Source organism: Kogia breviceps, chromosome 17, assembly GCF_026419965.1.
Source record: "Kogia breviceps isolate mKogBre1 chromosome 17, mKogBre1 haplotype 1, whole genome shotgun sequence".
Taxonomy (NCBI): Eukaryota; Metazoa; Chordata; class Mammalia; order Artiodactyla; family Physeteridae; genus Kogia; species Kogia breviceps.
In genome coordinates, this window is record NC_081326.1 from 31,696,835 (window position 1) to 31,767,470 (window position 70,636).

Below are 70,636 nucleotides of genomic sequence, written 5' to 3' on the forward strand. Positions count from 1 at the left end.
CAACCGCGAAACGGGAGTGTGATCCCAAAGGCTTTTTTGCCAATTTTGAAAGCTCCGTTCATAATGTGAGAAATCAACCTGAAAACCATTTGCAACGGCAGGCCTTTCAGTATATGCCAGCATGACTCAGCGTAGACCATGAGTGAGTTTTGTGGAAAGAAGCATTGTGCTTGCACCTCCTAGTTGCAAGCTCATCCTGCTCTGCTCTATAGCAAATGTGAAGCTCAATGTGAGCACTAGCCTCGAAGGAAGATGTTGACTTGCCTTGCCTAAGTGAAGGAGTGCAACAGCTCCGTGAGCCCTAAATTGCTGTTCTGTGTCAGTTTACAGGGAAGAGGCTTTACCGTTCTCCTTGCCACCTCGTGTCAGCAACCGTTTCGGTTTTCAGCGCACTCTCTTACCCCCACGATGCTCTGGGCCTTGTATTCAAAATCCAGCATCGTAGGCCTTTCAGAGTGGCTCTGTGTTTGCAGAGTAAGGTGCAGCACACTGAACTTTTCCTTGGGACAGTTTGATATTCTGATCTCCAAACAGCTTTGGAAACACAGTTCAAGAATCCCTAACTCACCAAGGACGTGGTCGCCCTTTCCCTAGGTAAGCTCAACAGACCAAAGCACTCTTTTTGTATTTCCTTCCAACACGTCTTATGTGAGGTAAGCAATTCCTCAAGAGAGTGTCAGCGTGCGTTCCAAATTCCACAGAAGCACAGTTCATGGTGTAAAACGACAGGCGTACGGAAGATGCAGAGGCCTCTTGGACATCCTCCAACGTCCTTCCTTTAGGCAGTTCGCTATACCCAGAATAGCGGGTATAGAAAAACGTGAATCAGCGAAGGGCCCAGTGTTTTCATTGTGTCTCTTTGGACTTGCTAGACTCAGCCTGTACTAAGGCTGGAATTCAACCGCGAAACGGGAGTGTGATCCCAAAGGCTTTTTTGCCAATTTTGAAAGCTCCGTTCATAAGGAGTGAAAGCAACCTGAAAAGCATTGGAAGGGCAGGCCTTTCAGTATATGCCAGCATGACTCAGCGTAGACCATGAGTTAGTTTTGTGAAAAGAAGCATTGTGCTTGCACTTCCTAGTGGAAAGCTCATCTTGCTCTGCTCTATAGCAAATGTGAAGCTCAATGTGAGCACTAGCCTCGAAGGAAGAGCTTGACTTGCCTTGCCTAAGTGAAGGAGTGCAAAAGCTGCGTAAGCCCTAAATTGCTCTTCTGTGTCAGTTGACGGGGAAGAGCCTTTATCGTTCTCCTTGCCACCTCGTGTCAGCATCCGTTTCGGTTTCATCGCACTCTCTTACCCCCACGATGCTCTGGGCCTTGTATGCAAAATCCAGCATCGTAGGCCTTTCAGAGTCGCTCTGTTTTTGCAGAGTAAGGTGCAGCAAACTGCACTTTTCCTTGGGACGGTTTGATATTCCTTTCTCCAAACAGCTTCGGAAACACAGTTCAAGAATCCCTAACTCACCCAGGACGTGGTCGCCCTTGCCCTAGGTAAGCTCAACAGACCAAAGCACTCTGTTTCTATTTCCTTGCAACACTTCTTATGTGAGGGAAGCAATTCCTCAAGGAGAGTGTCAGCGTGCGTTCCAAATTCCTCAGAAGCACAGTTCGTGGTGTAAAACGACAGGCGTACGGAAGATTCAGAGACCTCTTGGGCATCCTCCAGCGTCCTTCCTTTAGGCAGTTCGCTATACCCAGAATAGCGGGTATAGAAAAACGTGAATCAGCGAAGGGCCCAGTGGGTTAATTGTGTCTCTTTGGACTTGCTAGACTCAGCCTGTACTAAGGCTGGAAGTCCACCTCGAAACGGGCGTGTGATCCCAAAGGCTTTTTTGCCAATTTTGAAAGCTCCGTTCATAATGCGAGAAAGCAACCTGAAAAGCATTTGCAACGGCAGTCCTTTCAGTATATGCCAGCATGACTCAGCATAGACCATGAGTTGTTTGTGTGGAAAGAAGCATTGTGCTTGCACTTCCTAGTTGCAAGCTCATCCTGCTCTGCCCTATAGCAAATGTGAAGCTCAATGTGAGCACTAGCCTTGAAGGAAGAGCTTGACTTGCCTTGCCTAAGTGAAGGAGTGCAACAGCTCCGTGATCACTAAATTGCTATTCTGTGTCAGTTTACGTGGAAGAGGCTTTATCGTTCTCCTTGCCACCTCGTGTCAGCAACCGTTTCATTTCCAGCACACTCTCTACCCCCACGATGCTCTGGACCTTGTATGCAATATCCAGCGTCGTAGGGCTTTCAGAGTCGCTCTGTGTTTGCAGAGTAAGGTGAAGCACACTGCAATTTTCCTTGCGACGGTTTGAATTTCCGATCTCCAAACAGCTTCGGGAACACAGTTCAAGAATCCCTAACTCGGCAAGGACGTGGTCGCCCGTGCCCTAGTTAAGCTCAACAGAACAAAGCACTCTGTTTCTATTTCCTTCCAACACGTGTTATGTGAGGTAAGCAATTCCTCAAGGAGAGTGTCAGCGTGCGTTCTAAATTCCACAGAAGCACAGTTCGTGGTGTAAAACGACAGGCGTACGGAAGGTGCAGAGACCTCTTGTGCATCCTCTAGCGTCCTTCCTTTAGGCAGTTCGCTATACCCAGAATAGCGGGTATAGAAAAACGTGAATCAGCGAAGGGCCCAGTGTGTTAATTGTGTCTCTTTGGACTTGCTAGACTCAGCGCGTATTAAGGATGGAAGTCAACCGCGAAACGGGAGTGTGATCCCAAAGGCTTTTTTGCCAATTTTGAAAGCTCCGTTCATAATGTGAGAAATCAACCTGAAAACCATTTGCAACGGCAGGCCTTTCAGTATATGCCAGCATGACTCAGCGTAGACCATGAGTGAGTTTTGTGGAAAGAAGCATTGTGCTTGCACCTCCTAGTTGCAAGCTCATCCTGCTCTGCTCTATAGCAAATGTGAAGCTCAATGTGAGCACTAGCCTCGAAGGAAGAGCTTGACTTGCCTTGCCTAAGGGAAGGAGTGCAGCAGCTCCGTGAGCCCTAAATTGCTGTTCTGTGTCAGTTGACGGGGAAGAGGCTTTACCGTTCTCCTTGCCACCTCGTGTCAGCAACCGTTTCGGTTTCACCACACTCTGTAACCCCACGATGCTCTGGTCCTTCTAGGCAAAATGCAGCGTCGTAGGCCTTTCAGAGTCGCTCTGTGTTTGCAGAGTAAGGTGCAGCACACTGCACTTTTCCTTGGGACTGTTTGATTTTCTGATCTCCAAACAGCTTCGGAAACACAGTTCAAGAATCCCTAACTCGCCAAGGACGTGGTCGCCCTTGCCTTAGGTAAGCTCAACAGACCAAAGCACTCTGTTTCTATTTCCCTCCAACACCTCTTATGTGAGGTAAGCAATTCCTCAAGCAGAGTGTCAGCGTGCGTTCCAAATTCCACAGAAGCACAGTTCGTGGTGTAAAACGACAGGCGTACGGAAGATGCAGAGACCTCTTGGGCATCCTCCAGCGTCCTTCCTTTAGGCAGTTCGCCAAACCCAGAATAGCGGGTATAGAAAAACGTGAATTAGCGAAGGGCCCAGTGGGTTCATTGTTTCTCTTTGGACTTGCTAGACTCAGCCTGTACTAAGGGTGGAAGTCAACCGCGAAACGGGAGTGTGATCCCAAAGGCTTTTTTGCCAATTTTGAAAGCTCCGTTCATAAGGCGTGAAAGCAACCTGAAAAGCATTGTAAGCGCCGGCCTTTCAGTATATGCCAGCAAGACTCCGCGTAAACCATGAGTTAGTTTTGTGGAAAGAAGCATTGTGCTTGCACCTCCTAGTTGCAAGCTCATCCTGCTCTGCTCTATAGCAAATGAGAAGCTCAATGTGAGCACTAGCCTCGAAGGAAGAGCTTGACTTGCCTTGCCTAAGGGAAGGAGTGCAGCAGCTCCGTGAGCCCTAAATTGCTGTTCTGTGTCAGTTTACGGGGAAGAGGCTTTACCGTTCTCCTTGCCACCTCGTGTCAGCAACCGTTTCGGATTCACCACACTCTGTACCCCCACGATCCTCTGGTCCTTCTAGGAAAAATCCAGCATCGAAGGCCTTTCAGATTCGCTCTGTGTTTGCAGAGTAAGGTGCAGCACACTGCACTTTTCCTTGGGACGGTTTGATTTTCCGATCTCCAAACAGCTTCGGAAACACAGTTCAAGAATCCCTAACTCACCAAGGACGTGGTCGCCCTTTCCCTAGGTAAGCTCAACAGACCAAAGCACTCTGTTTGTATTTCCTTCCAACACGTCTTGTGTGAGGTAAGCAATTCCTCAAGAGAGTGTCAGCGTGCGTTCCAAATTCCACAGAAGCACAATTCATGGTGTAAAACGACAGGCGTACGGAAGATGCAGAGGCCTCTTGGACATCCTCCAACGTCCTTCCTTTAGTCAGTTCGCTATACCCAGAATAGCGGGTATAGAAAAACGTGAATCAGCGAAGGGCCCAGTGTTTTCATTGTGTCTCTTTGGACTTGCTAGACTCAGCCTGTACTAAGGCAGGAATTCAACCGCCAAACGGGAGTGTGATCCAAAAGGCTTTTTTTCCAATTTTGAAAGCTCCGTTCGTAAGGCGTGAAAGCAACCCGAAAAGCATTGGAAGGGCAGGCCTTTCAATATATGCCAGCATGACTCAGCGTAGACCATGTGTTAGTTTTCTGGAAAGAAGCATTGGGTTTGCACTTCCTAGTTGCAAGCTGATCCTGCTCTGGTCTATAGCAAATGTGAAGCTCAATGTGAGCACTAGCCTCGAAGGAAGAGCTTGACTTGCTTTGCCAAAGTGAAGGAGTGAAACAGCTCCGTGAGCCCTAAATTGCTGTTCAGTGTCAGTTTACGGGGAAGAGGCTTTATCGTTCTCCTTGCCACCTCGTGTCAGCAACCGTTTGGTTTCCAGCACACTCTCTACTCCCACGATGCTCTGGGCCTTCTATGCAGTATCCAGCGTCGTAGGGCTTTCAGAGTTGCCCTGTGTTTGCAGAGGAAGGTGCAGCGCACTGCACTTTTCCTTGGGATGGTTTGAATTTCCGATCTCCAAACAGCTTCGGGAACACAGTTCAAGAATCCCTAACTCGCCAAGGACGTGGTCGCCCTTGCCCTAGGTAAGCTCAACAGAACAAAGCACTCTGTTTCTATTTCCTTCCAACACCTCTTATGTGAGGTAAGCAATTCCTCAAGGAGAGTGTCAGCGTGCGTTCCAAATTCCACAGAAGCACAGTTCGTGGTGTAAAACGACAGGCGTACGGAAGATGAAGAGACCTCTTGGGCATCCTCCAGCGTCTTTCCTTTAGGCAGTTCTCTATACCCAGCATAGCGGGTATAGAAAAACCTGAATCAGCGAAGGGCCCAGTGGGTTCATTGTGTCTCTTTGGACTTGCTAGACTCAGCCTGTGATAAGGCTGGAAGTCAACCGCGAACTGGGAGTGTGGTCCCAAAGGCTTTCTTGCCAATTTTGAAAGCTCCGTTCATAAGGCTTGAAAGCAACCTGAAATGCATTGTAAGGGCAGGCCTTTCAGTATATGCCAGCATGACTCAGCGTAGACCATGAGTTAGGTTTGTGGAAAGAAACATTGTGCTTGCACCTCCTAGTTGCAAGCTCATCCTGCTCTGCTCTATATCAAATGTGAAGCTCAATGTGAGCACTAGCCTCGAAGGAAGAGCTTGACTTGCCTTGCCTAAGGGAACTAGTGCAACAGCTCCGTGAGCCCTAAATTGCTGTTCTGCGTCAGTTTACGGGGAAGAGAATTTACCGATCTCCTTGCCACCTCGTGTCAGCAACCGTTTCGGTTTCACAACACTCTGTACCCCCACGATGCTCTGGTCCTTCTAGGCAAAATCCAGCATCATAGGCCTTTCACAGTCGCTCTGTTTTTGCAGAGTAAGGTGCATCACACGGCACTTTTCCTTGGGACGGTTTGATTTTCAAACCTCCAAACAGCTTCGGGAACACAGTTCAAGAATCCCTAACTCGCCAAGGACCTGGTCGCCCTTTCCCTAGGTAAGCTCAACAGAACAAAGCACTCTGTTTCTATTTCCTTCCAACACCTCTTATGTGAGGTAAGCAATTCCTCAAGGAGAGTGTCAGCATGCGTTCCAAATTCCAGAGGCACAATTTGTGGTGTAAAACGACAGGCGTACGGAAGATGCAGAGACCTCTTGGGCATCCTCCAGCGTCCTTCCTTTAGGCAGTTCGCTATACCCAGAATAGCGGGTATAGCAAAACATGAATCAGCGAAGGGCCCAGTGGGTTAATTGTGTCTCTTTGGACTTGCTAGATTCAGCCTGTACTAAGGATGGAAATCAACCACGAAACGGGAGTGTGATCCCAAAGGCTTTTTTGCCAATTTTGAAAGCTCCGTTCATAAGGCGTGAAAGCAACCTGAAAAGCATTGGAATGGCAGGCCTTTCAGTATATGCCAGCATGACTCTGCGTAGACCATGAGTTAGTTTTGTGAAAAGAAGCATTGTGCTTGCACTTCCTAGTGGAAAGCTCATCTTTCTCTGCTCTATAGCAAATGTGAAGCTCAATGTGAGCACTAGCCTCGAAGGAAGAGCTTGACTTGCCTTGCCTAAGTGAAGGAGTGCAACAGCTCCATGAACCCTAAATTGCTCTTCTGTGTCAGTTGACGGGGAAGAACCTTTATCGTTCTCCTTGCCACCTCGTGTCAGCATCCGATTCGGTTTCAGCGCACTCTCTTACCCCCACGATGCTCTGGGCATTGTATGCAAAATCCAGCATCGTAGGCCTTTCAGAGTCCCTCTGTGTTTGCAGAGTAAGGTGCAGCACACTGCACTTTTCCTTGGGACGGTTTGATATTCCTATCTCCAAACAGCTTCGGAAACACAGTTCAAGAATCCCTAACTCACCAAGGACGTGGTCGCCCTTGCCCTAGGTAAGCTCAACAGACCAAAGCACTCTGTTTCTATTTCCTTGCAACACTTCTTATGTGAGGTAAGCAATTCCTCAAGGAGAGTGTCAGCGTGCGTTCCAAATTCCAGAGGCAAAGTTTGTGGTGTAAAACGACAGGCTTACGGAAGATGCAGAGACCTCTTGGGCATCCTCCAGCGTCCTTCCTTTAGGCAGTTCGCTATACCCAGAATAGCGGGTATAGAAAAACGTGAATCAGCGAAGGGCCCTGTGGGTTAATTGTGTCTCTTTGGACTTGCTAGACTCAGCCTGTACTAAGGCCGGAAATCAACCGTGAAACGGGAGTGTGATCCCAAAGGCTTTTTTGCCAATTTTGAAAGCTCCGTTCATAAGGCGTGAAAGCAACCTGAAAACATTGGAAGGGTAGGCCTTTCAGTATATGCCAGTATGACTCAGCGTAGACCATGAGTTAGTTTTGTGGAAAGAAGCATTGTGCTTGCACTTCCTAGTTGCAAGGACATCCTGCTCTCCTCTATAGCAAATGTGATGCTCAATGTGAGCACTAGCCTCGAAAGAAGAGCTTGACTTGCCTGGCCTAAGTGAAGGAGTGCAACAGCTCCGTGAGCCCTAAATTGCTGTTCTGTGTCAGTTTACGGGGAAGAGGCTTTATCGTTCTCCTTGCCACCTCGTGTCAGCAACCGTTTCGGTTTCAGCACACTCTCTGCCGCCACGATGCTCTGGTCCTTCTAGGCAAAATCCAGCGTCTTAGGCCTTTCAAAGTTGCTCTGTGTTTGCAGAGTAAGGTGCAGCACACTGCACTTTTCCTTGGGACGGCTTGATTTTCCAATCTCCAAACAGCTTCGGGAACACAGTTAAAGAATCCCTAACTCGCCAAGGACGTGGTCGCCCTTGCCCTAGGTAAGCTCAACAGACCAAAGCACTCTGTTACTATTTCCTTCCAACACCTCTTATGTGAGGTAAGCAATTCCTCAAGGAGAGTGTCAGCGTGCATTCAAAACTCCACAGAAGCAAAGTTCGTGGTGTAAAACAACAGGCGTACGGAAGATGCAGAGACCTCTTGGGCATCCTCCAGCGTCCTTCCTTTAGGCAGTTCGCTATACCCAGAATAGCGGGTATAGAAAAACGTGAATCAGCGAAGGGCCCAGTGGGTTAATTGTGTCTCTTTGGACTTGCTAGACTCAGCCTGTACTAAGGCTGGAAGTCAACCGCGTAACGGGAGTGTGATCCCAAAGGTTTTTTGCCAATTTTGAAAGCTCCGTTCATAAGGCGTGAAAGCACCCTGAAAAGCATTGTAAGGGCAGGCCTTTCAGTATATACCAGCATGACTCAGCGTAGACCATGAGTTAGTTTTGTGGAAGGAAGCATTGTACTGTACTTCCTAGTTGCAAGCTCATCCTGCTCTGCTCTATAGCAAATGTGAAGCTCAATGTGAGCACTAGCCTCGAAGGAAGAGCTTGACTTGCCTTGCCTAAGTGAAGGAGTGCAACAGCTCCGTGAGCCCTAAATTGCTGTTGTGTGTCAGTTTACGGGGAAGAGGCTTTACCTTTCTCCTTGCCACCTCGTTTCAGCAACCGTTTCTGTTTCACCACACACTGTACCTCCACAATGCTCTGGTCCTTCTAGGAAAAATCCAGCGTCGTAGGCCTTTCAGAGTCGCTCTGTGTTTACAGAGAAAGGTGCAGCACACTGCACTTTTCCTTGGGACAGTTTGATTTTCCGACCTCTAAACAGCTTCGGGAACACAGTTCAAGAATCCCTCACTCGCCAAGGACGTGGTCGCACTTACCCTAGGTAAGCTCAACAGACCAAAGCCCTCTGTTTCTATTTCCTTCCAACACCTCTTATGTGAGGTAAGCAATTCCTCAAGGATAGTGTCAGCGTGCGTTCCAAATTCCACAGAAGCAGAGTTTGTGGTATAAACAACCGGCGTACGGATGATGCACAGACCTCTTGGGCATCCTCCAGCGTCCTTCCTTTAGGCAGTTCGCTATACCCAGAATAGCGGGTATAGAAAAACCTGAATCAGCGAAGGGCCCAGTGGGTTAATTGTGTCTCTTTGGACTTGCTAGACTCAGCCTGTACTAAGGCTGGAATTCAACCGCGAAACGGGAGTGTGATCCCAAAGGCTTTTTTGCCAATTTTGAAAGCTCCGTTCATAAGTCATGAAAGCAACCTGAAAAGCATTTGCAACGGCAGGGCTTTCAGTACATGCCAGCATGACTCAGCGTAGAACATGAATTAGTTTTGTGGAAAGAAGCATTGTGCTTGCAATTCCTAGTAGCAGGCTCATCCTGCTGTGCTCTATAGCAAATGTGAATCTCAATGTGAGCACTAGCCTCGATGGAAGAGCTTGACTTGCCTTGCCTAAGTGAAGGAGTTCAACAGCTCCGTGAGCCCTAAATTGCTGTTCTGTGTCAGTTTACGGGGAAGAGGCTTTACCGTTCTCCCTGCCACCTCGTGTCACCAACAGTTTCTGTTTCAGCACACTCTGTACCCCCACGATGCTCTGGGCCTTGTATGCAAAATCCAGCATCGTAGGATTTTCAGAGTCGCTCTGTGTTTGCACAGTAAGGTGTAGCACACTGCACTTCTCCTTGGAACAGTTTGATTTTCCGACCTCCAAACAGCGTCGGGAACACAGTTCAAGAATCCCTAACTCGCCAAGGACGTGATCGCACTTACCCTAGGTAAGCTCAACAGACCAAAGCACCCTGTTTCTCTTTCCTTCCAACACCTCTTATGTGAGGTAAGCAATTCCTCAAGGAGAGTGTCAGCTTGCGTTCCAAATTCCACAGAAGCACAGTTTGTGGTGTAAAACGACAGGCATATGGAAGACGCAGAGACCTCTTGGGCATCCATCAGCGTCCTTCCTTTAGGCAGTTCGCTATACCCAGAATAGCGTGTATAGAAAAACGTGAATCAGCAAAGGGCCCAGTGGGTTAATTGTGTCTCTTTGGACTTGCTAGACTCAGCCTGTACTAAGGCTGGAAGTCAACCGCGAAACGGGAGTGTGATCCCAAAGGCTTTTTTGCCAATTTTGAAAGCTCCGTTCATAATGCGAGAAAGCACCCTGAAAAGCATTTGCAACGGCAGGCCTTTCAGTATATTCAAGCATGACTCAGCGTAGACCATGATTTAGTTTTGTGGAAAGAAGCATTGTGCTTGCACTTCCTAGTTGCAACCTCCTCCTGCTCTGCTCTATAGCAAATGTGAAGCTCAATGTGAGCACTAGCCTCGAAGGAAGAGCTTGACTTGCCTTGCCTAAGTGAAGGAGTGCAACAGCTCCGTGAGCCCTAAATTGCTGTTCTGTGTCAGTTGACGGGGAAGAGGCTTTACCGTTCTCCTTGCCACCTCGTGTCAGCAACCGTTTCTGTTTCACCGCACTCTGTACTCGCATGAAGCTCTTGTCCTTCTAGGCAAAATCCAGCGTCGTAGGCGTTTCAGAGTCGCTCTGTGTTTGCAGAGTAAGGTGCAGCACACTGCACTTTTCCTTCGGACAGTTTGATTTTCCGACCTCCAAAAGGTTCGGGAACACAGTTCAAGAATCCCTAACTCGCCAAGGACGTGTTCGCCATTACACTAGATAAGCTCAAAAGACCAAAGCACTCTGTTTCTCTTTCCTTCCAACACCTCTTATGTGAAGTAAGCAATTCCTCAAGGAGAGTGTCAGCGTGCATTCCAAATTCTACAGAAACACAGTTTGTGGTGTAAAACGACAGGCGTACGGAAGATGCAGAGATCTCTTGGGCATCCTCCAGCGTCCTTCCTTTAGGCAGTTCGCTATACCCAGAATAGTGGGTATAGAAAAACGTGAATCAGCAAAGGGCCCAGTGAGATAATTGTGTCTATTTGGACTTGCTAGACTCAGCCTGTACTAAGGCTGGAATTCAACCGCGAAACGGGAGTGTGATCCCAAAGGCTTTTTTGCCAATTTTGAAAGCTCCGTTCATAATGCGTGAAAGCAACCTGAAAAGCATTGTAAGGGCAGGCCTTTCAGTATATGCCAGCATGACTCAGCGTAGACCATGTGTTAGTTTTGTGGAAAGAAGCATTGTGCTTGCACTTCCTAGTTGCAAGCTCATCCTGCTCTGCTCTATAGCAAATGTGCAGCTCAATGTGAGCAGTAGCCTCGAAGGAAGAGCTTCACTTGCCTTTCCTAAGGGCAGGAGTGCAACAGCTCCGTGAGCCCTAAATTGCTGTTCTGTGTCAGTTTACGGGGAAGAGGCTTTACCGTTCTCCTTGCCACCTCGTGTGAGCAACCGTTTCAGTTTCAGCACAGTCTCTACCCCCACGATGCTCTGGGCTTTCTATGCAAAATCCAGCATCGTAGGCCTTTCAGAGTCACTCTGTGTTTGCACAGTACGGTGCAGCACACTGCACTTTTCCTTGGGACAGTTTGATTTTCCGACCTCCAAACACCGTCGGGAACACAGTTCAAGAAACCCTAACTCGCCAAGACGTGGTCGCCCTTACCCTAGGTAGGCTCAAAAGACCAAAGCACTCTGTTTCTATTTCCTTCCAACACCACTTATGTGAGGTAACCAATTCCTCAAGGAGAGTGTCAGCATGCGTTCCAAATTCCACAAAAGCACATTTTGTGGTGTAAAACGAAAGGCATACGGATGATGCAGAGAGCTCTTGGGCATCCTCCAGCGTCCTTCCTTTAGGCAGTTCGCTATACCCAGAATAGCAGGTATAGAAAAACGTGAATCAGCAAAGGGCCCAGTGGGTTCATTGTGTCTCTTTGGAATTGCTAGACTCAGCCTGTACTAAGGCTGTAAGTGAACCGTGAAACGGGATTGTGATCCCAAAGGCTTTTTTGCCAATTTTGAAAGCTCCGTTCCAAATGCGAGAAAGCACCCTGAAAAGCACTTGCGACGGCAGGCCTTTCAGTATATGCCACCGTGACTCAGCGTAGACCATGAGTTAGTTTTGTGAAAAGAAGCATTGTGATGCACTTCCTAGTTACAAGCTCATCCTGCTCTGCTCTATAGCAAATGTGAAGCTCAATGTGAGCACTAGCCTCGAAGGAAGAGCTTGACTTGCCTTGCCTAAATGAAGGAGTGCAACAGCTCCGTGAGCCCTAAATTGCTGTTCTGTGTCAGTTTACGGGGAAGAGGCTTTACCGTTCTCCTTGCCACCTCGTGTCACCAACCGTTTCAGTTTCACCACACTCTGTACCCCCACGATGCTCTGGTCCTTCTAGGCAAAATCCAGCGTCGTAGGCCTTTAAGAGTCGCTCTTTTTTTGCAGAGTAAGGTGCAGCACACTGCACTTTTCCTTCGGTCTGTTTGATTTTCCGATCTCCATACAGCTTCGGGAACACAGTTCAAGAATCCCTAACTCGCCAAGGACGTGGTCGCCCTTGCCCTAGGTAAGCTCAACAGACCAAAACCCTCTGTTTCAATTTCCTTCCAAAACATCTTATGTGAGGTAAGCAATTCCTCAAGGAGAGGGTCAGCGTGCGTTCCAAATTCCACAGAAGCACAGTTCGTGGTGTAAAACGACAGGCGTACGGAAGACGTAGAGACCTCGTGGGCATCCTCCAGCGTCCTTCTTTTAGGCAGTTCGCTATACCCAGAATAGCGGGTATAGAAAAACGTGAATCAGCGAAGGGCCCAGTGTGTTAATTGTGTCTCTTTGGACTTGCTAGCCTCAGCCTGTACTAAAGCTGGAAGTCAACCGGGAAACGGGAGTGTGATCACAAAGGCTTTTTTTCCAATTTTGAAAGCTCCGTTCATTAGGCGTGAAAGCAACCTGAAAAGCATTGTAAGGGCAGCTCCTTCAGTATATGCCAGCATGACTCAGCGTAGACCATGAGTCAGTTTTGTGGAAAGAAGCATTGTTCTTGCACTTCCTAGTTGCAAGCTCATCCTGCTCTGCTCTATAGCAAATGTGAAGCTCAATGTGAGCACTAGCCTCGAAGGAAGAGCTTGACTTGCCTGCCTAAGTGAAGGATAGCAAGAGCTCCGTGAGCCCTAAATTGCTGTTCTGTGTCAGTTTACGGGGAAGAGGCTTTATCGTTCTCCTAGCCACCTCGTGTCAGCAACCGTTTCGGTTCCAGCATACTCTGTACCCCCACGATGCTCTGGGCCTTGTATGCAAAATACAGCGTCTTAGGCCTTTCAGAGTCGCTCTGTGTTTGCAGAGTAAGGTGCAGCACACTGCACTTTTCCTTGGGACTGTTTGACTTTCCAATCTCCAAACAGCTTCGGGAACACAGTTCAAGAATCCCTAACTCGCCAAGGACGTGGTCGCCCTTACCATAGTTAAGCTCAACAGACCAAAACCCTCTGTTTCAATTTCCTTCCACAACCTCTTATGTGAGGTAAGCAATTCCTCAAGGAGAGTGTCAGCGTGCGTTCCAAATTCCAGAGAAGTACAGTTCGTGGTGTAAAACGACAGGCGTACGGAAGATGCAGAGACCTCTTGGACATCCTCCAGCATCCTTCCTGTAGGTAGTTCGCTATACCCAGAATAGTGGGTATAGAAACACGTGAATCAGCGAAGGGCCCAGTGGGTTTATTGTGTCTCTTTGGACTTCCTAGACTCAGCCTGTACTAAGGCTGGAAGTCAACCGGGAAACGGGAGTGTGATCCCAAACGCTTTTTTGCCAATTTTGAAAGCTCCGTTCATAAGGCATGAAAGCAACCTGAAAAGCATTGGCAACGGCAGGCCTTTCAGGATATGCCACCATGACACAGCGTAGACCATGAGTTAGTTTTGTGGAAAGAAACATTGTGCTTGCAATTCCTAGTTGCAAGTGCATCCCGCTCTGCTCTATAGCAAATGTGAATCTAAATGTGAGCACTAGCCTCGAAGGAAGAGCTTGACTTGCCTTGCCTAAGTGAAGGAGTGCAACAGCTCCGTGAGCCCTAAATTGATGTTCTGTGTCAGTTTACGGGGAAGAGGCTTTACCGTTCTCCTTGCCAGCTCGTGTCAGCAACCATTTCTGATTTACCACACTCTGTACCCCCACGATGCTCTGGTCTTTCTAGGCAAAATCCAGCCTCGTAGGCCTTTCAGAGTCGCTCTGTGTTTGCAGAGAAAGGTGCAGCACACTTCATTTTTCCTTGGCACGGTTTGATTTTCCGACCTCCAAACAGCTTCGGGAACACAGTTCAAGAATCCCTAACTCGCCAAGGACGTGGTCACCCTTGCCCTATGTAAGCTCAACAGAACAAAGCATTCTGTTTCTATTTCCTTCCAACAACTCTAATGTGAGGTAAGCAATTCCTCAAGGAGAGTGTCAGCGTGTGTTCCAAATTCCACAGAAGCACAGTTCGTGTTGTAAAACGACAGGCATACGGAAGATGCAGAGACCTCTTGGGCATCCTCTAGCGTCCTTCCTTTAGGCAGTTCGCTATACCCAGAATAGCGGGTATAGAAAAACGTGAATCAGCGAAGTGCCCAGTGGGTTCATTGTGTCTCTTTGGACTTGCTAGACTCAGCCTGTACTAAGGCTGGAAGTCAACCGCGAAATGGGAGTTTGATCCCCAAGACTTTTTTGCCAATTATGAGAGCTCCGTTCATAATGCGAGAAAGCAACCTGAAAAACATTTGCAACGGCAGGCCTTTCAGTATATGCCAGCATGATTCAGCGTAGACCATGATTTAGTTTTGTGGAAAGAAGCATTGTGCTTGCACTTTTTAGTTGCAAGCTCATCCTGCTCTGCTCTATAGCCAATGTGAAGCTCAATGTGAGCACTATCTTCGAAGGAAGAGCTTGACTTGCCTTGCCTAAGTGAAGGAGTGCAACAGCTCCGTGAGCACTAAATTGCTGTTGTTTATCAGTTTACGGGGAAGAGGCTTTACCGTTCTCCTTGCAACCTCGTGTCAGCAACCATTTCTATTTCAGCACACTCTGTACCCTCACGATGCTCTGGGCCTTGTATGCAAAATCCAGCATCGTAGGCCTTTCAGAGTCGCTATGTGTTTGCACAGTAAGGTGCAGCACACTGCACTTTTCCTTGGGACAGTTTGAATTTCCGACCTCTAAAAAGCTACGGGAACACAGTTCAAGAATCCCTATCTCCACAAGGACGTGCTCGCCCTTACCCTAGGTAAGCTCAACAGACCAAAGCACTCTGTTTCTATTTCCTTCCAACAACACTTATGTGAGGTAAGCAATTCCTCAAGGAGAGTGTCAGCGTACGTTCCAAATTACACAGAAGCACAGTTTGTGGTGTAAAACGACAGGCGTACGGAAGATGCAGAGACCTCTTGGGCATACTCTAGCGTCCTTCCTTTAGGCAGGTCGCTATACCCAGAATAGCGGGTATAGAAAAACGTGAATCAGCGAAGGGCCCAGTGGGTTAATTGTGTCTCTTTGGACTTGCTAGACTCAGCCTGTACTAAGGCTGGAAGTCAACCGCGAAATGGGAGTGTGATCCCAAAGGCTTTTCTGCCAATTTTCAAAGCTCCGTTCATAATGCGAGAAAGCAACCTGAAAAGCATTTGCAATGGCAGGACTTTCAGTATATGCCAGCATGATTCAGCGTAGACCATGATTTAGTTTTGTGGAAAGAAGCATTGTGCTTGCACTTTTTAGTTGCAAGCTCATCCTGCTCTGCTCTATAGCCAATGTGCAGCTCAATGTGAGCACTAGCCTCGAAGGAAGAGCTTGACTTGCCTTGCCTAAGTGAAGGAGTGGAACAGCTCCGTGAGCCCTAAATTGCTGTTCTGTGGCAGTTTACGGGGAAGAGGCTTTACCGTTCTCCTTGCCACCTCGTGTCAGCAACCGTTTCTGTTTCACCACACTCTGTACCTCCACGATGCTTTGGTCCTTCTAAGCAAAATACAGCGTCGTAGTCCTTTCAGAGTCGCTCTGTGTTTGCAGAGTAAGGTGCAGCACACTGCACTTTTCCTTGGGACGGTTTGATTTTCCGACCTCTAAACAGCTTCGGGAACACAGTTCAAGAATCCCTAACTTGCCAAGGACGTGCTCGCCCTTGCACTATGTAAGCTCAACAGACCAAAGCACTCTGTTTCTATTTCCTACCAACACCTCTTATGTGACGTAAGCAATTCCTCAAGGAGAGTGTCAGCGTGCGTTCCAAATTCCACAGAAGCACAGTTCGAAGTGTAAAACGACAGGCGTACGGAAGATGCAGAGACCTCTTGGGCATCCTCCAGGCTCCTTCCTTTAGGCAGTTCGCTATACCCAGAATTGCGGGTATAGAAAAACGTGAATCAGCGAAGGGCCCAGTGGGTTCATTGTGTCTCTTTGGACTTGCTAGACTCAGGCTGTACTAAGGCTGTAAGGGAACCGTGAAACGGGAGTGTGATCCCAAAGGCTTTTTTGCCAATTTTGAAAGCTCCGTTCATTAGGCGTGAAAGCAACCTGAAAAGCATTGTAAGCCAGGCCTTTCAGTATATGCCAGCATGACTCAGCATAGACCATGAGTCAGTTTTGTGGAAAGAAGCATTGTTCTTGCACTTCCTAGTTGCAAGCTCATCCTGCTCTGCTCTATAGCAAATGTGAAGCTCAATGTGAGCACTAGCCTCCAAGGAAGAGCTTGACTTGCCTTGCCTAAGTGAAGGAGTGCAACAGCTCCGTGAGCCCTAAATTGCTGTTTTGTGTCAGTTTTGGGGGAAGAGGCTTTACCGTTCTCCTTGCCACCTCGTGTGAGCAACTCTTTCGGATTCACCACACTCTGTACGCCCACGATGCTCTGGTCCTTCTCGGCAAAATCCAGCATCGTAGGCCTTTCAGAGTCGCTCTGTGTTTGCAGAGTATGGTGCTGCACACTGCACTTTTCCTTGGGACGGTTTGATTTTCCGACCTCCAAACAGCGTCGGGAACACAGTTCAAGAATCCCTAACTCGCCAAGGACGTGGTCGCCCTTGCCCTAGGTAAGCTCAACAGAACAAAGCACTCTGTTTCTATTTCCTTCCAACCCCTCTTATGTGAGGTAAGAAATTCCCCTAGGAGATTATCAGCGTGCGTTCCAAATGCGACAGAAGCACAGTGCGAGGTGTAAAACGACAGGCGTACGGAAGTTGCAGAGGCCTCTTGGACATCCTCCAGCGTCCTTCCTTTAGGCAGTTCGCTATACCCAGAATAGCGGGTACAGAAAAACGTGAATCAACGAAGGGCCCAGTGGGTTAATTGTGTCTCTTTGGACTTGCTAGACTCAGCCTGTACTAAGGCTGGAAGTCAACAGCGAAACGGGAGTGTGATCCCAAAGGCTTTTTTCCAATTTGGAAAGCTCCGTTCATAAGGCGTGAAAGCAACCTGAAAAGCATTGTAAGGGCAGCTCTTGCAGTATATGCCAGCATGACTCAGCGTAGACCATGAGTTAGTTTTGTGGAAAGAAGCATTGTGCTTGCACTTCCTAGTTGCAAGCTCATCCTGCTCTGCTCTATAGCAAATGTGAAGCTCAATGTGAGCACTAGACTCGAAGGAAGAGCTTGACTTGCCTTGCCTAAGTGAAGGAGTGCAACAGCTCCGTGAGCCTTAAATTGCTGTTCTGTGTCAGTTGACGGGGAAGAGGCTTTACCGTTCTCCTTGCCACCTCGTGTCAGCAACCGTTCCGGTTTCACCACACTCTGTGCCCCCACGATGGTCTGGGCCTTGTATGCAAAATCGAGCGTCGTAGGCCTTTCAGATTCGCTCTGTGTTTGCAGAGAAAGGTGCAGCACACTGCACTTTTCCTTGGGACGGTTTGATTTTCCGACCTCTAAACAGCTTCGGGAACGCAGTTCAAGAATCCCTAACTCGCCAAGGACGTGATCGCACTTACCCTAGGTAAGCTCAACAGACCAAAGCACTCTGTTTCTATTTCCTTCCAACAACTCTTATGTGAGGTAAACAATTCCTCAAGGATAGTGTCAGCGTGCGTTCCAAATTCCACAGAAGCATAGTTTGTGGTGTAAAACGACAGGCGTACGGAAGATGCAGAGACCTCTTGGGCATGCTGCAGCGTCCTTCCTTTGGGCAATTCGCTATACCCAGAATAGCGGGTATAGAAAAACGTGAATCAGCGAAGGGCCCAGTGGGTTAATTGTGTCTCTTTGGACTTGCTAGACTCAGCCTGTACTACGGCTGGAAGTCAACCACGAAACGGGAGTGTGATCCCAAAGGCTTTTTTGCCAATTTTGAAAGATCCGTTCATAATGCGAGAAAGCACCCTGAAAAGCATTTACAACGGCAGGCCTTTCAGTATATGCCAGCATGACTCAGCGTAGACCATGAGTTACTTTTGTAGAAAGAAGCATTGTGCTTGCACTTCCTAGTTGCAAGCTCATCCTGCTCTGCTCTATAGCAAATGTGAAGCTCAATGTGAGCACTAACCTGGAAGGAAGAACTTGACTTGCCTTGCCTAAGTGAAAGAGTACAACAGCTCTGTGAGCCCTAAATTGCTATTCTGTGTCAGTTTACAGGGAAGAGACTTTACCGTTCTCCTTGCCACCTCGTTTCAGCAACCGTTTCGGTTTCACCGCACTCTGTACTCGCATGAAGCTCTTGTCCTTCTAAGCAAAATCCAGCATCGTAGGCCTTTCAGAGTCGCTCTGTGTTTGCAGAGTAAGGTGCAGCACACTGCACTTTTCCTTCGGACGGTTTGATTTTCTGACCTCCAAACAGCTTTGGGAACACAGTTCAAGAATCCCTAACTCGCCAAGCACGTGCTCGCCATTACCCTAGGTAAGCTCAGCAGACCAAAGCACTCTGTTTCTCTTTCTTTCCAACCCCTCTTATGTGAGGTAAGCAATTCCTCAAGGAGTGTCAGCGTGCGTTCCAAATTCCACAGAATCACAGTTTGTGGTCTAAAACGACAGGCGTACGGAAGATGCAGAGACCTCTTGGGCATCCTCCAGCGTCCTTCCTTTAGGCAGTTCGCTATACCCAGAATTGCGGGTATAGAAAAACGTGAATCAGCGAAGGGCCCAGTGGGTTCATTGTGTCTCTTTGTACTTGCTAGACTCAGCCTGTACTAAGACTGTAAGTCAACCGGGAAACGGGAGTGTGATCCCAAAGGCTTTTTTGCCAATTTTGAAAGCTCCGTTCATTAGGCGTGAAAGCAACCTGAAATGCATTGTAAGGGCAGGCCTTTCAGTATATGCCAGCATGACTCAGCGTAGACCATGAGTTAGTTTTGTGGAAAGAATCACTGTGCTTCCACTTCCTAGTTGCAAGCTCATCCTGCTCTGCTCTATAGCAAATGTGAAACTCAATGTGAGCATTAGCCTCGAAGGAAGAGCTTGACTTGCCTTGCCTAAATGAAGGAGTGCAACAGCTCCGTGAGCCCTAAATTGCTGTTCTGTGTCAGTTTTCGGGGAAGAGGCTTTACCGTTCTCCTTGCCACCTCGTGTCACCAACAGTTTCAGTTTAACCACAGTCTGTACCCCCACGATGCTCTGGTCCTTCTAGGCAAAATCCAGCGTCGTAGGCCTTTAAGAGTCGCTCTTTTTTTGCAGAGTAAGGTGCAGCACACTGCACTTTTCCTTCGGTCTGTTTGATTTTCCGACCTCCATCCAGCTTCGGGAACACAGTTCAAAAATCCCTAACTCGCCAAGGACGTGGTCGCCCTTGCCCTAGGTAAGCTAAACAGACCAAAACCCGCTGTTTCCATTTCCTTCCAAAACCTCTTATGAGAGGTAAGCAATTCCTCAAGGAGAGGGTCAGCTTGCGTTCCAAATTCCACAGAAGCACAGTTCGTGGTGTAAAACGACAGGCGTACGGAAGATGCAGAGACCTCTTGGGCATCCTCCAGCGTCCTTCTTTTAGGCAGTTCGCTATACCCAGAATAGCGGGTATAGAAAAACGTGAATCAGCGAACGGCCCAGTGGGTTAATTTTGTCTCTTTGGACTTGCTAGCCTCAGCCTGTACTAAGGCTGAAAGTCAACCGGGAAACGGGATTGTGATCACAAAGTATTTTTTTCCAATATTGAAAGCTCCGTTCATTAGGCGTGAAAGCAACCTGAAAAGCATTGTAAGCCAGGCCTTTCAGTATATGCCAGCATGACTCAGCATAGACCATGAGTCAGTTTTGTGGAAAGAAGCATTGTTCTTGCACTTCCTAGTTGCAAGCTCCTCCTGCTCTGCTCTATAGCAAATGTGAAGCTCAATGTGAGCACTAGCCTCGAAGGAAGAGCTTGACTTGCCTGCCTAAGTGAAGGAGTGCAAGAGCTCCGTGAGCCCTAAATTGCTGTTCTGTGTCAGTTTACGGGGAAGAGGCTTTATCGTTCTCCTAGCCACCTCGTGTCAGCAACGGTTTCGGTTTCACCACACTCTGTACCCCCACGATGCTCTGGGCCTTGTATGCAAAATACAGCGTCGTAGGCCTTTCAGAGTCGCTCTGTGTTTGCAGAGTAAGGTGCAGCACACTGCACTTTTCCTTGGGACTGTTTGACTTTCCAATCTCCAAACAGCTTCGGGAACACAGTTGAAGAATCCCTAACTCGCTAAGGACGTGGTCGCCCTAACCATAGTTAAGCTCAACAGACCAAAACCCTCTGTTTCAATTTCCTTCCACAACCTCTTATGTGAGGTAAGCAATTCCTCAAGGAGAGTGTCAGCGTGCGTTCCAAATTCCAGAGAAGTACAGTTCGTGGTGTAAAACGACAGGCGTACGGAAGATGCAGAGACCTCTTGGACATCCTCCAGCGTCCTTCCTTTAGGCAGTTCTCTTTACCCAGATTAGGGGGTATAGAAAAACGTGAATCAGCGAAGGGCACAGTGGGTTAATTGTGTCTCTTTGGACTTGCTAGACTCAGCCTGTACTAAGGCTGGAAGTCAACCGCGAAACGGGAGTGTGATCCCAAAGACTTTTTTGCTAATTTTGAAAGCTCCGTACATTAGGCGTGAAAGCAACCTGAAAAACATTTGCAACGGCAGGCCTTACAGTATATGCCAGCATGACTCAGCGTAGACCATGAGTTGGTTTTGTGGAAAGAAGCATTGAGATTGCACTTCCTAGTTGCAAGCTCATCCTGCTCTGCTCTATAGCAAATGTGAAGCTCAATGTGAACACTAGCCTCCAAGGAAGAGCTTCACTTGCCTTGCCTAAGTAAAGGAGTGCAACAACTCCGTGAGCCCTAAATTGCTGTTTTGTGTCAGTTTAGGGAGAAGAGGCTTTACCGTTCTCCTTGCCACCTCGTGTGAGCAACTGTTTCGGATTCACCACACTCTGTACGCCCACGATGCTCTGGTCCTTCTAGGCAAAATCCAGCATCGTAGGCCTTTCAGAGTTGCTCTGTGTTTGCAGAGTACGGTGCTGCACACTGCACTTTTCCTTGGGACGGTTTGATTTTCCGACCTCCAAACAGCGTCGGGAACACAGTTCAAGAATCCCTAACTCGCCAAGGACGTGCTCGCCCTTACCCTAGGTAAGCTCAACAGACCACAGCACTCTGTTTCTATTTCCTTCCACCCCCTCTTAAGGGAGGTAAGCAATTCCTCAAGGAGAGTGTCAGCGTGCGTTCCAAATTCCACAGAAGCACAGTTCATGGTGTATAACGACAGGTGTACGGAAAATGCAGAGACCTCTTGGGCATCCTCCAGCGTCCTTCCTTTAGGCAGTTCGCTATACCCAGAATAGCGTGTGTAGAAAAACGTGAATCAGCGAAGGGCCCAGGGGGTTAACTGTGTCTCTTTGGACTTGCTAGACTCAGCCTGTACTAAGGCTGGAAGTCAACCGCGAAACGGGAGTGTGATCCCAAAGGCTTTTTTGCCAATTTTGAAAGCTCCGTTCATAAGGCGTGAAAGCAACCTGAAAAGCATTGTAAGGGCAGGCCTTTCAGTATATGCCAGCATGACTCAGCGTAGACCATGAGTTAGTTTTGTGGAAAGAAGCATTGTGCTTGCACTTCCTAGTTGCAAGCTCATCCTGCTCTGCTCTATAGCAAATGTAAAGCTCAATGTGAGCACTAGCCTAGAAGGAAGTGCTTGACTTCACTTGCCTAAGTGAAGGAGTGCAACAGCTCCGTGAGCCCTAAATTGCTGTTCTGTGTCAGTTTACAGGGAAGAGGCTTTACCGTTCTCCTTGCCACCTCGTGTCAGCAACTGTTTCTGTTTTACCACTCTCTGTACCCCCACAATCCTCTGGTCCTTCTGGGCAAAATCCAGCGTCGTAGGCCTTTCAGAGTCGCTCTGTGTTTGCAGAGTAAGGTGCAGCACACTGCACTTTTCCTTGGGGCGGTTTGACTTTCCAATCTCCAAACAGCTTCGGGAACACAGTTCAAGAATCCCGAACTCGGCAAGGAAGTGCTCGCCATTGCCCTAGCTAAGCTCAACAGACCAAAGCATTCTGTTTCTATTTCCTTCCAACACCTCTTATATGAGGTAAGCAATTCCGCAAGGAGAGTGTCAGTGTGCCTTCCAAATTCCATAGAAGCACAGTTCATGGTGTATAACGACAGGCGTACGGAAGATGCAGAGACCTCTTGGACATCCTCCAGCGTCCTTCCTTTAGGCAGTTCGCTATACCCAGAATAGCGTGTATAGAAATACGTGAATCAGCGAAGGGCCCAGTGGGTTAATTGTGTCTCTTTGGACTTGCTAGACTCAGCCTGTACTAAGGCTGGAAGTCAACTGCCAAACGGGAGTGTGATCCCAAAGGCTTTTTTGGCAATTTTGAAAGCTCCGTTCATAATGCGAGAAAGCAACCTGAAAAGCATTTGCAACGGCAGGCCTTTCAGTATATGCCAGCATGACTCAGCGTAGACCATGAGTTAGTTTTGTGGAAAGAAGCATTGTGCTTGCACTTCCTAGTTGCAAGCTCATCCTGCTCTGCTGTATAGCAAAAGTGAAGCGCAATGTGAGCACTAGCCTCAAAGGTAGAGCTTGACTTGCCTTGCCGAAGTGAAAGAATGCAACAGTTCCGTGAGCCCTAAATTGCTGTTCCGTGTCACTTAACGGGGAAGAGGCTTTTCCGTTCTCCTTGGCACCTCGTGTCAGCAACCGATTCTGTTTCCCCACACTCTGTACCCCCACGATGCTATGGTCCTTCTAGGCAAAATCCATTTTCGTAGGCCTTTCAGAGTCGCTCTGTGTTTGCAGAGTAAGGTGCAGCACACTGCACTTTTCCTTGGGACGGTTTGATTTTCCGACCTCCAAACAGCTTCGGGAACACAGTTCAAGAATCCCTAACTCGCCAAGGACGTGGTCGCCCTTGCCCTAGGTAAGCTCAACAGACCAAAGCACTCTGTTTCTCTTTCCTTACAACACTTCTTCTGCGAGGTAACCAATTCCTCAAGGAGATTGTCAGCGTGCATTACAAATTCCACAGAAGCACATTTCGAGTGGTAAAACGACAGGCGTACGGAAGATGCAGAGACCTCTTGGGCATCGGCATCCTCCAGCGTCCTTCCTTTAGGCAGTTCGCTATACCCATATTAGCGGGTATAGCAAAACGTGAATCAGCAAAGGGCCGAGTGGGTTAATTGTGTCTCTTTGGACTTGCTAGACTCAGCCTGTACTAAGGCTGGAAGTCAACCACGAAACAGGAGTGTGATCCCAAAGCCTTTTTTGCCAATTTTGAAAGCTCTGTTCATTAGGCGTGAAAGCAACCTGAAAAGCATTGTAAGGGCAGGCCTTTCAGTATATGCCAGCATGACTCAGCGTAGATCATGAGTCAGTTTTGTGGAAAGAAGCATTGTGATTGCACTTCCTAGTTGCAAGCTCATTCTTCTCTGCTCTATAGCAAATGTGAAGCTCAATGTGAGCACTAGCCTCGAAGGAAGAGCTTGACTTGCCTTGCCTAAGTGAAGGAGTGCAACAGCTCCGAGAGCCCTAAAGTGCTGTTCTGTGTCAGTTGACGGGGAAGAGGTTTCAGCGTTCTCCTTGCCACCGCGTGTCAGCAACCGTTTCGGTTTCAGCACACTCTGTACACCCACGATGCTCTGGGCCTTGTATGCAAAATACAGCGTCGTAGGCCTTTCAGAGTCGGTCTGTGTTTGCAGAGTAAGGTGCAGCACACTGCACTTTTCCTTGGGACGGTTTGATTTTCCGACCTCCAAACAGCTTCGGGAACACAGTTCAAGAATCCCTAACTCGCCAAGGACGTGGTCGCCCTTGCCCTAGGTAAGCTCAACAGACCAAAGCACTCTGTTTCTCTTTCCTTACAACACTTCTTCTGCGAGGTAACCAATTCCTCAAGGAGATTGTCAGCGTGCATTACAAATTCCACAGAAGCACAGTTCGAGTTGTAAAACGACAGGCGTACGGAAGATGCAGAGACCTCTTGGGTATCCTCCAGCGTCCTTCCTTTAGGCAGTTCGCTATACCCAGAATAGCGGGGAAGAGAAAAACGTGAATCAGCGAAGGGCCCAGTGGGTTAATTGTGTCTCCTTGTACTTGCTAGACTCAGCCTGTACTAAGGCTGGAAGTCAACCGCGAAACGGGAGTGTGATCCCAAAGGCTTTTTTGCCAATTTTGGAAGCTCCGTTCATCAACCGTGAAAGCAACCTGAAAAGCATTTGCAACGGCAGTCCTTTCAGTATATGCCAGCATGACTCAGCGTAGACCATGAGTTAGTTTTGTGGAAAGAAGCATTGTGCTTGCACTTCCTGGTTGCAAGCTCGTCCTGCTCTGCTCTATAGCAAATGTGAAGCTCAATGTGAGCACTAGCCTCGAAGGAAGAGCTTGACTTGCCTTGCCTAAGTGAAGGAGTGCAACAGCTCCGTGCGCCCTAAATTGCTGTTCTGTGTCAGTTGACGGGGAAGAGGCTTTACCGTTCTCCTTGCCACCTCGTGTCAGCAACCGTTTCGGTTTCACCACACTCTGTACCCCCACGATGCTCTGGTCATTCTAGGCAAAATCCCGCATCGTAGGCCTTTCAGAGTCGCTCTGTGTTTGCAAAGCAAAGTGCAGCACACTGCAGTTTTACTTGGGACCGCTTGATATTCCGACCTCTAAACAGCTTCGGGAACACAATTCAAGAATCCCTAACTCGCCAAGGACCTGGTCCCCCGTGCCCCAATGAAACTCAACAGACCAAAGCACTCTGTTTCTATTTCCTTCCAACACCTCTTATGTGAGGTAAGCAGTTCCTCAAGGAGAGTGTCAGCGTGCGTTCCAAATTCCACAGAAGCACAGTTTGTGGTGTAAAACGACAGGCGTACGGAAGATGCAGAGACCTCTTGGGCATCCTCCAGCGTCCTTCCTTTAGGCAGTTCGCTATACCCAGAATAGCGGGTATAGAAAAACGTGAATAAGTGAAGGGCCCAGTGGGTTAATTTTGTCTCTTTTGACATGCTACACTCACCCTGTACTAAAGCTGGAAGTCAACAGGGAAACAGGAGTGTGATCCCAAAGGCTGTTTTTCCAGTTTGAAAAGCTCCGTTCATAAGGCGTCAAAGCAACCTGAAAAGCATTTGCAATGGCAGGCATTTCAGTATATGCCAGCATGACTCAGCGGAAACCTTGAGTTAATTTTGTGGAAAAAATAATTGTGCTTGCACTTCCTAGTTGCAAGCTCATCCTGCTCTGCTCTATAGCAAATGTGAAGCTCAATGTGAGCACTAGCCTCGAAGGAATAGCTTGACTTGCCCTGCCTAAGTGAAGGAGTTCAACAGCTCCGTGAGGCCTAAAGTGCTGTTCTTTGTCAGTTTATGGCGAAGAGGCTTTCTCGTTCGCCTTGCCACCTCCTGTCAGCAACCGTTTCGGTTTCAGCACACTCTGTACCCCCACGATGCTCTGGGCCTTGTTTGCAAAATCAAGCATCGTAAGGCTTTCAGAGTTGCTCTGTGTTTGCCGAGTAAGGTGCAGCACACTGCATTTTTCCTTGGGACGGTTTGATTTTCCGATCTCAAAACAGCTTCGGGAACACAGTTCAAGAATCCCTAACTCGCCAAGGACCTGGTCCCCCGTGCCCCAATTAAACTCAACAGACCAAAGCACTCTGTTTCTATTTCCTTCCAACACCTCTTATGTGAGGTAAGCAGTTCCTCAAGGAGAGTGTCAGCGTGCGTTCCAAATTCCACAGAAGCACAGTTTGTGGTGTAAAACGACAGGCGTACGGAAGATGCAGAGACCTCTTGGGCATCCTCCAGCGTCCTTCCTTTAGGCAGTTCGCTATACCCAGAATAGCGGGTATAGAAAAACGTGAATCAGTGAAGGGCCCAGTGGGTTAATTGTGTGTCATTGGACTTGCTAGACTCAGCCTGTACTAAGGCTGGAAGTCAACCGGGAAACGGGAGTGTGATCCCAAAGGCTTTTTTTCCAATTTTGAAAGCTCCGTTCATTAGGCGTGAAAGCAACGTGAAAAGCATTGTAAGGGCAGGCCTTTCACTGTATGCCAGCATGATTCAGTGTAGACCATGAGTTAGTTTTGTGGAAAGAAGCATTGTGCTTGCACTCCCTAGTTGCAAGCTCATCCTGCTCTGCTATATAGCCAATGTGAAACTCAATGTGAGCACTAGCCTCGAAGGTAGAGCTTGACTTGCCCTGACTAAGTGAAGGAGTGCAACAGCTCCGTGAGCCCTAAATTGGTGTTCCGTGTCAGTTTACGGGAAAGAGGCTTTACCGTTCTCCTTGCCACTGCGTGTTAGCACCCGTTTCGGTTTCACCACAATCTGTACCCCAATGATGCTCTGGTCTTTCTAGGAAAAATCCAGCGTGGTAGGCCTTTCAGAGTCGCTCTGTGTTTGCACAGTAAGGTGCAGCACACTGCACTTTCCCTTGGGACGGTTTGATTTTGGGACCTCCAAAAAGCTTCGGTTACACAGTTCAAGAATCGCTAAATCGCCAAGGACCTGGTCGCCCTTACCCTAGGTAAGCTCAACAGAACAAAGCACTCTGTTTCTATTTCCTTCCAACACCTCTTATGTGAGGTAAGCAATTCCTCAAGGAGAGTGTCAGCGTGCGTTCCAAATTCCACAGAAGCACAGTTCGTGGTGTAAAACGACAGGCGTACGGAAGATGCAGAGACCTCTTGGGCATCCTCCAGCGTCCTTCCTTTAGGCAGTTCGCTATACCCAGAATAGCGGGTATAGAAAAACGTGAATCAGCGAAGGGCCCAGTGGTTTAATTGTGTCTTTGGACTTGCTAGACTCAGCCTGTACTAAGGCTGGAAGTCAACCGCGAAACAGGAGTGTGATCCCAAAGGCTTTTTTGCCAATTTTGAAAGCTCCGTTCATAATGCGTTAAAGCAACCTGAAAAGCATTTGCAACGGTAGGACTTTCAGTATATGCCAGCATGACTCAGCGTAGACCATGAGTTAGTTTTGTGGAAAGAAGCATTGTGCTTGCACTTCCTAGCTGTAAGCTCATCCTGCTCTGCTCTATAGCAACTGTGAAGCTCAATGTGAGCACTAGCCTCGTAGGAAGAGCTTGACTTGCCTTGCCTAAGGGAAGGAGTGCAACAGCTCCGTGAGCCCTAAATTGCTGTTCTGTGTCAGTTTACGGGGAAGAGGCTTTACCGTTCTCCTTGCCACCGTGTGTTAGCAACCGTTTCGGTTTCACCACAGTCTGTACCCCCACGATGCTCTGGTCCTTCTAGGCAAAATCCAGCGTCGTAGGCCTTTCAGAGTCGCTCTGTGTTTGGAGAGTAAGGTGCAGCACACTGCACTTTTCCTTGGGATTTTTGATTTTGGGACCTCCAAAAAGCTTCGGGAACACAGTTCAAGAATCCCTAACTCGCCAAGGACGTGGTCGCCCTTGCCCTAGGTAAGCTCAACAGAACAAAGCACTCTGTTTCTATTTCCTTCTAACACCTCTTATGTGAGGTAAGCAATTCCTTAAAGAGAGGGTCAGCGTGCGTTCCAAATTCCACAGAAGCACAGTGCGTGGTGTAAAACGACAGGCGTACGGAAGATGCAGAGACCTCTTGGACATCTTCAGGGGTCCTTCCTTTAGGCAGTTCGCTATACCCAGAATACCGGGTATAGAAAAACGTGAATCAGCGAAGGGCCCAATGGTTTAATTGTGTCTCTTTGGACTTGTTAGACTCAGCCTGTACTAAGGCTGGAAGTCAACAGCAAAACGGGAGTCTGATCCCAAAGGCTTTTTTGCCAATTTTGAAAGCTCCGTTCATAAGGCGGGAAAGAAACTTGAAAAGCATTGTAAGGGCAGCTCTTTCAGTATATGCCAGCATGACTCAGCGTAGACCATGAGTTAGTTTTGTGGAAAGAAGCATTGTGCTTGCACTTCCTAGTTGCAAGCTCATCCTGCTCTGCTCTATAGCAAATGTGAAGCTCAATGTGAGCACTAGCCTCGAAGGAAGAGCTTGACTTGCCTTGCCTAAGTGAAAGAGTGCAACAGCTCCGTGAGCCCTAAATTGCTGTTCTTTGTCAGTTGACGGGGAAGAGGCTTTACCGTTCTCCTTGCCACCTCGTGTCAGCAACCGTTTCGGTTTCAGAACACTCTGTACCTGCACGGTGCTCTGGGCCCTGTATGCAAAATATAGCATCGCAGGCCTTTCATAGTCGCTCTGTGTTTGCAGAGAAAGGTGCAGCACACGGCACTTTTCCTTGGGACGGTTTGATTTTCTGACCACTAAACAGCTTCGGGAACACAGTTCAAGAATCCCTAACTCGCCAGGGACGTGTTCGCCCTTGCCCTAGGTAAGCTCAACAGAACAAAGCACTCTGTTTCTATTTCCTTCCAACACCTCTTATGTGAGGTAAGATATACCCCTAGGAGAGTATCAGCGTGCGTTCCAAATTCCACAGAAGCACAGTTCGTGGTGTAAAACGACAGGCATATGGAAGATGCAGAGGCCTCTTGCACATCTTCCAGGGTCCTTCCTTTAGGCAGTTCTCTATACCCAGAATAGCGGGTATAGACAAACCTGAATCAGCGAAGGGCCCAGTGGGTTAATTGTGTCTCTTTTGACATGCTACACTCAGACTGTACTAAGGCTGGAAGTCAACAGCGAAACGGGAATGTGATCCCAAAGGCTTCTTGCCAATTTTGAAAGCTCCGTTCATAAGGCCTGAAAGCAACATGAAAAGCATTGTAAGGGCAGCTCTTTCAGTATATGCCAGCATGACTCAGCGTAGACCATGAGTTAGTTTTGTGGAAAGAAGCATTGTGCTTGCACTTCCTAGTTGCAAGCTCATCCTGCTCTGCTCTATAGCAAATGTGAAGCTCAATGTGAGCACTAGCCTCGAAGGAAGAGCTTGACTTGCCTTGCCTAAGTGAAAGAGTGCAACAGCTCCGTGAGCCCTAAATTGCTGTTCTTTGTCAGTTGACGGGGAAGAGGCTTTACCGTTCTGCTTGCCACCTCGTGTCACCAACCGTTTCGGTTTCAGAACACTCTGTACCCCCACGGTGCTCTGGGCCCTGTATTCAAAATCCAGCATCGCAGGCCTTTCAGAGTCTCTCTGTGTTTGCAGAGAAAGGTGCAGCATACGGCACTTTTCCTTGGGACGGTTTGATTTTCTGACCTCAAAACAGCTTCCGGAACACAGTTCAAGAATCCCTAACTCGCCAAGGACATTGTCGCACTTCCCCTAGGTAAGCTCAACAGAAGAATGCACTCTGTTTCTATTTCCTTCCAACACCTCTTATGTGAGGTAAGAAATTCCCCTAGGAGAGTATCAGCGTGTGTTCCAAATTCCACAGAAACACAGTTCATGGTGTAAAACGACAGGCGAACGGAAGATGCAGCGGCCTCTTGGACATCCTCCTGCGTCCTTCCTTTAGGCAGTTCGCTATACCCAGAATAGCGGGGAATAGAAAAACGTGAATCAGCGAAGGGCCCAGTGGGTTAATTGTGTCTCTTTTGACATGCTAGAGTCAGCCTGTACTAAGGCTGGAAGTCAACTGGGAAACAGGAGTGTGATCCCAAAGGCTTTTTTGTCAATCATGAAAGCTCCGGTCAAAAGGCGTGAAAGCAACCTGAAAAGCATTGTTAGGGCAGCTCTTTCAGTATATGCCAGCATGACTCAGCGTAGACCATGAGTTAGTTTTGTGGAAAGAAGCATTGTGCTTGCACTTCCTAGTTGCAAGTTCATCCTGCTCTGCTCAATAGCAAATGTGAAGCTCCATGTGAGCACTAGCCTCGAAGGAAGAGCTTGACTTGCCTTGCCTAAGTGAAAGAGTGCAACAGCTCCGTGAGCCCTAAATTGCTGTTCTGTGTCAGTTTAGGGGGAAGAGGCTTTACCGTTCTCCTTGCAACCTCGTGTCAGCAAACGTTTCGGTTTCAGAACACTCTGTACCCCCACGGTGCTCTGGGCCCTGTATGCAAAATCCAGCATCGCAGGCCTTTCAGAGTCGCTCTGTGTTTGCAGCGTAAGGTGCAGCACACTGCACTTTTCCTTCGGACGGTTTGATTTTCCGACCTCTAAACAGCTTCGGGAACACAGTTCAAGAATCCCTAACTCGCCAGGGACGTGGTCGCCCTTGCCCTAGGTAAGCTCAACAGAACAAAGCACTCTGTTTCTATTTCCTTCCAACACCTCTTATGTGAGGTAAGATATTCCCCTAGGAGAGTATCAGCGTGCGTTCCAAATTCCACAGAAGCACAGTGCGTGGTGTAAAACGACAGGCATAAGTAAGATGCAGAGGCCTCTTGGACATCTTCCAGGGTCCTTCCTTTAGGCAGTTCTCTATACCCAGAATAGCGGGTATAGAAAAACGTGAATCAGCGAAGGGCCCAGTGGTTTAATTGTGTCTCTTTGGACTTGCTAGACTCAGCCTATACTAAGGCTGGAAGTCAACAGCGAACCGGGAGTGTGATCCCAAAGGCTTTTTTGCCAATTTTGAAAGCTCCGTTCATAAGGCGTGAAAGCAACCTGAAAAGCATTGTAAGGGCAGCTCTTTCAGTATATGCCAGCATGACTCAGCGTAGACCATGAGTTAGTTTTGTGGAAAGAAGCATTGTGCTTGCACTTCCTAGTTGCAAGCTCATCCTGCTCTGCTCTATAGCAAATGTGAAGCTCAATGTGAGCACTAGCCTCGAAGGAAGAGCTTGACTTGCCTTGCCTAAGTGAAAGAGTGCAACAGCTCCGTGAGCCCTAAATTGCTGTTCTGTGTCATTTTCCTGGGAAGAGACTTTACCGTTCTGCTTGCCACCTCGTGTCACCAACCGTTTCGGTATCAGAACACTCTGTACCCCCACGGTGCTCTGGGCCCTGTATTCAAAATCCAGCATCGCAGGCCTTTCAGAGTCTCTCTGTGTTTGCAGAGAAAGGTGCAGCACACGGCACTTTTCCTTGGGACGGTTTGATTTTCTGACCTCTAAACAGCGTCGGGAACACAGTTCAAGAATCCCTAACTCGCCAAGGACATTGTCGCACTTCCCCTAGGTAAGCTCAACAGAACAATGCACTCTGTTTCTATTTCCTTCCAACACCTCTTATGTGAGGTAAGAAATTCCCCTAGGAGAGTTTCAGCGTGTGTTCCAAATTCGACAGAAGCACAGTGCGAGGTGTAAAACGACAGGCGTACGGAAGATGCAGAATCCTCTTGGACATCCTCCAGCGTCCTTCCTTTAGGCAGTTCTCTATACCCAGCATAGCGGGTATAGAAAAACGTGAATCAGCGAAGGGCCCACTGGGTTAATTGTGTCTCTTTGGACTTGCTAGACTCAGCCTGTACTAATGCTGGAAGTCAACAGTGAAATGGGAGTGTGATCCCAAAGGCTTTTTTGCCAATTTTGAAAGCTCCGTTCATAAGGTGTGAAAGCAACCTGAAAAGCATTGTAAGGGCAGCTCTTTCAGTATATGCCAGCATGACTCAGCGTAGACCATGAGTTAGTTTTGTGGAAAGAAGCATTGTGCTTGCACTTCCTAGTTGCAAGCTCATCCTGCTTTGCTCTATAGCAAATGTGAAGCTCAATGTGAGCACTAGCCTCGAAGGAAGAGCTTGACTTGCCTTGCCTAAGTGAAAGAGTGCAACAGCTCCGTGAGCCCTAAATTGCTGTTCTGTGTCAGTTGACGGGGAAGAGGCTTTACCGTTCTCCTTGCCACCTCGTGTCAGCAACCGTTTCGGTTTAAGAACACTCTGTACCACTACGGTGCTCTGGGCCCTGTATGCAAAATCCAGCATCGCAGGCCTTTCAGAGTCGCTCTGTGTTTTCAGTGAAAGGTGCAGCACACGGCATTTTCCTTGGGACGGTTTGATTTTCCGACCTCTAAACAGCTTCGGGAACACAGTTCAAGAATCCCTAACTCGCCAAGGACGTGGTCGCCGTTGCCTTAGGTCAGCTCAACAGAACAAAGCACTCTGTTTCTATTTCCTTCCAACACCTCTTATGTGAGGTAAGAAATTCCCCTAGGAGAGTATCAGCGTGCGTTCCTAATTCGACAGAAGCACAGTGCGAGGTGTAAAACGACAGGCGTACGGAAGATGCAGAGGCCTCTTGGACATCCTCCAGCGTCTTTCCTTTATGCAGTTCGCTATACCCAGAATAGCGGGTATAGAAAAACGTGAATCAGCGAAGGGCCCACTGGGTTAATTGTGTCTCTTTGGACTTGCTAGACTCAGCCTGTACTAAGGCTGGAAGTCAACAGCGAAACGGGAGTGTGATCCCAAAGGCTTTTTTGCCAATTTTGAAAGCTCCGTTCATAAGCCGTGAAAGCAACCTGAAAAGCATTGTAAGGGCAGCTCTTTCAGTATATGCCAGCATGACTCAGCGTAGACCATGAGTTAGTTTTGTGGAAAGAAGCATTGTGCATGCACTTCCTAGTTGCAAGCTCATCCTGCTCTGCTCTATAGCAAATGTGAAGCTCAATGTGAGCACTAGCCTCGAAGGAAGAGCTTGACTTGCCTTGCCTAAGTGAAAGAGTGCAACAGCTCCGTGAGCCCTAAATTGCTGTTCTGTGTCAGTTTACGGGGAAGAGGCTCTACCGTTCTCCTTGCCACCTCGTGTCAGCAACCGTTTCGGTTTCAGAACACTCTGTACCCTCACGGTGCTCTGGGCCCTGTATGTAAAATCCAGCATCGCAGGCCTTTCAGAGTCGCTCTGTGTTTGCAGAGAAAGGTGCAGCACACGGCATTTTCCTTGGGACGGTTTGATTTTCCGACCTCTAAACAGCTTCGGGAACACAGTTCAAAAATCCCTAACTTGCCAAAGACGTGGTCGCCCTTGCCCTAGGTAAGCTCAACAAAACAAAGCACTCTGTTTCTATTTCCTTCCAACACCTCTTATGTGAGGTAAGAAATTACCCTAGGAGATTATCAGCGTGCGTTCCAAATTCGACAGAAGCACAGTGCGTGGTGTAAAATGACAGGCGTACGGAAGATGCAGAGGCCGCTTGGACATCCTCCAGCGTCCTTCCTTTAGGCAGTTCTCTATACCAAGAATAGCGGGTATAGAAAAACGTGAATCAGCGAAGGGCCCAGTGGTTTAATTGTGTCTCTTTGGATTTGCTAGACTCAGCCTGTACTAAGGTTGGAAGTCAACAGCGAAACGGGAGTGTGATCCCAAAGGCTTTTTTGCCCATTTTGAAATCTCCGTTCATAAGGCGTGAATGCTACCTGAAAAGCATTGTAAGGCCAGGTCTTTCAGTATATGCCACCATGACTCAGCGTAGACCATGAGTTAGTTTTGTCGAAAGAAGCATTGTGCTTGCACTTCCTCGTTGCAGGCTCATCCTGCTCTGCTCTATAGCAAATGTGAAGCTCAATGTGAGCACAAGCCTCGAAGGAAGAGCTTGACTTGCCTTGCCTAAGTGAAAGAGTACAACAGCTCCGTGAGCCCTAAATTGCTGTTCTGTGTCAGTTTACAGGGAAGTGGCTTTACCGTTCTCCTTGCCACCTCGTGTCAGCAACCGTTTCGGTTTCAGAACACTCTGTACACCCACGGTGCTCTGTGCCCTGTATGCAAAATCGAGCATCGCAGGACTTTCAGAGTCGCTCTGTATTTGCAGAGTAAGGTGCAGCACACTGCACTTTCCCTTGGCACGGTTTGATTTTCCGACCTCTAAACAGCTTCGGGAACACAGTTCAAGAATCCCTAACTCGCCAAGGACGTGGTCGCCCTTGCCCTAGGTAAGCTCAACAGAACAAAGCACTCTGTTTCTATTTCCTTCCAACACCTCTTATGTGAGGTAAGAATTTCCCTAGGAGAGTATCAGCGTGTGTTCCAAATTCGACAGAAGCACAGTGCGAGGTGTAAAACGACAGGCGTACGGAAGATGCAGAGGCCTCTTGGACATCCTCCAGCGTCCTTCCTTTAGGCAGTTTGCTATACCCAGAATAGCGGGTATAGAAAAACGTGAATCATCGAAGGGCCCAGTGGTTTAATTGTGTCTCTTTGGACTTGCTAGACTCAGCCTGTACTAAGGCTGGAAGTCAACAGCGAACCGGGAGTGTGATCCCAAAGGCTTTTTTGCCAATTTTGAAAGCTCCGTTTATAAGGCGTGAAAGCAACCTGAAAAGCATTCTAAGGGCAGCTCTTTCAGTATATGCCAGCATGACTCAGCGTTGACCATGAGTTAGTTTTGTGGAAAGAAGCATTGTGCATGCACTTCCTAGTTGCAAGCTCATCCTGCTCTGCTCTATAGCAAATGTGAAGCTCAATGTGAGCACTAGCCTCGAAGGAAGAGCTTGACTTGCCTTGCCTAAGTGAAAGAGTGCAACAGCTCCGTGAGCCCTAAATTGCTGTTCTGTGTCAGTTTACGGGGAAGAGGCTTTACCGTTCTCCTTGCCACCTCGTGTCAGCAACCGGTTTGGTTTCAAAACACTCTGTACCCTCACGGTGCTCTGGGCCCTGTATGTAAAATCCAGCATCGCAGGCCTTTCAGAGTCGCTCTGTGTTTGCAGAGAAAGGTGCAGCACACTGCACTTTTCCTTCGGACGGTTTGGTTTTCCGACCTCTAAGCAGCTTCGGGAACACAGTTCAAGAATCCCTAACTCGCCAAGGCCGTTGTCGACCTTGCCTTAGGAAAGCTCAAAAGAACAATGCACTCTGTTTCTATTTCCTTCCAACACCTCTTATGTGAGGTAAGAAATTCCCCTAGGAGAGTATCAGCGTGCGTTCCAAATTCCACAGAAGCACAATTCGTGGTGTAAAACGACAGGCGTTCGGAAGATGCAGAGGCCTCTTGGACATCCTCCAGCGTCCTTCCTTTAGGCAGTTTGCTATACCCAGAATAACGGGAAATAGAAAAACGTGAATCAGCGAAGGGCCCAGTGGGTTAATTGTGTCTCTTTTGATATGCTAGACTCAACCTGTACTAAGGCTGGAAGTCAACAGAGAAAAAGGAGTGTGATCCCAAAGGCTTTTTTGCCAATTTTGAAAGCTCCGTTCATAAGGCGTGAAAGCAACTTGAAAAGCATTGTAAGGGCAGCTCTTTCAGTATATGCCAGCATGACTCAGCGTAGACCATGAGTTAGTTTTGTGGAAAGAAGCATTGTGCTTGCACTTCCTAGTTGCAAGCTCATCCTGCTCTGCTCTATAGCAAATGTGAAGCTCAAAGTGAGCACTAGCCTCGAAGGAAGAGCTTGACTTGCCTTGCCTAAGTGAAAGAGTGCAACAGCTCCATAAGCCCTAAATTGCTGTTCTGTGTCAGTTTATGGGGAAGAGGCTTTACCGTTCTCCTTGCCACCTCGTGTCAGCAACCGTTTCGGTTTGAGAACACTCTGTACCCCCACGGTGCTCTGGGCCCTGTATGCAAAATCCAGCATCGCAGGCCTTTCAGAGTCGCTCTGTGTTTGCAGAGAAAGGTGCAGCACACGTCATTTTCCTTGGGACGGTTTGATTTTCCGACCTCTAAACAGCTTCGGGAACACAGTTCAAGAATCCCTAACTCGCCAAGGACGTGGTCGCCCTTGCCCTAGGTAAGCTCAACAGAACAAAGCACTCTGTTTCTATTTCCTTCCAACACCTCTTATGTGAGGTAAGCAATTACCCTAGGAGAGTATCAGCGTGCGTTCCAAATTCGACAGAAGCACAGTGCGAGGTGTAAAACGACAGGCGTACGGAAGATGCAGAGTCCTCTTGGACATCCTCCAGCGTCCTTCCTTTAGGCAGTTCTCTATACCCAGAATAGCGGGTATAGAAAAACGTGAATCAGCGAAGGGCCCAGTGGGTTCATTGTGTCTCTTTGGACTTGCTAGACTCAGCCTGTACTAAGGCTGGAAGTCAACAGCGAAACGGGAATGCGATCCCAAAGGCTTTTTTGCCAATTTTGAAAGCTCCGTTCACAAGGCGTGAAAGCAACCTGAAAAGCATTGTAAGGGCAGCTCTTTCAGTATATGCCAGCATGACTCAGCGTAGACCATGAGTTAGTTTTGTGGAAAGAAGCATTGTGCTTGCACTTCCTAGTTGCAAGCTCATCCTGCTCTGCTCTATAGCAAATGTGAAGCTCAAAGTGAGCACTAGCCTCGAAGGAAGAGCTTGACTTGCCTTGCCTAAGTGAAAGAGTGCAACAGCTCCGTGAGACCTAAATTGCTGTTCTCTGTCAGTTTACTGGGAAGAGGCTTTACGGTTCTCCTTGCCACCTCGTGTCAGCAACCGTTTCGATTTCAGAACACTGTGTACCCCAACGGTGCTCTGGGCCCTGTATGCAAAATCCAGCATCGCAGGCCTTTCAGAGTCGCTCTGTGTTTGCAGAGAAAGGTGCAGCACACGGCACTTTTCCTTGGGACGGTTTGATTTTCCGACCTCTAAACAGCTTCGGGAACACAGTTCAAGAATCCCTAACTCGCCAAGGACGTGGTCGCCCTTGCCCTAGGTAAGCTCAACAGAACAAAGCACTCTGTTTCTATTTCCTTCCAACACCTCTTATGTGAGGTAAGAAATTCCCCTAGGAGAATATCAGCGTGCGTTCCAAATTCGACAGAAGCACAGTGCGAGGTGTAAAACGACAGGCGTACGGAAGATGCAGAGACCTCTTGGGCATCCTCCAGCGTCCTTCCTTTAGGCAGTTCGCTATACCCAGAATAGCAGGTATCGAAAAACGTGAATCAGCGAAGGGCCCAGTGGGTTAATTGTGTCTCTTTTGACATGCTAGACTCAGCCTGTACTAAGGCTGGAAAGCAACCGGGAAACAGGAGTGTGATCCCAAAGGCTTTTTTGCCAATTTTGAAAGCTCCGTTCAAAAGGCGAGAAAGCAACCTGAAAAGCATTGTAACGGCAGCTCTTTCAGTATATGCCAGAATGACTCAGCGTAGACCATGGGTTAGTTTTGTGGAAAGAAGCATTGTGCTTGCACTTCCTAGTTGCAAGCTCATCCTGCTCTTCTCTATAGCAAATGTGAAGTTCAATGTGAGCACTAGCCTCGAAGGAAGAGCTTGACTTGCCTTGCCTAAGTGAAAGAGTGCAACAGCTCCGTGAGCCCTAAATTGCTATTCTGTGTCAGTTTACGGGGAAGAGGCTTTACCGTTCTCCTTGCCACCTCGTGTCAGCAACCGTTTCGATTTCAGAACACTCTGTACCCACACGGTGCTCTGGGCCCTGTATGCAAAATCCAGCATCGCAGGCCTTTCAGAGTCGCTCTGTGTTTGTAGAGTAAGGTGCAGCACACGGCACTTTTCCTTGGGACGGTTTGATTTTCCGACCTCTAAACAGCTTCGTGAACACAGTTCAAGAATCCCTAACTCGCCAAGGACGTGGTCGCCCTTTCCCTAGGTAAGCTCAACAGAACAAAGCACTCTGTTTCTATTTCCTTCCAACACCTCTTATGTGAGGTAAGAAATTCCCCTAGGAGAGTATCAGCGTGCGTTCCAAATTCCACAGAAGCACAGTTCGTGGTGTAAAACGACAGGCGTACGGAAGATGCAGAGGCCTCTTGGACATCCTCCAGCGTCCTTCCTATAGGCAGTTCACTATACCCAGAATAGCGGGGAAAGGAAAAACGTGAATCAGCGAAGGGCCCAGTGGGTTAATTGTGTCTCTTTGGACTTGCTAGACTCAGCCTGTACTAAGGCTGGGAGTCAACAGCGAAACGGGAGTGTGATCCCAAAGGCTGTTTTGCCAATTTTGAAAGCTCCGTTCATAAGGCGTGAAAGCAACCTGAAAAGCATTGTAAGCCAGGCCTTTCAGTATATGCCAGCATGACTCAGCGTAGACCATGAGTTAGTTTTGTGGAAAGAAGCATTGTGCTTGCACTTCCTAGTTGCAAGCTCATCCTGCTCTGCTGTATAGCAAATGTGAAGCTCAATGTGAGCACTAGCCTCGAAGGAAGAGCTTGACTTGCCTTGCCTAAGTGAAAGAGTGCAACAGCTCCGTGAGCCCTAAATTGCTGTTCTGTGTCAGTTGACGGGGAAGAGGCTTTACCGTTCTCCTTGCCACCTCGTGTCAGCAACCGATTCGGTTTCAGAACACTCTGTACCCCCACGGTGCTCTGGGCCCTGTATGCAAAATCCAGCATCGCAGGCCTTTCAGAGTCGCTCTGTGTTTGCAGAGTAAGGTGCAGCACACGGCACTTTTCCTTGGGACGGTTTGATTTTCCGACCTCTAAACAGCTTCGGGAACACAGTTCAAGAATCCCTAACTCGCCAAGGAAGTGGTCGCCCTTGCCCTAGGTAAGGTCAACAGAACAAAGCACTCTGTTTCTATTTCCTTCCAACACCTCTTATGTGAGGTAAGAAATTCCCCTATTAGAGTATCAGCGTGCGTTCCAAATTCCACAGAAGTACAGATCGCGGTGTAAAACGACAGGCGTATGGAAGATGCAGAGTCCTCTTGGACATCCTCCAGCGTCCTTCCTTTAGGCAGTTCGCTAGACCCAGAATAGCGGGGAATAGAAAAACTTGAATCAGCGAAGGGCCCAGTGGGTTAATTGTGTCTGGTTGGACTTGCTAGACTCAGCCCATACTAAGGCTGGAAGTCAACAGCGAAACGGGAGTGTGATCCCAAAGGCTTTTTTGACAATTTTGAAAGCTCCGTTCATAAGGCGTGAAGGAAACCTGAAAAGCATTGTAAGGGCAGCTCTTTCAGTATATGCCAGCATGACTCAGCGTAGGCCGTGAGTTAGTTTTGTGGAAAGAAGCATTGTGCTTGCACTTCCTAGTTGCAAGCTCATCCTGCTCTGCTCTATAGCAAATGTGAAGCTCAATGTGAGCACTAGCCTCGAAGGAAGAGCTTGACTTGCCTTTCCTAAGTGAAAGAGTGCAACAGCTCCGTGAGCCCTAAATTGCTGTTCTGTGTCAGTTGACGGGGAAGAGGCTTTACCGATCTCCTTGCCACCTCGTGTCAGCAACCGTTTCGGTTTCAGAACACTCTGTACCCCCACGTTGCTCTGGGCCCTGTATGCAAAATCCAGCATCGCAGGCCTTTCAGAGTCGCTCTGTGTTTGCAGAGAAAGGTGCAGCACACGGCACTTTTGGTTGAGACGGTTTGATTTTCCGTCCTCTAAACAGCTTCGGGAACAAAGTTCAAGAATCCCTAACTCGCCAAGGACGTGGTCGCCCTTGCCCTAGGTAAGCTCAGCAGAACAAAGCACTCTGTTTCTATTTCCTTCCAACACCTCTTATGTGACGTAAGAAATTCCCCTAGGAGAGTATCAGCGTGCGTTCCAAATTCCACAGAAGTACAGATCGTGGTGTAAAACGACAGGCGTATGGACGATGCAGAGGTCTCTTGGACATCCTCCAGCGTCCTTCCTTTAGGCAGTTCGCTATACCCAGAATAGCGGGTATAGAAAAACGGGAATCAGCGAAGGGCCCAGTGGGTTAATTGTGTCTCTTTGGACTTGCTAGACTCAGCCCGTACTAAGGCTGGAAGTCAACAGTGAAACGGGATTGTGATCCCAAAGGCTTTTTTGCCAATTTTGAAAGCTCCGTTCATAAGGCGTGAAAGCAACCTGAAAAGCATTGTAACGGCAGCTCTTTCAGTATATGCCAGCATGACTCAGCGTAGACCATGAGTTAGTTTTGTGGAAAGAAGCATTGTGCTTGCACTTCCTAGTTGCAAGCTCATCCTGCTCTGCTCTATAGCAAATGTGAAGCTCAATGTGAGCACTAGCCTCGAAGCAAGAGCTTGACTTGCCTTGCCTAAGTGAAAGAGTGCAACAGCTCCGTGAGCCCTAAATTGCTGTTCTGTGTCAGTTGACGGGGAAGAGGCTTTACCGTTCTGCTTGCCACCTCGTGTCAGCAACCGTTTCGGTTTCAGAACACTCTGTACCCCCACGGTGCTCTGGGCCCTGTATGCAAAATCCAGCATCGCAGGCCTTTCAGAGTCGCTCTGTGTTTGCAGAGAAAGGTGCAGCACACGGCACTTTTCCTTGGGACGGTTTGATTTTCCGACCTCTAAACAGCTTCGGGACACAGTTCAAGAATCCCTAACTCGCCAAGGACGTGGTCACCCTTGCCCTAGGTAAGCTCAACAGAACAAAGCACTCTGTTTCTATTTCCTTCCAACACCTCTTATGTGAGGTAAGAAATTCCGCTAGGAGAGTATCAGCGTGCGTTCCAAACTCCACAGAAGCGCATTTCGCGGTGTAAAACGACAGCGGTATGGAAGATGCAGAGGCCTCTTGGACATCCTCCAGCGTCCGTCCTTTAGGCAGTTCGCTATACCCCGAATAGCGGGTATAGAAAAACGTGAATCAGCGAAGGGCCCAGTGGGTTAATTGTGTCTCTTTGGACTTGCTAGACTCAGCCTGTACTAAGGCTGGAAGTCAACAGCGAAACGGGAGTGTGATCCCAAAGGCTTTTTTGACAATTTTGAAAGCTCCGTTCAAAAGGCGTGAAAGCAACCTGAAAAGCATTGTAAGGGCAGCCCTTTCAGTATATGCCAGCATGACTCAGCGTAGACCATGAGTTAGTTTTGTGGAAAGAAGCATTGTGCTTGCACTTCCTAGTTGCAAGCTCATCCTGCTCTGCTCTATAGCAAATGTGAAGCTCAATGTGAGCACTAGCCTCGAAGGAAGAGCTTGACTTGCCTTGCCTAAGTGAAAGAGTGCAACAGCTCCGTGCGCCCTAAATTGCTGTTCTGTGTCAGTTGACGGGGAAGAGGCTCTATCGTTCTGCTTGCCACCTCGTGTCAGCAACCGTTTCGGTTTCAAAACACTCTGTACCCTCACGGTGCTCTGTGCCCTGTATGAAAATCCAGCATCGCAGGCCTCTCAGAGTCGCTCTGTGTTTGCAGAGAAAGGTGCAGCACACGGCACTTTTCCTTGGGACGGTTTGATTTTCCGACCTCTAAACAGCTTCGGGACACAGTTCAAGAATCCCTAACTCGCCAAGGAAGTGGTCGCCCTTGCCCTAGGTAAGGTCAACAGAACAAAGCACTCTGTTTCTATTTCCTTCCAACACCTCTTATGTGAGGTAAGAAATTCCCCTCGGAGAGTATCAGCATGCGTTTCAAAGTCCACAGAAGTGCAGTTCGCGGTGTAAAACGACAGGCGTTCGGAAGATGCAGAGGCCTCTTGGACATCCTCCAGCGTCCTTCCTTTAGGCAGTTCGCTATACCCAGAATAGCGGGGAATAGAAAAACGTGAATCAGGGAAGGGCTCAGTGGGTTAATTGTGTCTCTTTGGACTTGCTAGACTCAGCCCGTACTAAGGCTGGAAGTCAACACAGAAACGGGAGTGTGATCCCAAAGGCTTTTTTGCCAATTTTGAAAGCTGCGTTCATAAGGCGTGAAGGCAACCTGAAAAGCATTGTAAGGGCAGCTCTTTCAGTATATGCCAGCATGACTCAGCGTAGACCGTGAGTTAGTTTTGTGGAAAGAAGCATTGTGCTTGCACTTCCTAGTTGCAAGCTCATCCTGCTCTGCTCTATAGCAAATGTGAAGCTCAATGTGAGCACTAGCCTCGAAGGAAGAGCCTGACGTGCCTTGCCTAAGTGAAAGAGTGCAACAGCTCCGTGAGCCCTAAATGGCTGTTCTGTGTCAGTATACGGGAAGAGGTTTTACCGTTCTGCTTGCCACCTCGTGTCAGCAACCGTTTCGGTTTCAGAACACTCTGTACCCCCACGGTGCTCTGGGCCCTGTATGCAAAATCCAGCATCGCAGGCCTTTCAGAGTCGCTCTGTGTTTGCAGAGAAAGGTGCAGCACACGGCACTTTTCCTTGGGACGGTTTGATTTTCCGACCTCTAAACAGCTTCGAGAACATAGTTCAAGAATCCCTAACTCGCCAAGGACGTGGTCGCCCTTGCCCCAGGTAAGCTCAGCAGAACAAAGCACTCTGTTTCTATTTCTTTCCAACACCTCTTATGTGAGGTAAGAAATTCCCCTTGGAGAGTATCAGCGTGCGTTCCAAATTCTACAGAAGTACAGATCGTGGTGTAAAACGACAGGCGGACGGAAGATGCAGAGGCCTCTTGGACATCCTCCAGCGTCCTTCCTTTAGGCAGTTCGCTATACCCAGAATAGCGGGTATAGAAAAACGTGAATCAGCGAAGGGCCCAGTGGGTTAATTGTGTCTCTTTGGACTTGCTAGACTCAGCCTGTACTAAGGCTGGAAGTCAACAGCGAAACGGGAGGGTGATCCCAAAGGCTTTTTTGCCAGTTTTGAAAGCTCCTTTCATAAGGCGTGAAAGCAACCTGAAAAGCATTGTAAAGACAGGTCCTTCAGTATATGCCAGCATGACTCAGCGTAGACCATGAGTTAGTTTGTGGAAAGAAGCACTGTGCTTGCACTTCCTAGTTGCAAGCTCATCCTGCTCTGCTCTATAGCAAATGTGAAGCTCAATGTGAGCACTAGCCTCGAAGGAAGAGCTTGACTTGCCTTGCCTAAGTGAAAGAGTGCAACAGCTCCGTGAGCCCTAAATTGCTGTTCTGTGTCAGTTGACGGGGAAGAGGCTTTACCGTTCTGCTTGCCACCTCGTGTCAGCAACCGTTTCGGTTTCAGAACACTCTGTACCCCCACGGTGCTCTGGGCCCTGTATGCAAAATCCAGCATCGCAGGCCTTTCAGAGTCGCTCTGTGTTTGCAGAGAAAGGTGCAGCACACGGCACTTTTCCTTGGGACGGTTTGATTTTCCGACCTCTAAACAGCTTCGGGAACACAGTTCAAGAATCCCTAACTCGCCAAGGACGTGGTCGCCCTTGCCCTAGGTAAGCTCAGCAGAACAAAGCACTCTGTTTCTATTTCCTTCCAACACCTCTTATGTGAGGTAAGAAATTCCCCTAGGAGAGTATCAGCGTGCGTTCCAAATTCCATAGAAGCACAGTTCATGGTGTAAAATGACAGCCGTAAGGAAGATGCAGAGGCCTCTTGGACATCCTCCAGCGTCCCTCCTTTAGGCAGTTCGCTATACCCAGAATAGCGGGTATAGAAAAACGTGAATCAGCGAAGGGCCCAGTGTGTTAATTGCGTCTCTTTGGACTTGCTAGACTCAGCCTGTACTAAGGCTGCAAGTCAACAGCGAAACGGGAGTGTGATCCCAAAGGCTTTTTTGCCAATTTTGAAAGCTCCGTTCATAAGGCGTGAATGCTACCTGAAAAGCATTGTAAGGGAAGCTCTTTCAGTATATGCCAGAATGACTCAGCGTAGACCATGAGTTAGTTTGTGGAAAGAAGCACTGTGCTTGCACTTCCTAGTTGCAAGCTCATCCTGCTCTGCTCTATAGCAAATGTGAAGCTCAATGTGAGCACTAGCCTCGAAGGAAGAGCTTGACTTGCCTTGCCTAAGTGAAAGAGTGCAACAGCTCCGTGAGCCCTAAATTGCTGTTCTGTGTCAGTTGACGGGGAAGAGGCTCTACCGTTCTGCTTGCCACCTCATGTCAGCAACCGATTCGGTTTCAGAACACTCTGTACCCCCATGGTGCTCTAGGCCCTGTATGCAAAATCCAGCATCGCAGGCCTTTCAGAGTCGCTCTGTGTTTGCAGAGAAAGGTGCAGCACACAGCACTTTTCCTTGGGACGGTTTGATTTTCCGACCTCTAAACAGCTTCGGGAACACAGTTCAAGAATCCCTAACTCGCCAAGGACGTGGTCGCCCTTGCCCTAGGTAAGCTCAACAGAACAAAGCACTCTGTTTCTATTTCCTTCCAACACCTCTTATGTGAGGTAAGAAAATCCCCTAGGAGTTTATCAGCGTGCGTTCCAAATTCCACAGAAGCACAGTTCATGGTGTAAAACGACACGCATAAGGAAGATGCAGAGGCCTCTTGGACATCCTCCAGCGTCCTTCCTTTAGGCAGTTCGCTATACCCAGAATAGCGGGTATAGAAAAACGTGAATCAGCGAAGGGCCCAGTGGGTTAATTGTGTCTCTTTGGACTTGCTAGACTCAGCCTGTACTAAGGCTGGAAGTCAACAGCGAAACGGGAGGGTGATCCCAAAGGCTTTTTTGCCAGTTTTGAAAGCTCCGTTCAAAAGGCGTGAAAGCAACCTGAAAAGCATTGTAAGGGCAGCTCTTTCAGTATTTGCCAGCATTACTCAGCGTAGACCATGAGTTAGTTTTGTGGAAAGAAGCATTGTGCTTGCACGTCCTAGTTGCAAGCTCATCCTGCTCTGCTCTATAGCAAATGTGAAGCTCAATGTGAGCACTAGCCTCGAAGGAAGAGCCTGACGTGCCTTGCCTAAGTGAAAGAGTGCAACAGCTCCGTGAGCCCTAAATTGCTGTTCTTTGTCATTTGACGGGGAAGAGGCTTTACCGTTCTGCTTGCCACCTCGTGTCAGCAACCGTTTCGTTTTCAGAACACACTGTACCCCCACGGTGCTCTGGGCCCTGTATGCAAAATCCAGCATCGCAGGCCTTTCAGAGTCGCTCTGTGTTTGCAGAGAAAGGTGCAGCACACGGCACTTTTCCTTGGGACGGTTTGATTTTCAGACCTCTAAACAGCTTCGGGAACACAGTTCAAGAATCCCTAACACGCCAAGGACGTGGTCGCCCTTGCCCTAGGTAAGCTCAACAGAACAAAGCACTCTGTTTCTATTTCCTTCCAACACCTCTTATGTGAGGTAAGAAATTCCCCTATGAGATTATCAGCGTGCGTTCCAAATTCCACAGAAGCACAGATCGCGGTGTAAAACGACAGGCGTACGGAAGATGCAGAGGCCTCTTGGACATCCTCCAGCGTCCTTCCTTTAGGCAGTTCGCTATACCCAGAATAGCGGGTATAGAAAAACGTGAATCACCGAAGGGCCCAGTGGGTTAATTGTGTCTCTTTGGACTTGCTAGACTCAGGCTGTACTAAGGCTGGAAGTCAACAGCGAAACGGGAGTGTGATCCCAAAGGCTTTTTTGCCAATTTTGAAATCTCCGTTCATAAGGCGTGAATGCAACCTGAAAAGCATTGTACGGGCAGCTCTTTCAGTATATGCCAGCATGACTCAGCGTAGACCATGAGTTAGTTTTGTGGAAAGAAGCATTGTGCTTGCACTTCCTAGTTGCAAGCTCATCCTGCTCTGCTCTATAGCAAATGTGAAGCTCAATGTGAGCACTAGCCTCGAAGGAAGAGCCTGACGTGCCTTGCCTAAGTGAAAGAGTGCAACAGCTCCGTGAGCCCTAAATGGCTGTTCTGTGTCAGTATACGGGAAGAGGTTTTATCGTTCTGCTTGCCACCTCGTGTCAGCAACCGTTTCGGTTTCAGAACACTCTGTACCCCCACGGTGCTCTGGGCCCTGTATGCAAAATCCAGCATCGCAGGCCTTTCAGAGTCGCTCTGTGTTTGCAGAGAAAGGTGCAGCACACGGCACTTTTCCTTGGGACGGTTTGATTTTCCGACCTCTAAACAGCTTCGAGAACATAGTTCAAGAATCCCTAACTCGCCAAGGACGTGGTCGCCCTTGCCCCAGGTAAGCTCAGCAGAACAAAGCACTCTGTTTCTATTTCTTTCCAACACCTCTTATGTGAGGTAAGAAATTCCCCTTGGAGAGTATCAGCGTGCGTTCCAAATTCTACAGAAGTACAGATCGTGGTGTAAAACGACAGGCGTACGGAAGATGCAGAGGCCTCTTGGACATCCTCCAGCGTCCTTCCTTTAGGCAGTTCGCTATACCCAGAATAGCGGGTATAGAAAAACGTGAATCAGCGAAGGGCCCAGTGGGTTAATTGTGTCTCTTTGGACTTGCTAGACTCAGCCTGTACTAAGGCTGGAAGTCAACAGCGAAACGGGAGGGTGATCCCAAAGGCTTTTTTGCCAGTTTTGAAAGCTCCTTTCATAAGGCGTGAAAGCAACCTGAAAAGCATTGTAAAGACAGGTCCTTCAGTATATGCCAGCATGACTCAGCGTAGACCATGAGTTAGTTTGTGGAAAGAAGCATTGTGCTTGCACTTCCTAGTTGCAAGCTCATCCTACTCTGCTCTATAGCAAATGTGAAGCTCAATGTGAGCACTAGCCTCAAAGGAAGAGCTTGACTTGCCTTGCCTAAGTGAAAGAGTGCAACAGCTCCGTGAGCCCTAAATTGCTGTTCTGTGTCAGTTGACGGGGAAGAGGCTTTACCGTTCTGCTTGCCACCTCGTGTCAGCAACCGTTTCGGTTTCAGAACACTCTGAACCCCCACGGTGCTCTGGGCCCTGTATGCAAAATCCAGCATCGCAGGCCTTTCAGAGTCGCTCTGTGTTTGCAGAGAAAGGTGCAGCACACGGCACTTTTCCTTGGGACGGTTTGATTTTCCGACCTCTAAACAGCTTCGGGAACACAGTTCAAGAATCCCTAACTCGCCAAGGACGTGGTCGCCCTTGCCCTAGGTAAGCTCAGCAGAACAAAGCACTCTGTTTCTATTTCCTTCCAACACCTCTTATGTGAGGTAAGAAATTCCCCTAGGAGAGTATCAGCGTGCGTTCCAAATTCCATAGAAGCACAGTTCATGGTGTAAAACGACACGCATAAGGAAGATGCAGAGGCCTCTTGGACATCCTCCAGCGTCCTTCCTTTAGGCAGTTCGCTATACCCAGAATACCGGGTATAGAAAAACGTGAATCAGCGAAGGGCCCAGTGGGTTAATTGTGTCTCTTTGGACTTGCTAGACTCAGCCTGTACTAAGGCTGGAAGTCAACAGCGAAACGGGAGGGTGATCCCAAAGGCTTTTTTGCCAGTTTTGAAAGCTCCGTTCAAAAGGCGTGAAAGCAACCTGAAAAGCATTGTAAGGGCAGCTCTTTCAGTATTTGCCAGCATGACTCAGCGTAGACCGTGAGTTAGTTTTGTGGAAAGAAGCATTGTGCTTGCACGTCCTAGTTGCAAGCTCATCCTGCTCTGCTCTATAGCAAATGTGAAGCTCAATGTGAGCACTAGCCTCGAAGGAAGAGCTTCACTTGCCTTGCCTAAGTAAAAGAGTGCAACAGCTCCGTGAGCCCTAAATTGCTGTTCTTTGTCAGTTGACGGAGAAGAGGCTCTACCGTTCTGCTTGCCACCTCGTGTCAGCAACCGTTTCGGTTTCAGAACACTCTGTACCCCCACGGTGCTCTAGGCCCTTTATGCAAAATCCAGCATCGCAGGCCTTTCAGAGTCGCTCTGTGTTTGCAGAGAAAGGTGCAGCACACGGCACTTTTCCTTGGGACGGTTTGATTTTCCGACCTCTAAACAGCGTCGGGAACACAGTTCAAGAATCCCTAACTCGCCGAGGACGTGGTCGCCCTTGCCCTAGGTAAGCTCAACAGAACAAAGCACTCTGTTTCTATTTCCTTCCAACACCTCTTATGTGAGGTAAGAAATTCCCCTAGGAGAGTATCAGCGTGCGTTCCAAATTCCACAGAACCACAGATCGTGGTGTAAAACGACAGGCGTACGGAAGATGCAGAGGCCTCTTGGACATCCTCCAGCGTCCTTCCTTTAAGCAGTTCGCTATACCCAGAATAGCGGGTATAGAAAAACGTGAATCAGCGAAGGGCCCAGTGGGTTAATTGTGTCTCTTTGGACTTGCCAGACTCAGCCTGTACTAAGGCTGGAAGTCAACAGCGAAACGGGAGTGTGATCCCTAAGGTTTTTTTGCCAATTTTGAAAGCTCCGTTCATAAGGCGTGAAAGCAACCTGAAAAGCATTGTAAGGGCGGCTCTTTCAGTATATGCCAGCATGACTCAGCGTAGACCATGAGTTAGTTTTGTGGAAAGAAGCATTGTGCTTCCACTTCCTAGTTGGAAGCTCATCCTGCTCTGCTCTATAGCAAATGTGAAGCTAAATGTGAGCACTAGCCTCGAAGGAAGAGCTTGACTCGCCTTGCGTAAGTGATAGAGTGCAACAGCTCCGTGAGCCCTAAATTGCTGTTCTGTGTCAGTTTATGGTGAAGAGGCTTTACCGTTCTCCTTGCCACCTCGTGTCAGCAACCGTTTCGGTTTCAGAACACTCTGTACCCCCACGGTGCTCTGGGCCCTGTATGCAAAATCCAGCATCGCAGGCCTTTCAGAGTCGCTCTGTGTTTGCAGAGAAAGGTGCAGCACATGGCACTTTTCCTTGGGACGGTTTGATTTTCCGACCTCTAAACAGCTTCGGGACACAGTTCAAGAATCCCTAACTCGCGAAGAACGTGGTCACCGTTGCCCTAGGTAAGCTCAACAGAACAAAGCACTCTGTTTCTATTTCCTTCTAACACCTCTTATGTGAGGTAAGAAATTCCCCTAGGAGTTTATCAGCGTGCGTTCCAAATTCCACAGAATCACAGATCGTGGTGTAAAACGACAGGCGTATGGAAGATGCAGAGGCCTCTTTGAGATCCTCCAGCGTCCTTCCTTTAGGCAGTTCGCTATACCCAGAATAGCGGGTATAGAAAAACGTGAATCAGCGAAGGGCCCAGTGGGTTCATTGTGTCTTTTTGGACTTACTAGCCTCAGCCTGTACTAAGGCTGGAAGTCAACAGTGAAACGGGAGTGTGATCCCAAAGGCTTTTTTGACAATTTTGAAAGCTCCGTTCATAAGGCGTGAAAGCTACCTGAAAAGCATTGTCAGGGCAGCTCTTTCAGTATATGCCAGAATGACTCAGCGTAGACCATGAGTTAGTTTGTGGAAAGAAGCACTGTGCTTGCACTTCCTAGTTGCAAGCTCATCCTGCTCTGCTCTATTGCAAATGTGAAGCTCAATGTGAGCACTAGCCTCGAAGGAAGAGCTTGACTTGCCTTGCCTAAGTGAAAGAGTGCAACAGCTCCGTGAGCCCTAAATTGCTGTTCTGTGTCAGTTGACGGTGAAGAGGCTCTACCGTTCTGCTTGCCACCTCGTGTCAGCAACCGTTTCGGTTTCAGAACACTCTGTACCCCCACGGTGCTCTGGGCCCTGTATGCAAAATCCAGCATCGCAGGCCTTTCAGAATCGCTCTGTGTTTTCAGTGAAAGGTGCAGCACACGGCACTTTTCCTTGGGACGGTTTGATTTTCCGACCTCTAAACAGCTTCGGGAACACAGTTCAAGAATCCCTAACTCGCCAAGGACGTGGTCGCCCTTGCCCTAGGTAAGTTCAACAGAACAAAGCACTCTGTTTCTATTTCCTTCCAACACCTCTTATGTGAGGTAAGAAATTCCCCTAGGAGATTATCAGCGTGCGTTCCAAATGCGACAGAAGCACAGTGCGAGGTGTAAAACGACAGGCGTACGGAAGATGCAGAGGCCTCTTGGACATCCTCCAGCGTCCTTCCTTTAGGCAGTTCGCTATACCCAGAATAGCGGGTATAGAAAAACGTGAATCAGCGAAGGGCCCAGTGGGTTCATTGTGTCTTTTTGGACTTGCTAGACTCAGCCTGTACTAAGGCTGGAAGTCAACAGTGAAACGGGAGTGTGATCCCAAAGGCTTTTTTGACAATTTTGAAAGCTCCGTTCATAAGGCGTGAATGCTACCTGAAAAGCATTGTAAGGGCAGCTCTTGCAGTATATGCCAGCATGACTCAGCGTAGACCATGAGTTAGTTTTGTGGAAAGAAGCATTGTGCTTGCACTTCCTAGTTGCAAGCTCATCCTGCTCTGCTCTATAGCAAATGTGAAGCTCAATGTGAGCACTAGCCTCGAAGGAAGAGCTTGACTTGCCTTGCCTAAGTGAAAGAGTGCAACAGCTCCGTGAGCCCTAAATTGCTGTTCTGTGTCAGTTGACGGGGAAGAGGCTTTACCGTTCTGCTTGCCACCTCGTGTCAGCAACCGTTTCGGTTTCAGAACACTCTGTACCCCCACGGTGCTCTGGGCCCTGTTTGCAAAATCCAGCATCGCAGGCCTTTCAGAGTCGCTCTGTGTTTGCAGAGAAAGGTGCAGCACACGGCACTTTTCCTTGGGACGGTTTGATTTTCCGACCTCTAAACAGCTTCGGGAACACAGTTCAAGAATCCCTAACTCGCCAAGGACGTGGTCGCCCTTGCCCTAGGTAAGCTCAGCAGAACAAAGCACTCTGTTTCTATTTCCTTCCAACACCTCTTATGTGAGGTAAGAAATTCCCCTAGGAGAGTATCAGCGTGCGTTCCAAATTCCATAGAAGCACAGTTCATGGTGTAAAATGACAGCCGTAAGGAAGATGCAGAGGCCTCTTGGACATCCTCCAGCGTCCCTCCTTTAGGCAGTTCGCTATACCCAGAATAGCGGGTATAGAAAATCGTGAATCAGCGAAGGGCCCAGTGTGTTAATTGCGTCTCTTTGGACTTGCTAGACTCAGCCTGTACTAAGGCTGCAAGTCAACAGCGAAACGGGAGTGTGATCCCAAAGGCTTTTTTGCCAATTTTGAAAGCTCCGTTCATAAGGCGTGAATGCTACCTGAAAAGCATTGTAAGGGAAGCTCTTTCAGTATATGCCAGAATGACTCAGCGTAGACCATGAGTTAGTTTGTGGAAAGAAGCACTGTGCTTGCACTTCCTAGTTGCAAGCTCATCCTGCTCTGCTCTATAGCAAATGTGAAGCTCAATGTGAGCACTAGCCTCGAAGGAAGAGCTTGACTTGCCTTGCCTAAGTGAAAGAGTGCAACAGCTCCGTGAGCCCTAAATTGCTGTTCTGTGTCAGTTGACGGGGAAGAGGCTCTACCGTTCTGCTTGCCACCTCATGTCAGCAACCGATTCGGTTTCAGAACACTCTGTACCCCCATGGTGCTCTAGGCCCTGTATGCAAAATCCAGCATCGCAGACCTTTCAGAGTCGCTCTGTGTTTGCAGAGAAAGGTGCAGCACACAGCACTTTTCCTTGGGACGGTTTGATTTTCCGACCTCTAAACAGCTTCGGGAACACAGTTCAAGAATCCCTAACTCGCCAAGGACGTGGTCGCCCTTGCCCTAGGTAAGTTCAACAGAACAAAGCACTCTGTTTCTATTTCCTTCCAACACATCTTATGTGAGGTAAGAAATTCCCCTAGGAGAGTATCAGCGTGCGTTCCAAATTCCACAGAAGCACAGTTCATGGTGTAAAACGACAGGGGTAAGGAAGATGCAGAGGCCTCTTGGACATCCTCCAGCGTCCTTCCTTTAGGCAGTTCGCTATACCCAGAATAGCGGGTATAGAAAAACGTGAATCAGCGAAGGGCACAGTGGGTTAATTGTGTCTCTTTGGACTTGCTAGGCTCAGCCTGTACTAAGGCTGGAAGTCAACCGGGAAACAGGAGTGTGATCCCAAAGGCCTTTTTGCCAATTTTGCAAGCTCTGTTCATAAGGCGTGAAAGCAACCTGAGAAGCATTGAAAGGGCAGCTCTTTCAGTATATGCCAGCATGACTCAGCGTAGACCATGAGTTAGTTTTGTGGAAAGAAGCATTGTACTTGCACTTCTTAGTTGCAAGCTCATCCTGCTCTGCTCTATAGCAAATGTGAAGCTCAATGTGACCACTAGCCTCCAAGGAAGAGCTTGACTTGCCTTGCCTAAGTGAAAGAGTGCAACAGCTCCGTGAGCCCTAAATTGCTGTTCTGTGTCAGTTGACGGGGAAGAGGCTTTACCGTTCTGCTTGCCACCTCGTGTCAGCAACCGTTTCGGTTTCAGAACACTCTGTACCCCCACGGTGCTCTGGGCCCTGTATGCAAAATCCAGCATCGCAGGCCTTTCAGAGTCGCTCTGTGTTTGCAGAGAAAGGTGCAGCACACGGCACTTTTCCTTGGGACGGTTTGATTTTCCGACCTCTAAACAGCTTCGGGAACACAGTTCAAGAATCCCTAACTCGCCAAGGACGTGGTCGCCGTTGCCCTAGGTAAGCTCAACAGAACAAAGCACTCTGTTTCTATTTCCTTCCAACACCTCTTATGTGAGGTAAGAAATTCCCCTAGGAGTTTATCAGCGTGCGTTCCAAATTCCACAGAAGCACAGTTCATGGTGTAAAACGACACGCATAAGGAAGATGCAGAGGCCTCTTGGACATCCTCCAGCGTCCTTCCTTTAGGCAGTTCGCTATACCCAGAATAGCGGGTATAGAAAAACGTGAATCAGCGAAGGGCCCAGTGGGTTAATTGTGTCTCTTTGGACTTGCTAGACTCAGCCTGTACTAAGGCTGGAAGTCAACAGCGAAACGGGAGGGTGATCCCAAAGGCTTTTTTGCCAGTTTTGAAAGCTCCGTTCAAAAGGCGTGAAAGCAACCTGAAAAGCATTGTAAGGGCAGCTCTTTCAGTATTTGCCAGCATGACTCAGCGTAGACCATGAGTTAGTTTTGTGGAAAGAAGCATTGTGCTTGCACGTCCTAGTTGCAAGCTCATCCTGCTCTGCTCTATAGCAAATGTGAAGCTCAATGTGAGCACTAGCCTCGAAGGAAGAGCCTGAGGTGCCTTGCCTAAGTGAAAGAGTGCAACAGCTCCGTGAGCCCTAAATTGCTGTTCTTTGTCATTTGACGGGGAAGAGGCTTTACCGTTCTGCTTGCCACCTCGTGTCAGCAACCGTTTCGTTTTCAGAACACACTGTACCCCCACGGTGCTCTGGGCCCTGTATGCAAAATCCAGCATCGCAGGCCTTTCAGAGTTGCTCTGTGTTTGCAGAGAAATGTGCAGCACACTGCACTTTTCCTTGGGACGGTTTGATTTTCCGACCTCTAAACAGCTTCGGGAACACAGTTCAAGAATCCCTAACTCGCCAAGGAAGTGGTCGCCCTTGCCCTAGGTAAGGTCAACAGAACAAAGCACTCTGTTTCTATTTCCTTCCAACACCTCTTATGTGAGGTAAGAAATTCCCCTCGGAGAGTATCAGCATGCGTTTCAAAGTCCACAGAAGTGCAGTTCGCGGTGTAAAACGACAGGCCTACGGAAGATGCAGAGGCCTCTTGGACATCCTCCAGCGTCCTTCCTTTAGGCAGTTCGCTATACCCAGAATAGCGGGGAATAGAAAAACGTGAATCAGCGAAGGGCCCAGTGGGTTAATTGTGTCTCTTTGGACTTGCTAGACTCAGCCCGTACTAAGGCTGGAAGTCAACACCGAAACGGGAGTGTGATCCCAAAGGCTTTTTTGCCAATTTTGAAAGCTCCGTTCATAAGGCGTGAAGGCAACCTGAAAAGCATTGTAAGGGCAGCTCTTTCAGTATATGCCAGCATGACTCAGCGTAGGCCGTGAGTTAGTTTTGTGGAAAGAAGCATTGTGCTTGCACTTCCTAGTTGCAAGCTCATCCTGCTCTGCTCTATAGCAAATGTGAAGCTCAATGTGAGCACTAGCCTCGAAGGAAGAGCCTGACGTGCCTTGCCTAAGTGAAAGAGTGCAACAGCTCCGTGAGCCCTAAATTGCTGTTCTTTGTCATTTGACGGGGAAGAGGCTTTACCGTTCTGCTTGCCACCTCGTGTCAGCAACCGTTTCGTTTTCAGAACACACTGTAACCCCACGGTGCTCTGGGCCCTGTATGCAAAATCCAGCATCGCAGGCCTTTCAGAGTCGCTCTGTGTTTGCAGAGAAAGGTGCAGCACACGGCACTTTTCCTTGGGACGGTTTGATTTTCAGACCTCTAAACAGCTTCGGGAACACAGTTCAAGAATCCCTAACACGCCAAGGACGTGGTCGCCCTTGCCCTAGGTAAGCTCAACAGAACAAAGCACTCTGTTTCTATTTCCTTCCAACACCTCTTATGTGAGGTAAGAAATTCCCCTATGAGATTATCAGCGTGCGTTCCAAATTCCACAGAAGCACAGATCGCGGTGTAAAACGACAGGCGTACGGAAGATGCAGAGGCCTCTTGGACATCCTCCAGCGTCCTTCCTTTAGGCAGTTCGCTATACCCAGAATAGCGGGTATAGAAAAACGTGAATCACCGAAGGGCCCAGTGGGTTAATTGTGTCTCTTTGGACTTGATAGACTCAGGCTGTACTAAGGCTGGAAGTCAACAGCGAAACGGGAGTGTGATCCCAAAGGCTTTTTTGCCAATTTTGAAATCTCCGTTCATAAGGCGTGAATGCAACCTGAAAAGCATTGTACGGGCAGCTCTTTCAGTATATGCCAGCATGACTCAGCGTAGACCATGAGTTAGTTTTGTGGAAAGAAGCATTGTGCTTGTACTTCCTAGTTGCAAGCTCATCCTGCTCTGCTCTATAGCAAATGTGAAGCTCAATGTGAGCACTAGCCTCGAAGGAAGAGCCTGACGTGCCTTGCCTAAGTGAAAGAGTGCAACAGCTCCGTGAGCCCTAAATGGCTGTTCTGTGTCAGTATACGGGAAGAGGTTTTACCGTTCTGCTTGCCACCTCGTGTCAGCAACCGTTTCGGTTTCAGAACACTCTGTACCCCCACGGTGCTCTGGGCCCTGTATGCAAAATCCAGCATCGCAGGCCTTTCAGAGTCGCTCTGTGTTTGCAGAGAAAGGTGCAGCACACGGCACTTTTCCTTGGGACGGTTTGATTTTCCGACCTCTAAACAGCTTCGGGAACACAGTTCAAGAATCCCTAACTCGCCAAGGAAGTGGTCGCCCTTGCCCTAGGTAAGCTCAACAGAACAAAGCACTCTGTTTCTATTTCCTTCCAACACCTCTTATGTGAGGTAAGAAATTCCCCTAGGAGTTTATCAGCGTGCGTTCCAAATTCCACAGAAGCACAGTTCATGGTGTAAAACGACACGCATAAGGAAGATGCAGAGGCCTCTTGGACATCCTCCAGCGTCCTTCCTTTAGGCAGTTCGCTATACCCAGAATAGCGGGTATAGAAAAACGTGAATCAGCGAAGGGCCCAGTGGGTTAATTGTGTCTCTTTGGACTTGCTAGACTCAGCCTGTACTAAGGCTGGAAGTCAACAGCGAAACGGGAGGGTGATCCCAAAGGCTTTTTTGCCAGTTTTGAAAGCTCCGTTCAAAAGGCGTGAAAGCAACCTGAAAAGCATTGTAAGGGCAGCTCTTTCAGTATTTGCCAGCATGACTCAGCGTAGACCATGAGTTAGTTTTGTGGAAAGAAGCATTGTGCTTGCACGTCCTAGTTGCAAGCTCATCCTGTTCTGCTCTATAGCAAATGTGAAGCTCAATGTGAGCACTAGCCTCGAAGGAAGAGCCTGAGGTGCCTTGCCTAAGTGAAAGAGTGCAACAGCTCCGTGAGCCCTAAATTGCTGTTCTTTGTCATTTGATGGGGAAGAGGCTTTACCGTTCTGCTTGCCACCTCGTGTCAGCAACCGTTTCGTTTTCAGAACACACTGTAACCCCACGGTGCTCTGGGCCCTGTATGCAAAATCCAGCATCGCAGGCCTTTCAGAGTCGCTCTGTGTTTGCAGAGAAAGGTGCAGCACACGGCACTTTTCCTTGGGACGGTTTGATTTTCAGACCTCTAAACAGCTTCGGGAACACAGTTCAAGAATCCCTAACACGCCAAGGACGTGGTCGCCCTTGCCCTAGGTAAGCTCAACAGAACAAAGCACTCTGTTTCTATTTCCTTCCAACACCTCTTATGTGAGGTAAGAAATTCCCCTAGGAGAGTATCAGCGTGCGTTCCAAATTCCACAGAACCACAGATCGTGGTGTAAAACGACAGGCGTACGGAAGATGCAGAGGCCTCTTGGACATCCTCCAGCGTCCTTCCTTTAAGCAGTTCGCTATACCCAGAATAGCGGGTATAGAAAAACGTGAATCAGCGAAGGGCCCAGTGGGTTCATTGTGTCTCTTTGGACTTGCCAGACTCAGCCGGTACTAAGGCAGGAAGTCAACAGCGAAACGGGAGTGTGATCCCTAAGGTTTTTTTGCCAATTTTGAAAGCTCCGTTCATAAGGCGTGAAAGCAACCTGAAAAGCATTGTAAGGGCGGCTCTTTCAGTATATGCCAGCATGACTCAGCGTAGACCATGAGTTAGTTTTGTGGAAAGAAGCATTGTGCTTCCACTTCCTAGTTGGAAGCTCATCCTGCTCTGCTCTATAGCAAATGTGAAGCTCAATGTGAGCACTAGCCTCGAAGGAAGAGCTTGAATGGCCTTGCGTAAGTGATAGAGTGCAACAGCTCCGTGAGCCCTAAATTGCTGTTCTGTGTCAGTTTATGGTGAAGAGGCTTTACCGTTCTCCTTGCCACCTCGTGTCAGCAACCGTTTCGGTTTCAGAACACTCTGTACCCCCACGGTGCTCTGGGCCCTGTATGCAAAATCCAGCATCGCAGGCCTTTCAGAGTCGCTCTGTGTTTGCAGAGAAAGGTGCAGCACACGGCACTTTTCCTTGGGACGGTTTGATTTTCCGACCTCTAAACAGCTTCGGGACACAGTTCAAGAATTCCTAACTCGCGAAGAACGTGGTCATCGTTGCCCTAGGTAAGCTCAACAGAACAAAGCATTCTGTTTCTATTTCCTTCTAACACCTCTTATGTGAGGTAAGAAATTCCCCTAGGAGTTTATCAGCATGCGTTCCAAGTTCCACAGAAGCACAGTTCATGGTGTAAAACGACAGGCGTACGGAAGATGCAGAGGCCTCTTGGACATCCTCCAGCGTCCTTCCTTTAGGCAGTTCGCTATACCCAGAATAGCGGGTATAGAAAAACGTGAATCAGCGAAGGGCCCAGTGGGTTAATTGTGTCTCTTTAGAGTTGCTAGACTCATCCTGTACTAAGGCTGGAAGTCAACAGCGAAACGGGAGTGTGATCCCAAAGGCTTTTTTGCCAGTTTTGAAAGCTCCTTTCATAAGGCTTGAAAGCAACCTGAAAAGCATTGTAAGGGCGGCTCTTTAAGTATATGCCAGCATGACTCAGCGTAGACCATGAGTTAGTTTTGTGGAAAGAAGCATTGTGCTTGCACTTCCTAGTTGCAAGCTCATCCTGCTCTGCTCTATAGCAAATGTGAAGCTCAATGTGAGCACTAGCCTCGAAGGAAGAGCTTGACTTGCCTTGCCTAAGTGAAAGAGTGCAACAGCTCCGTGAGCCCTAAATTGCTGTTCTGTGTCAGTTGACGGGGAAGAGGCTCTACCGTTCTGCTTGCCACCTCATGTCAGCAACCGATTCGGTTTCAGAACACTCTGTACCCCCACGGTGCTCTAGGCCCTGTATGCAAAATCCAGCATCGCAGGCGTTTCAGAGTCGCTCTGTGTTTGCAGAGAAAGGTGCAGCACACAGCACTTTTCCTTGGGACGGTTTGATTTTCCGACCTCTAAACAGCTTCGGGAACACAATTCAAGAATCCCTAACTCGCCGAGGACGTGGTCGCCCTTGCCCTAGGTAAGCTCAACAGAACAAAGCACTCTGTTTCTATTTGCTTCCAACACCTCTTATGTGAGGTAAGAAATTCCTCTAGGAGAGTATCAGCGTGCGTTCCAAATTCCACAGAACCACAGATCGTGGTGTAAAATGACAGGCGTATGGAAGATGCAGAGGCCTCTTTGAGATCCTCTAGCGTCCTTCCTTTAGGCAGTTCGCTATACCCAGAATAGCGGGTATAGAAAAACGTGAATCAGCGAAGGGCCCAGTGGGTTCATTGTGTCTTTTTGGACTTACTAGACTCAGCCTGTACTAAGGCTGGAAGTCAACAGTGAAACGGGAGTGTGATCCCAAAGGCTTTTTTGACAATTTTGAAAGCTCCGTTCATAAGGCGTGAAAGCTACCTGAAAAGCATTGTCAGGGCAGCTCTTTCAGTATATGCCAGAATGACTCAGCGTAGACCATGAGTTAGTTTGTGGAAAGAAGCACTGTGCTTGCACTTCCTAGTTGCAAGCTCATCCTGCTCTGCTCTATTGCAAATGTGAAGCTCAATGTGAGCACTAGCCTCGAAGGAAGAGCTTGACTTGCCTTGCGTAAGTGAAAGAGTGCAACAGCTCCGTGAGCCCTAAATTGCTGTTCTGTGTCAGTTGACGGTGAAGAGGCTCTACCGTTCTGCTTGCCACCTCGTGTCAGCAACCGTTTCGGTTTCAGAACACTCTGTACCCCCACGGTGCTCTGGGCCCTGTATGCAAAATCCAGCATCGCAGGCCTTTCAGAATCGCTCTGTGTTTGCAGAGAAAGGTGCAGCACACGGCACTTTTCCTTGGGACGGTTTGATTTTCCGACCTCTAAACAGCTTCGGGAACACAGTTCAAGAATCCCTAACTCGCCAAGGACGTGGTCGCCCTTGCCCTAGGTAAGTTCAACAGAACAAAGCACTCTGTTTCTATTTCCTTCCAACACATCTTATGTGAGGTAAGAAATTCCCCTAGGAGATTATCAGCGTGCGTTCCAAATGCGACAGAAGCACAGTGCGAGGTGTAAAACGACAGGCGTACGGAAGATGCAGATGCCTCTTGGACATCCTCCAGCGTCCTTCCTTTAGGCAGTTCGCTATACCCAGAATAGCGGGTATAGAAAAACGTGAATCAGCGAAGGGCCCAGTGGGTTCATTGTGTCTTTTTGGACTTGCTAGACTCAGCCTGTACTAAGGCTGGAAGTCAACAGTGAAACGGGAGTGTGATCCCAAAGGCTTTTTTGACAATTTTGAAAGCTCCGTTCATAAGGCGTGAAAGCAACCTGAAAAGCATTGTAAGGGCAGCTCTTGCAGTATATGCCAGCATGACTCAGCGTAGACCATGAGTTAGTTTTGTGGAAAGAAGCATTGTGCTTGCACTTCCTAGTTGCAAGCTCATCCTGCTCTGCTCTATAGCAAATGTGAAGCTCAATGTGAGCACTAGCCTCGAAGGAAGAGCTTGACTTGCCTTGCCTAAGTGAAAGAGTGCAACAGCTCCGTGAGCCCTAAATTGCTGTTCTGTGTCAGTTGACGGGGAAGAGGCTTTACCGTTCTGCTTGCCACCTCGTGTCAGCAACCGTTTCGGTTTCAGAACACTCTGTACCCCCACGGTGCTCTGGGCCCTGTATGCAAAATCCAGCATCGCAGGCCTTTCAGAGTCGCTCTGTGTTTGCAGAGAAAGGTGCAGCACACGGCACTTTTCCTTGGGACGGTTTGATTTTCCGACCTCTAAACAGCTTCGGGAACACAGTTCAAGAATCCCTAACTCGCCAAGGACGTGGTCGCCCTTGCCCTAGGTAAGCTCAGCAGAACAAAGCACTCTGTTTCTATTTCCTTCCAACACCTCTTATGTGAGGTAAGAAATTCCCCTAGGAGAGTATCAGCGTGCGTTCCAAATTCCATAGAAGCACAGTGCGAGGTGTAAAACGACAGGCGTACGGAAGATGCAGAGGCCTCTTGGACATCCTCCAGCGTCCTTCCTTTAGGCAGTTCGCTATACCCAGAATAGCGGGTATAGAAAAACGTGAATCAGCGAAGGGCCCAGTGGGTTCATTGTGTCTTTTTGGACTTGCTAGACTCAGCCTGTACTAAGGCTGGAAGTCAACAGCGAAACGGGAGGGTGATCCCAAAGGCTTTTTTACCAGTTTTGAAAGCTCCGTTCAAAAGCCGTGAAAGCAACCTGAAAAGCATTGTAAGGGCAGCTCTTTCAGTATATCCCAGCATGACTCAGCGTGGACCATGAGTTAGTTTTGTGGAAAGAAGCATTGTGCTTGCACTTCCTAGTTGCAAGCTCATCCTGCTCTGCTCTATAGCAAATGTGAAGCTCAATGTGAGCACTAGCCTCGAAGGAAGAGCCTGAGGTGCCTTGCCTAAGTGAAAGAGTGCAACAGCTCCGTGAGCCCTAAATTGCTGTTCTTTGTCATTTGACGGGGAAGAGGGTTTACCGTTCTGCTTGCCACCTCGTGTCAGCAACCGTTTCGTTTTCAGAACACACTGTACCCCCACGGTGCTCTGGGCCCTGTATGCAAAATCCAGCATCGCAGGCCTTTCAGAGTTGCTCTGTGTTTGCAGAGAAAGGTGCAGCACACTGCACTTTTCCTTGGGACGGTTTGATTTTCCGACCTCTAAACAGCTTCGGGAACACAGTTCAAGAATCCCTAACTCGCCAAGGAAGTGGTCGCCCTTGCCCTAGGTAAGGTCAACAGAACAAAGCACTCTGTTTCTATTTCCTTCCAACACCTCTTATGTGAGGTAAGAAATTCCCCTCGGAGAGGATCAGCATGCGTTTCAAAGTCCACAGAAGTGCAGTTCGCGGTGTAAAACGACAGGCCTACGGAAGATGCAGAGGCCTCTTGGACATCCTCCAGCGTCCTTCCTTTAGGCAGTTCGCTATACCCAGAATAGCGGGGAATAGAAAAACGTGAATCAGCGAAGGGCCCAGTGGGTTAATTGTGTCTCTTTGGACTTGCTAGACTCAGCCCGTACTAAGGCTGGAAGTCAACACTGAAACGGGAGTGTGATCCCAAAGGCTTTTTTGCCAATTTTGAAAGCTCCGTTCATAAGGCGTGAAGGCAACCTGAAAAGCATTGTAAGGGCAGCTCTTTCAGTATATGCCAGCATGACTCAGCGTAGGCCGTGAGTTAGTTTTGTGGAAAGAAGCATTGTGCTTGCACTTCCTAGTTGCAAGCTCATCCTGCTCTGCTCTATAGCAAATGTGAAGCTCAATGTGAGCACTAGCCTCGAAGGAAGAGCCTGACGTGCCTTGCCTAAGTGAAAGAGTGCAACAGCTCCGTGAGCCCTAAATTGCTGTTCTTTGTCATTTGACGGGGAAGAGGCTTTACCGTTCTGCTTGCCACCTCGTGTCAGCAACCGTTTCGTTTTCAGAACACACTGTAACCCCACGGTGCTCTGGGCCCTGTATGCAAAATCCAGCATCGCAGGCCTTTCAGAGTCGCTCTGTGTTTGCAGAGAAAGGTGCAGCACACGGCACTTTTCCTTGGGACGGTTTGATTTTCAGACCTCTAAACAGCTTCGGGAACACAGTTCAAGAATCCCTAACACGCCAAGGACGTGGTCGCCCTTGCCCTAGGTAAGCTCAACAGAACAAAGCACTCTGTTTCTATTTCCTTCCAACACCTCTTATGTGAGGTAAGAAATTCCCCTATGAGATTATCAGCGTGCGTTCCAAATTCCACAGAAGCACAGATCGCGGTGTAAAACGACAGGCGTACGGAAGATGCAGAGGCCTCTTGGACATCCTCCAGCGTCCTTCCTTTAGGCAGTTCGCTATACCCAGAATAGCGGGTATAGAAAAACGTGAATCACCGAAGGGCCCAGTGGGTTAATTGTGTCTCTTTGGACTTGCTAGACTCAGGCTGTACTAAGGCTGGAAGTCAACAGCGAAACGGGAGTGTGATCCCAAAGGCTTTTTTGCCAATTTTGAAATCTCCGTTCATAAGGCGTGAATGCAACCTGAAAAGCATTGTACGGGCAGCTCTTTCAGTATATGCCAGCATGACTCAGCGTAGACCATGAGTTAGTTTTGTGGAAAGAAGCATTGTGCTTGCACTTCCTAGTTGCAAGCTCATCCTGCTCTGCTCTATAGCAAATGTGAAGCTCAATGTGAGCACTAGCCTCGAAGGAAGAGCCTGAGGTGCCTTGCCTAAGTGAAAGAGTGCAACAGCTCCGTGAGCCCTAAATTGCTGTTCTTTGTCATTTGACGGGGAAGAGGGTTTACCGTTCTGCTTGCCACCTCGTGTCAGCAACCGTTTCGTTTTCAGAACACACTGTACCCCCACGGTGCTCTGGGCCCTGTATGCAAAATCCAGCATCGCAGGCCTTTCAGAGTTGCTCTGTGTTTGCAGAGAAAGGTGCAGCACACTGCACTTTTCCTTGGGACGGTTTGATTTTCCGACCTCTAAACAGCTTCGGGAACACAGTTCAAGAATCCCTAACTCGCCAAGGAAGTGGTCGCCCTTGCCCTAGGTAAGGTCAACAGAACAAAGCACTCTGTTTCTATTTCCTTCCAACACCTCTTATGTGAGGTAAGAAATTCCCCTCGGAGAGGATCAGCATGCGTTTCAAAGTCCACAGAAGTGCAGTTCGCGGTGTAAAACGACAGGCCTACGGAAGATGCAGAGGCCTCTTGGACATCCTCCAGCGTCCTTCCTTTAGGCAGTTCGCTATACCCAGAATAGCGGGGAATAGAAAAACGTGAATCAGCGAAGGGCCCAGTGGGTTAATTGTGTCTCTTTGGACTTGCTAGACTCAGCCCGTACTAAGGCTGGAAGTCAACACTGAAACGGGAGTGTGATCCCAAAGGCTTTTTTGCCAATTTTGAAAGCTCCGTTCATAAGGCGTGAAGGCAACCTGAAAAGCATTGTAAGGGCAGCTCTTTCAGTATATGCCAGCATGACTCAGCGTAGGCCGTGAGTTAGTTTTGTGGAAAGAAGCATTGTGCTTGCACTTCCTAGTTGCAAGCTCATCCTGCTCTGCTCTATAGCAAATGTGAAGCTCAATGTGAGCACTAGCCTCGAAGGAAGAGCCTGACGTGCCTTGCCTAAGTGAAAGAGTGCAACAGCTCCGTGAGCCCTAAATTGCTGTTCTTTGTCATTTGACGGGGAAGAGGCTTTACCGTTCTGCTTGCCACCTCGTGTCAGCAACCGTTTCGTTTTCAGAACACACTGTAACCCCACGGTGCTCTGGGCCCTGTATGCAAAATCCAGCATCGCAGGCCTTTCAGAGTCGCTCTGTGTTTGCAGAGAAAGGTGCAGCACACGGCACTTTTCCTTGGGACGGTTTGATTTTCAGACCTCTAAACAGCTTCGGGAACACAGTTCAAGAATCCCTAACACGCCAAGGACGTGGTCGCCCTTGCCCTAGGTAAGCTCAACAGAACAAAGCACTCTGTTTCTATTTCCTTCCAACACCTCTTATGTGAGGTAAGAAATTCCCCTATGAGATTATCAGCGTGCGTTCCAAATTCCACAGAAGCACAGATCGCGGTGTAAAACGACAGGCGTACGGAAGATGCAGAGGCCTCTTGGACATCCTCCAGCGTCCTTCCTTTAGGCAGTTCGCTATACCCAGAATAGCGGGTATAGAAAAACGTGAATCACCGAAGGGCCCAGTGGGTTAATTGTGTCTCTTTGGACTTGCTAGACTCAGGCTGTACTAAGGCTGGAAGTCAACAGCGAAACGGGAGTGTGATCCCAAAGGCTTTTTTGCCAATTTTGAAATCTCCGTTCATAAGGCGTGAATGCAACCTGAAAAGCATTGTACGGGCAGCTCTTTCAGTATATGCCAGCATGACTCAGCGTAGACCATGAGTTAGTTTTGTGGAAAGAAGCATTGTGCTTGCACTTCCTAGTTGCAAGCTCATCCTGCTCTGCTCTATAGCAAATGTGAAGCTCAATGTGAGCACTAGCCTCGAAGGAAGAGCTTGACTTGCCTTGCCTAAGTGAAAGAGTGCAACAGCTCCGTGAGCCCTAAATTGCAGTTCTGTGTCAGTTGACGGGGAAGAGGCTCTACCGTTCTGCTTGCCACCTCATGTCAGCAACCGATTCGGTTTCAGAACACTCTGTACCCCCACGGTGCTCTAGGCCCTGTATGCAAAATCCAGCATCGCAGGCGTTTCAGAGTCGCTCTGTGTTTGCAGAGAAAGGTGCAGCACACAGCACTTTTCCTTGGGACGGTTTGATTTTCCGACCTCTAAACAGCTTCGGGAACACAATTCAAGAATCCCTAACTCGCCGAGGACGTGGTCGCCCTTGCCCTAGGTAAGCTCAACAGAACAAAGCACTCTGTTTCTATTTGCTTCCAACACCTCTTATGTGAGGTAAGAAATTCCTCTAGGAGAGTATCAGCGTGCGTTCCAAATTCCACAGAACCACAGATCGTGGTGTAAAACGACAGGCGTATGGAAGATGCAGAGGCCTCTTTGAGATCCTCCAGCGTCCTTCCTTTAGGCAGTTCGCTATACCCAGAATAGCGGGTATAGAAAAACGTGAATCAGCGAAGGGCCCAGTGGGTTCATTGTGTCTTTTTGGACTTACTAGACTCAGCCTGTACTAAGGCTGGAAGTCAACAGTGAAACGGGAGTGTGATCCCAAAGGCTTTTTTGACAATTTTGAAAGCTCCGTTCATAAGGCGTGAAAGCTACCTGAAAAGCATTGTCAGGGCAGCTCTTTCAGTATATGCCAGAATGACTCAGCGTAGACCATGAGTTAGTTTGTGGAAAGAAGCACTGTGCTTGCACTTCCTAGTTGCAAGCTCATCCTGCTCTGCTCTATTGCAAATGTGAAGCTCAATGTGAGCACTAGCCTCGAAGGAAGAGCTTGACTTGCCTTGCGTAAGTGAAAGAGTGCAACAGCTCCGTGAGCCCTAAATTGCTGTTCTGTGTCAGTTGACGGTGAAGAGGCTCTACCGTTCTGCTTGCCACCTCGTGTCAGCAACCGTTTCGGTTTCAGAACACTCTGTACCCCCACGGTGCTCTGGGCCCTGTATGAAAAATCCAGCATCGCAGGCCTTTCAGAATCGCTCTGTGTTTGCAGAGAAAGGTGCAGCACACGGCACTTTTCCTTGGGACGGTTTGATTTTCCGACCTCTAAACAGCTTCGGGAACACAGTTCAAGAATCCCTAACTCGCCAAGGACGTGGTCGCCCTTGCCCTAGGTAAGTTCAACAGAACAAAGCACTCTGTTTCTATTTCCTTCCAACACATCTTATGTGAGGTAAGAAATTCCCCTAGGAGATTATCAGCGTGCGTTCCAAATGCGACAGAAGCACAGTGCGAGGTGTAAAACGACAGGCGTACGGAAGATGCAGAGGCCTCTTGGACATCCTCCAGCGTCCTTCCTTTAGGCAGTTCGCTATACCCAGAATAGCGGGTATAGAAAAACGTGAATCAGCGAAGGGCCCAGTGGGTTCATTGTGTCTTTTTGGACTTGCTAGACTCAGCCTGTACTAAGGCTGGAAGTCAACAGTGAAACGGGAGTGTGATCCCAAACGCTTTTTTGACAATTTTGAAAGCTCCGTTCATAAGGCGTGAAAGCAACCTGAAAAGCATTGTAAGGGCAGCTCTTGCAGTATATGCCAGCATGACTCAGCGTAGACCATGAGTTAGTTTTGTGGAAAGAAGCATTGTGCTTGCACTTCCTAGTTGCAAGCTCATCCTGCTCTGCTCTATAGCAAATGTGAAGCTCAATGTGAGCACTAGCCTCGAAGGAAGAGCTTGACTTGCCTTGCCTAAGTGAAAGAGTGCAACAGCTCCGTGAGCCCTAAATTGCTGTTCTGTGTCAGTTGACGGGGAAGAGGCTTTACCGTTCTGCTTGCCACCTCGTGTCAGCAACCGTTTCGGTTTCAGAACACTCTGTACCCCCACGGTGCTCTGGGCCCTGTATGCAAAATCCAGCATCGCAGGCCTTTCAGAGTCGCTCTGTGTTTGCAGAGAAAGGTGCAGCACACGGCACTTTTCCTTGGGACGGTTTGATTTTCCGACCTCTAAACAGCTTCGGGAACACAGTTCAAGAATCCCTAACTCGCCAAGGACGTGGTCGCCCTTGCCCTAGGTAAGCTCAGCAGAACAAAGCACTCTGTTTCTATTTCCTTCCAACACCTCTTATGTGAGGTAAGAAATTCCCCTAGGAGAGTATCAGCGTGCGTTCCAAATTCCATAGAAGCACAGTTCATGGTGTAAAATGACAGCCGTAAGGAAGATGCAGAGGCCTCTTGGACATCCTCCAGCGTCCCTCCTTTAGGCAGTTCGCTATACCCAGAATAGCGGGTATAGAAAAACGTGAATCAGCGAAGGGCCCAGTGTGTTAATTGCGTCTCTTTGGACTTGCTAGACTCAGCCTGTACTAAGGCTGCAAGTCAACAGCGAAACGGGAGTGTGATCCCAAAGGCTTTTTTGCCAATTTTGAAAGCTCCGTTCATAAGGCGTGAATGCTACCTGAAAAGCATTGTAAGGGCAGCTCTTTCAGTATATGCCAGAATGACTCAGCGTAGACCATGAGTTAGTTTGTGGAAAGAAGCACTGTGCTTGCACTTCCTAGTTGCAAGCTCATCCTGCTCTGCTCTATAGCAAATGTGAAGCTCAATGTGAGCACTAGCCTCGAAGGAAGAGCTTGACTTGCCTTGCCTAAGTGAAAGAGTGCAACAGCTCCGTGAGCCCTAAATTGCTGTTCTGTGTCAGTTGACGGGGAAGAGGCTCTACCGTTCTGCTTGCCACCTCATGTCAGCAACCGATTCGGTTTCAGAACACTCTGTACCCCCATGGTGCTCTAGGCCCTGTATGCAAAATCCAGCATCGCAGGCCTTTCAGAGTCGCTCTCTGTTTGCAGAGAAAGGTGCAGCACACAGCACTTTTCCTTGGGACGGTTTGATTTTCCGACCTCTAAACAGCTTCGGGAACACAGTTCAAGAATCCCTAACTCGCCAAGGACGTGGTCGCCCTTGCCCTAGGTAAGCTCAGCAGAACAAAGCACTCTGTTTCTATTTCCTTCCAACACCTCTTATGTGAGGTAAGAAATTCCCCTAGGAGAGTATCAGCGTGCGTTCCAAATTCGACAGAAGCACAGTGCGAGGTGTAAAACGACAGGCGTACGGAAGATGCAGAGGCCTCTTGGACATCCTCCAGCGTCCTTCCTTTAGGCAGTTCGCTATACCCAGAATAGCGGGTATAGAAAAACGTGAATCAGCGAAGGGCCCAGTGTGTTAATTGCGTCTCTTTGGACTTGCTAGACTCAGCCTGTACTAAGGCTGGAAGTCAACAGCGAAACGGGAGTGTGATCCCAAAGGCTTTTTTGCCAATTTTGAAAGCTCCGTTCATAAGGCGTGAAAGCTACCTGAAAAGCATTGTCAGGGCAGCTCTTTCAGTATATGCCAGAATGACTCAGCGTAGACCATGAGTTAGTTTGTGGAAAGAAGCACTGTGCTTGCACTTCCTAGTTGCAAGCTCATCCTGCTCTGCTCTATAGCAAATGTGAAGCTCAATGTGAGCACTAGCCTCGAAGGAAGAGCTTGAATTGCCTTGCGTAAGTGAAAGAGTGCAACAGCTCCGTGAGCCCTAAATTGCTGTTCTGTGTCAGTTGACGGTGAAGAGGCTCTACCGTTCTGCTTGCCACCTCGTGTCAGCAACCGTTTCGGTTTCAGAACACTCTGTACCCCTACGGTGCTCTGGGCCCTGTATGCAAAATCCAGCATCGCAGGCCTTTCAGAATCGCTCTTTGTTTGCAGAGAAAGGTGCAGCACACGGCACTTTTCCTTGGGACGGTTTGATTTTCCGACCTCTAAACAGCTTCGGGAACACAGTTCAAGAATCCCTAACTCGCCAAGGACGTGGTCGCCCTTGCCCTAGGTAAGTTCAACAGAACAAAGCACTCTGTTTCTATTTCCTTCCAACACATCTTATGTGAGGTTAGAAATTCCACTAGGAGATTATCAGCGTGCGTTCCAAATGCGACAGAAGCACAGTGCGAGGTGTAAAACGACAGGCGTACGGAAGATGCAGAGGCCTCTTGGACATCCTCCAGCGTCCTTCCTTTAGGCTGTTCGCTATACCCAGAATAGCGGGTATAGAAAAACGTGAATCAGCGAAGGGCCCAGTGGGTTCATTGTGTCTTTTTGGACTTGCTAGACTCAGCCTGTACTAAGGCTGGAAGTCAACAGTGAAACGGGAGTGTGATCCCAAAGGCTTTTTTGACAATTTTGAAAGCTCCGTTCATAAGGCGTGAAAGCAACCTGAAAAGCATTGTAAGGGCAGCTCTTGCAGTATATGCCAGCATGACTCAGCGTAGACCATGAGTTAGTTTTGTGGAAAGAAGCATTGTGCTTGCACTTCCTAGTTGCAAGCTCATCCTGCTCTGCTCTATAGCAAATGTGAAGCTCAATGTGAGCACTAGCCTCGAAGGAAGAGCTTGACTTGCCTTGCCTAAGTGAAAGAGTGCAACAGCTCCGTGAGCCCTAAATTGCTGTTCTGTGTCAGTTGACGGGGAAGAGGCTTTACCGTTCTGCTTGCCACCTCGTGTCAGCAACCGTTTCGGTTTCAGAACACTCTGTACCCCCACGGTGCTCTGGGCCCTGTATGCAAAATCCAGCATCGCAGGCCTTTCAGAGTCGCTCTGTGTTTGCAGAGAAAGGTGCAGCACACGGCACTTTTCCTTGGGACGGTTTGATTTTCCGACCTCTAAACAGCTTCGGGAACACAGTTCAAGAATCCCTAACTCGCCAAGGACGTGGTCGCCCTTGCCCTAGGTAAGCTCAGCAGAACAAAGCACTCTGTTTCTATTTCCATCCAACACCTCTTATGTGAGGTAAGAAATTCCCCTAGGAGAGTATCAGCGTGCGTTCCAAATTCGACAGAAGCACAGTGCGAGGTGTAAAACGACAGGCGTACGGAAGATGCAGAGGCCTCTTGGACATCCTCCAGCGTCCTTCCTTTAGGCAGTTCGCTATACCCAGAATAGCGGGTATAGAAAATCGTGAATCAGCGAAGGGCCCAGTGGGTTAATTGCGTATCTTTGGACTTGCTAGACTCAGCCTGTACTAAGGCTTCAAGTCAACAGCGAAACGGGAGTGTGATCCCAAAGGCTTTTTTGCCAGTTTTGAAAGCTCCGTTCATAAGGCGTGAAAGCAACCTGAAAAGCATTGGAAAGGCAGGCCTTTCAGTATATGCCAGCATGACTCAGCGAAGACCATGAGTTAGTTTTGTGAAAAGAAGCATTGTGCTTGCACTTCCTCGTTGCAAGCTCATCCTGCTCTGCTCTATAGCAAATGTGCAGCTCAATGTGAGCACTAGCCTCGAAGGAAGAGCTTGACTTGCCTTGCCTAAGTGAAGGAGTGCAACAGCTCCGTGAGCCCTAAATTGCTGTTCTGTGTCAGTTTACGTGGAAGAGGCTTTACCGTTCTCCTTGCCACCTCGTGCCACCAACCGTTTCGGTTTCAGCGCACTCTCTTACCCCCACGATGCTCTGGGCCTTGTATTCAAAATCCAGCATCGTAGGCCTTTCAGAGTCGCTCTGTGTTTGCAGAGTAAGGTGCAGCACACTGAACTTTTCCTTGGGACGGTTTGATATTCTGATCTCCAAACAGCTTCGGAAACACAGTTCAAGAATCCCTAACTCACCAAGGACGTGGTCGCCCTTTCCCTAGGTAAGCTCAACAGACCAAAGCACTCTGGTTGTACTTCCTTCCAACACGTCATATGTGAGGTAAGCAATTCCTCAAGAGAGTGTCAGCGTGCGTTCCAAATTCCACAGAAGCACAGTTCATGGTGTAAAACGACAGGCGTACGGAAGATGCAGAGGCCTCTTGGACATCCTCCAATGTCCTTCCTTTAGGCAGTTCGCTATACCCAGAATAGCGGGTATAGAAAAACGTGAATCAGCGAAGGGCCCAGTGTTTTCATTGTGTCTCTTTGGACTTGCTAGACTCAGCCTGTACTAAGGCTGGAATTCAACCGCGAAACGGGAGTGTGATCCCAAAGGCTTTTATTCCAATTTTGAAAGCTCCGTTCATAAGGCGTGAAAGCAACTTGAAAAGCATTGGAAGGGCAGGCCTTTCAGTATATGCCAGCATGACTCAGCGTAGACCATGTGTTAGTTTTCTGGAAAGAAGCATTGGGTTTGCACTTCCTAGTTGCAAGCTCATCCTGCTCTGCTCTATAGCAAATGTGAAGCTCGATGTGAGCACCAACCTCGAAGGAAGAGCTTGACTTGCTTTGCCTAAGTGAAGGAGTGAAACAGCTCCGTGAGCCCTAAATTGCTATTCAGTGTCAGTTTACGGGGAAGAGGCTTTATCGTTCTCCTTGCCACCTCGTGTCAGCAACCGTTTGGTTTCCAGCACACTCTCTACCCCCACGATGCTCTGGGCCTTCTATGCAGTATCCAGCGTCGTAGGGCTTTCAGAGTTGCCCTGTGTTTGCAGAGTAAGGTGCAGCACACTGCACTTTTCCTTGGGATGGTTTGAATATCCGATCTCCAAACAGCTTCGGGAACACAGTTCAAGAATCCCTAACTCGCCAAGGACGTGGTCGCCCTTGCCCTAGGTAAGCTCAACAGACCAAAGCACTCTGTTTCTATTTCCTTCCAACACCTCTTATGTGAGGTAAGCAATTCCTCAAGGAGAGTGTCAGCGTGCGTTCCAAATTCCACAGAAGCACAGTTCGTGGTGTAAAATGACAGGCGTACGGAAGATGCAGAGAACTCTTGGGCATCCTCCAGCGTCCTTCCTTTAGGCAGTTCGCCATACTCAGAATAGCAGTTATAGAAAAACGTGAATCAGCGAAGGGCCCAGTGGGTTCATTGTGTTTCTTTGGACTTGCTAGGCTCAGCCTGTGATAAGGCTGGAAGTCAACCGCGAAATGGGAGTGTGGTCCCAAAGGCTTCTTGCCAATTTTGAAAGCTCCGTTCATAAGGCGTGAAAGCAACCTGAAATGCATTGTAAGGGCAGGCCTTTCAGTATATGCCAGCATGACTCAGCGTAGACCATGAGTTAGGTTTGTGGAAAGAAGCATTGTGCTTGCACGTCCTAGTTGCAAGCTCATCCTGCTCTGCTCTATAGCAAATGTGAAGCTCAATGTGAGCACTAGCCTCGAAGGAAGAGCTTGACTTGCCTTGCCTAAGGGAAGGAGTGCAACAGCTCCGTGAGCCCTAAATTGGTGTTCTGTGTCAGTTTACGGGGAAGAGAATTTACCGATCTCCTTGCCACCTCGTGTCAGCAACCGTTTCTGATTTACCACACTCTGTACCCCCTCGATGCTCTGGTCCTTCTAGGCAAAATCCAGCCTCGGAGGCCTTTCAGAGTCGCTCTGTGTTTGCAGAGAAAGGTGCAGCACACTGCATTTTTCTTTGGCACGGTTTGATTTTCCGACCTCCAGACAGCTTCGGGAACACAGTTCAAGAATCCCTACTTCGCCAAGGACGTGCTCGCCCTTACCCTAGGTAAGCTCAACAGACCAAGCACTCTGTTTCTATTTCCTTCCAACACCTCTTATGTGAAGTAAGCAGTTCCTCAAGGAGAGTGTCAGCGTGCGTTCCAAATTCTAGAGGCACAGTTTGTGGTGTAAAACGACAGGCGTACGGAAGATGCAGAGACCTCTTGGGCATCCTCC